At 45.6% G+C, this 72089-nt stretch overlaps 2 protein-coding genes across 4 annotated transcripts in view; both read left to right on the top strand.

The window, feature by feature from the left end:
• Positions 1-16340, top strand: part of LOC124044066 (ecto-NOX disulfide-thiol exchanger 1-like) — a 117683-nt gene extending 101343 nt beyond the window's left edge. For 2 of the 3 annotated variants that reach the window (XM_046363441.1, XM_046363442.1), the window contains exons 9-15: positions 258-375; positions 1624-1814; positions 7821-7928; positions 10690-10743; positions 11706-11808; positions 14753-14838; positions 14966-16340. In XM_046363441.1, the coding sequence (XP_046219397.1) occupies positions 258-375; positions 1624-1814; positions 7821-7928; positions 10690-10743; positions 11706-11808; positions 14753-14838; positions 14966-15097 (792 nt within the window). In that variant the 3' untranslated portion in view covers positions 15098-16340. Of the gene's footprint in view, positions 1-257; positions 376-1623; positions 1815-7820; positions 7929-10689; positions 10744-11705; positions 11809-12655; positions 12852-14752; positions 14839-14965 lie in introns of those variants that run through there. The other variant, XM_046363443.1, reaches the window with a different exon arrangement.
• A 32152-nt stretch (positions 16341-48492) lies between these two features.
• Positions 48493-63347, top strand: epsti1 (epithelial stromal interaction 1). Its single transcript, XM_046363440.1, has 11 exons — positions 48493-48756; positions 50547-50605; positions 51793-51876; positions 52036-52109; positions 53782-53865; positions 54512-54585; positions 55658-55742; positions 58102-58185; positions 58303-58364; positions 58648-58853; positions 62723-63347. The coding sequence occupies exons 1-11, from the start codon at positions 48563-48565 to the stop codon at positions 62848-62850; spliced, it is 1134 nt and encodes a 377-aa protein (XP_046219396.1). The 5' UTR covers positions 48493-48562; the 3' UTR covers positions 62851-63347.
• Positions 63348-72089: the final 8742 nt, after the last annotated feature.

Raw genomic sequence — 72089 nt, 5'->3', positions numbered from 1 at the left:
CTAGGATCAGTTTACCCTACCCAACTAAATCCTAACCATAACCTGTCAGGAAGTGAAACACAAAACTGATGTTAGATCAGTGTCTAGGGGCAATTTGATTCTCTTCCACCACAGACTCATTTTAAGGTACAACCTATGTCATTTTTATTTTAGAACACATTACCAGGAGCAGTCTGGTTGAAACCATTTTTAGGCAGGCATATGGCTGGGTGTATAGTACTGAGACACTGAGGGGTCCTTGTGTTGTGATGTGACAGGAGCTGAGGAATGCCCACAGTGAGGAGATCATGGGGATTCGCCGGGAGGAGGAGATGGAGATGTCTGACGACGACTCGGATGAGAGCCCCTGTAAGAAGATACGCATGGAGGAAAATGGTAGGACAGGCATGAGCCCAATCCCAAACTTACCCCTGGCATAGTCCCTAGCCCTTGGCCCTTGGCCCTTAACCCTTAGCCCCTAAGCACTTATACCTTTAGACTGCTAAAGTATACAGTGCCTTCAGAAAGGATTCCTCTAGGGTTATGCCTGTGTTTAGCTCTATTCCATTAACTTGCCGATGACAAGGATACCCATAACATGATGCAGCTACCACCGTGCTTGAAAATATATTCAGCAGTTTTACTTTAGTGCCTTATTGCAAACAGGATACATGTTTTAGAAATATTTGTATTCTGTAAATGCTTCCTTCTTTTCACTCTGTCATTTAGGTTAGTATTGTGGAGTAACTACAATGTTGTTGATCCATCTTCAATTTTTTCTCCTATCACAACCATTAAACTCTGTAACTCTGAAAGTCACAAGTGGCCTCATGGTGAAATCCCTGAGTGGTTTCCTTCCTCTTCAGCAACTGAGTTAGGAAGGACACCTATATATTTGTAGTGACTGGGTGTATGGATACACCATCCAAAGTGTAATTAATAACTAAACCATACACATTCACATTCTAAACCATACACATACACATTCAATGTCTGCTTTATTTTATTTTGACCCAGGGTAGCCTAGTGGTTAGAGCGTTGGACTAGTAACTGAAAGGTTGCAAGTTCGAATCCCCGAACTGACAAGGTACAAATCTGTCGTTCTGCCCCTGAACAGGCAGTTAACCCACTGTTCCTAGGCCGTCATTGAAAATAAGAATTTGTTCTTAACTGACTTGCCTAGTAAAATAAAGGTAAAATTAAATCTACCAATAGGCACCCATCTTTGCGAGGCATGGGAAAACATTGTGTGTGTGTGTGTGTGTGTGTGTGTGTGTGTGTGTGTGTGTGTGTGTGTGTGTGTGGTGTGTGTGTGTGTGTGGTGTGTGTGTGTGTGTGTGTGTGTGTGTGTGTGTGTGTGTGTGTGTGTGTGTGTGTGTGTGTGTTGTGTGTGTGTGTGTGTGTGTGTGTGTGTGTGTGTGTGTGTGTGTGTGTGTGTGTGTGTGTGTGTGTGTGTGTGTGTTGTGTGTGTGTGTGTGTGTGTTGTGTGTGTGTGTGTGTGTGTGTGTGTGTGTGTGTGTGTGTGTGTGTGTGTTGTGTGTGTGTGTTGTGTGTGTGTTGTGTGTGTGTTGTGTGTGTGTTGTGTTGTGCCTAAATCTCTCTCCCCGGGTGTGTGTCTTGTGTCTAACCCTCTCTCCCCTCCAGGTGTGTGTGGCCAGTCTGGGGCCTCTCTGAGGGAGGAGAATGACTCTCTGCGTTGGCAGCTGGACGCCTACAGGAATGAGGTGGAGCTGCTGAGGAAGGAGCAAGGCAAGGCTTGCCGCCCTGACGACCCTGAACACTTCCCCGACACACACACACACCTGCTTCAGCAGAGCATGCACAACATGCAACAGGTACACACACATACCTGCTACAGCAGAGCATGCACAACATGCAACAAGTACACACACACACCTGCTACAGCAACATGCAGCAGTTACAACATCTACGCCTGTATCATACTGCACCTGTGAGTCCGCCAGGTCAGAAGCAGTAGTGATGACAATGCGGTATATTGATTGGTGTATTTCTATGCTTTTATTTGACCCTTATTTTACCAGATAAAGTTGACTGAGAACACATTTTCCTTACCAGTGTAATGAACACGAGGTGAGACAGAGAGCTGGTTTCAAGTACAGGGTGCAGCAGGTGTTTATTGCAAAGGACCACAGGAGGCGGCAGGTTGCTGGGTCCAGGGGCAAATCAAATCAAATCAAATGTATTTATATAGCCCTTCATACATCAGCTGATATCTCAAAGTGCTGTACAGAAACCCGGCCTAAAACCCCTAACAGCAAGCAATGCAGGTGTAGAAGCACGGTGGCTAGGAAAAACTCCCTAGAAAGGCCAAAACCTAGGAAGAAACCTAGAGAGGAACCAGGCTATGTGGGGTGGCCAGTCCTCTTCTGGCTGTGCCGGGTGGAGATTATAACAGAACATGGCCAAGATGTTCAAATGTTCATAAATGACCAGCACGGTCAAATAATAGGTCATACGACAGGGGTCCAAAAAGGCAACAGTACAGGCAGGGAAAAGACTAGTAACGTCATCCAGGAGATCAGGCAATAGGTACATAACAGGAAATCTGATAGGCTAAGGTACAGGCAGCGAATAGGCTAAGGTACAGGCAGGGTATAGGCTAAGGTACAGGCAGGGTATAGGCTAAGGTACAGGCAGGGTATAGGCTAAGGTACAGGCAGGGTATAGGCTAAGGTACAGGCAGGGTATAGGCTAAGGTACAGGCAGGGAATAGGCTAAGGTACAGGCAGGGTATAGGCTAAGGTACAGGCAGGGTATAGGCTAAGGTACAGGCAGGGAATAGGCTAAGGTACAGGCAGGGAATAGGCTAAGGTACAGGCAGGGAATAGGCTAAGGTACAGGCGGGGTATAGGCTAAGGTACAGGCAGGGAATAGGCTAAGGTACAGGCAGGGAATAGGCTAAGGTACAGGCAGGGAATAGGCTACGGTACAGGCGGGGAATAGGCTACGGTACAGGCAGGGAATAGGCTAAAGTACAGGCGGGGAATAGGCTAAGGTACAGGCAGGGAATAGGCTACGGTACAGGCAGGGTATAGGCTAAGGTACAGGCAGGGAATAGGCTAAGGTACAGGCAGGGAATAAGCTAAGGTACAGGCAGGGTATAGGCTAAGGTACAGGCAGGGAATAGGCTAAGGTACAGGTGGGGTATAGGCTAAGGTACAGGCAGGGAATAGGCTAAGGTACAGGCAGGGAATAGGCTAAGGTACAGGCAGGGAATAGGCTACGGTACAGGCGGGGAATAGGCTACGGTACAGGGAATAGGCTAAGGTACAGGCGGGGAATAGGCTAAGGTACAGGCGGGGAATAGGCTAAGGTACAGGCGGGGAATAGGCTAAGGACAGGCAGGGAATAGGCTACGGTACAGGCGGGGTATAGGCTAAGGTACAGGCAGGGAATAGGCTAAGGTACAGGCGGGGTATAGGGAATAAGCTAAGGTACAGGCAGGGTATAGGCTAAGGTACAGGCAGGGAATAGGAATAGGCTAAGGTACAGGCAGGGTATAGGCTAAGGTACAGGCAGGGAATAGGCTAAGGTACAGGCAGGGTATAGGCTAAGGTACAGGCAGGGAATAGGCTAAGGTACAGGCAGGGTATAGGCTAAGGTACAGGCAGGGAATAGGCTACGGTACAGGCAGAGAATAGGCTAAGGTACAGGCAGTGTATAGGCTAAGGTACAGGCAGGGTATAGGCTAAGGTACAGGCAGGGTATAGGCTAAGGTACAGGCAGGGAATAGGCTAAGGTACAGGCAGGGTATAGGCTAAGGTACAGGCAGGGTATAGGCTAAGGTACAGGCAGGGTATAGGCTAAGGTACAGGCAGGGTATAGGCTAGGCTAAGGTACAGGCAGGGAATAGGCTAAGGTACAGGCAGGGAATAGGCTAAGGTACAGGCAGGGTATAGGCTAAGGTACAGGCAGGGTATAGGCTAAGGTACAGGCAGGGTATAGGCTAAGGTACAGGCAGGGTATAGGCTAAGGTACAGGCAGGGTATAGGCTAAGGTACAGGCAGGGTATAGGCTAAGGTACAGGCAGGGTATAGGCTAAGGTACAGGCAGGGTATAGGCTAAGGTACAGGCAGGGTATAGGCTAAGGTACAGGCTAAGGTACAGGCAGGGAATACGCAAAAGACATCGTTAGTGAGGCAGGCAAAAACTATTATACACAGGAGGAGTAAATCACAGGAAACCCAGAGCTCAGAAAGACATGTGTCACAAAACAAACAATACCTCACAGTGATGGGGTGCAAAGAACTGAACTAAATGGTGTGTGATAATGACATACAGGTGTGTGAACAGGTGATTAGAATTCAGGTGATTGGGATCTGGAGAGTGAGCTGCGTTCAGGGGATCTAGGTGTTTGAGGGTGTGAGTTGGAAGCAGACCTTACAAACAGCAATGACCTGGGGAATAGTTGTCCTGCCTGAGCATTCAAAATGTGGGCTGGGCATCCTGAAGATGACTCTATAATAATAAAATAAATCAAATCATGTACAGTAACTTTAGGGTGTCAGGGAAAATGTATTGAGTAAAAAATACATTATTTTTTTTGGTAGTGAAGTAAAAGTAGTCAAAAATATAAATAGTAAAGTAAAGTACAGATACCCCAAAAAACAACGTAAGTAAAAATACTTGAAAGGACTACTTAAATAATTTACACCACTGAGTAATTGATAAAGCATAAATACAATACAGTGCCATCACATGCTGCAGGTATTTGGACCAGTGCTTTCACTAGCAAAAGGTCATAGCACAAGTACATAGGAGCACTCTGATGTATTCTGAGTCTCCTGTCCACCACAATCCCAATCCCTCCCTTTACAACCTGACTCAGACAGACCAACACACAGTCACATCTCTGCTTACTGCTGTTCCTGCTTACTCTACACTAACACCTTCTGCCACTGGTGTCATCTCTGTGTTCATCATCTTCTCTGTTGATTCTGTCCTCCCAGCACAGTGTGGTGGTTCTCTCTCTAACTGTTGTGGTCTGTTGTGTAACTGTCTCTCTAACTGTGTTGTGGTCTGTTGTGTAACTGTCTCTCTCTCTAACTGTTGTGGTCTTTTGTGTAACTGTCTCTCTAACTGTGTTGTGGTCTGTTGTGTAACTGTCTCTCTAACTGTGTTGTGGTCTGTTGTGTAACTGTCTCTCTCTCTCAAACTGTTGTGGTATGTTGTGTAACTGTCTCTCTAACTGTGTTGCGGTCTGTTGTGTAACTGTCTCTCTCTCTCTAACTGTTGTGGTATGTTGTGTAACTGTCTCTCTAACTGTGTTGTGGTCTGTTGTGTAACTGTCTCTCTCTCTCTAACTGTTGTGGTATGTTGTGTAACTGTCTCTCTAACTGTTGTGGTCTGTTGTGTAACTGTCTCTCTAACTGTGTTGTGGTCTGTTGTGTAACTGTCTCTCTCTCTCTAACTGTTGTGGTATGTTGTTTAACTGTCTCTCTCTCTATCTGTTGTGGTCTGTTGTGTAACTGTCTGTCTCTCTCTAACTGTTGTGGTATGTTGTGTAACTGTCTCTCTCTCTCTAACTGTTGTGGTATGTTGTGTAACTGTCTCTCTCTCTCTAACTGTGTTGTGGTCTGTTGTGTAACTGTCTCTCTCTCTAACTGTGTTGTGGTCTGTTGTGTAACTGTCTCTCTCTAACTGTGTTGTGGTCTGTTGTGTAACTGTCTCTCTCTCTCTAAGTGTTGTGGTATGTTGTGTAACTGTCTCTCTCTCTCTCTCTCTAACTGTGTTGTGGTCTGTTGTGTAACTGTCTCTCTCTATCTAACAGTGTTGTGGTCTGTTGTGTAACTGTCTCTCTATCTAACTGTGTTGTGGTCTGTTGTGTAACTGTCTCTCTCTCTAACTGTGTTGTGGTCTGTTGTGTAACTGTCTCTCTCTCTAACTGTGTTGTGGTCTGTTGTGTAACTGTCTCTCTCTCTAACTGTGTTGTGGTCTGTTGTGTAACTGTCTCTCTCTCTAACTGTGTTGTCGTCTGTTGTGTAACTGTCTCTCGCTCTCTAACTGTGTTGTGGTCTGTTGTGTAACTGTCTCTCTCTCTAACTGTGTTGTGGTCTGTTGTGTAACTGTCTCTCTCTCGAACTGTGTTGTGGTCTGTTGTGGAACTGTCTCTCTCTCTAACTGTGTTGTGGTCTGTTGTGTAACTGTCTCTCTCTCTAACTGTGTTGTGGTCTGTTGTGTAACTGTCTCTCTCTCTAACTGTGTTGTAGTCTGTTGTGTAACTGTCTCTCTATCTAACTGTGTTGTTGTCTGTTGTGTAACTGTCTCTCTCTCTAATTGTGTTGTGGTCTGTTGTGTAACTGTCTCTCTCTCTAACTGTGTTGTGGTCTGTTGTGTAACTGTCTCTCTCTAACTGTGTTGTGGTCTGTTGTGTAACTGTCTCTCTCTCTAACTGTGTTGTGGTCTGTTGTGTAACTGTCTCTCTATCTAACTGTGTTGTGGTCTGTTGTGTAACTGTCTCTCTCTCTAACTGTGTTGTGGTCTGTTGTGTAACTGTCTCTCTCTCTAACTGTGTTGTCGTCTGTTGTGTAACTGTCTCTCTCTCTCTAACTGTGTTGTGGTCTGTTGTGTAACTGTCTCTCTCTCTAACTGTGTTGTGGTCTGTTGTGTAACTGTCTCTCTCTCTAACTGTGTTGTGGTCTGTTGTGTAACTGTCTCTCTCTCTAACTGTGTTGTCGTCTGTTGTGTAACTGTCTCTCGCTCTCTAACTGTGTTGTGGTCTGTTGTGTAACTGTCTCTCTCTCTAACTGTGTTGTGGTCTGTTGTGTAACTGTCTCTCTCTCTAACTGTATTGTAGTCTGTTGTGTAACTGTCTCTCTATCTAACTGTGTTGTGGTCTGTTGTGTAACTGTCTCTCTCTCTAATTGTGTTGTGGTCTGTTGTGTAACTGTCTCTCTAACTGTGTTGTGGTCTGTTGTGTAACTGTCTCTCTCTAACTGTGTTGTGGTCTGTTGTGTAACTGTCTCTCTATCTAACTGTGTTGTGTAACTGTCTCTCTAACTGTGTTGTGGTCTGTTGTGTAACTGTCTGTCTCTCTAACTGTGTTGTGGTCTGTTGTGTAACTGTCTCTCTCTCAAACTGTGTTGTGGTCTGTTGTGTAACTGTCTCTCTATCTAACTGTGTTGTGGTCTGTTGTGTAACTGTCTCTCTCTCAAACCATGCTGTGGTCTGTTGTGTAACTGTCTCTCTCTCTAACTGTGTTGTAGTCTGTTGTGTAACTGTCTCTCTAACTGTGTTGTGGTCTGTTGTGTAACTGTCTCTCTCTCAAACCGTGCTGTGGTCTGTTGTGTAACTGTCTCTCTCTCTAACTGTGTTGTAGTCTGTTGTGTAACTGTCTCTCTAACTGTGTTGTGGTCTGTTGTGGAACTGTCTCTCTCTCTAACTGTGTTGTGGTCTGTTGTGTAACTGTCTCTCTCTCTAACTGTGTTGTGGTCTGTTGTGTAACTGTCTCTCTCTCAAACTGTGTTGTGGTCTGTTGTGTAACTGTCTCTCTATCTAACTGTGTTGTGGTCTGTTGTGTAACTGTCTCTCTATCTAACTGTGTTGTGGTCTGTTGTGTAACTGTCTCTCTCTCAAACCGTGCTGTGGTCTGTTGTGTAACTGTCTCTCTCTCAAACCGTGCTGTGGTCTGTTGTGTAACTGTCTCTCTATCTAACTGTATTGTAGTCTGTTGTGTAACTGTTTCTCTAACTGTGTTGTGGTCTGTTGTGTAACTGTCTCTCTCTCTAACTGTGTTGTGGTCTGTTGTGTAACTGTCTCTCTAACTGTGTTGCGGTCTGTTGTGGAACTGTCTCGCTATCTCTGTGTCTCTCACCTCCCAGCAACTGCTGAGTCTGCAGGAGCAGCTGAGGAGTAAGGAGGTGGTGCTGGAGCAGGCTAGAGACGAACACAGATACCTGCAGGGAGAAGTCCTAGCCCTGAGAGACAAGGTGAGAGAACATGTACACACACACACACACACACACACACACACACACACACACACACACACACACACACACACACACACACACACACACACACACACACACACACACACACACACACACACACGGGCGTGTAGGCTCATACGACTGAGCTAGATGGGAGGGAGTTAGGTACATGTTTTAGATGTAGTGGCATTCTGGTATTTATTACTATACAGTAACTATCTGTTAAAGTATTCTCTTTCTCTCCCTCCATATCTCTTTCTATTGGTGTTTCTATGAAAGTGGCTCTCATTTTCTCTCACTTTCCCTCAATAGGGGGTCACACGCATGCAAGCACACACACACACACACACACACACACACACACACACACACACACACACACACACACACACACACACACACACACACACACACACACACACACACACACACACACACACACACACACACACACACACACACACACACACGCATACACGTGCACACACACACACACGCATACACGTGCACACACACACACACACACGCATACACGTGCACACACACACACACTCACACACACTTTGCATCCCTTGAAGCACCCTACTGTTGAGTGAGAATAATACAACCAGTGGATGGATGAATACATTTCTGATTTCTATCTGATGATGCTAACTGTTATTCTTGCATGACTGTTATTGGACTGAGGTAATGGGAACATCAATAAGCACAGAGCTCCTGTGGAGAAAGAGTGTATTCAGCTGGAATCAGAGAGATGGATACCTCGTGAGGATAAATAGATTAACAAATAGAAAGATAGATGAACATCCAGGGAGGACATATTGTTTCCATACAGTCTAAAGATACTACATGACCAAAAGTACACCTGCTTGTCGAACATCTCCAAAATTATGCGCATTAATATGGAGTTGGTCCCCCCTTTGCTGCTATCACAGCCTCCACTCTTCTCAGATGGCTTTCCACTAGATGTTGGAACATTGCTGAGGGGACTTGCTTCCATTCAGCCAAAAGAGCAAGTGAGGTCGGGCACTGACGTTGGGCGATTAGACCTGGCTCGCAGTCGGCGTTCCAAATTATCCCAAAGGTGTTCGATGGGGTTGACGTCAGGGGCATTGTCATGCTGAAACAGGAAAGGGTCTTCCCCAAACAGATTGCATGGCTTGTGCTCAATTTTATACAACAGCCAGCAACAGGTGTGGCTGAAATACCCGAAATCACTCATTTGAAGGTGTGTTCACATACTTTTGTATATATTTTGCAAAACATCAGTTACCTGGATCCTGCTTCTGTTACTAAGTACATGCTCTACTGCTTGTTACCAGGGTTGCCAGTGTGAATGGTCAGTACTTGATGTTGGTCTCTGTCTTAATCTCTTTCTGTCTTGTTCTTTGTCTGTCTGTTCTCTTTCTGTCTTGTTCTTTGTCTGTCTTGTTCTTTGTCTGTCTTGTTCTTTGTCTGTCTTGTTCTTTGTCTGTCTTGTTCTTTGTCTGTCTTGTTCTTTTTCTGTCTTGTTCTTTGTCTGTCTGTTCTCTTTCTGTCTTGTTCTTTGTCTGTCTTGTTCTTTGTCTGTCTGTTCTCTTTCTGTCTTGTTCTTTGTCTGTCTTGTTCTTTGTCTGTCTTGTTCTTTGTCTGTCTGTTCTCTTTCTGTCTTGTTCTTTGTCTGTCTTGTTCTTTGTCTGTCTTGTTCTTTGTCTGTCTTGTTCTTTGTCTGTCTGTTCTCTTTCTGTCTTGTTCTTTGTCTGTCTTGTTCTTTGTCTGTCTTGTTCTTTGTCTGTCTTGTTCTTTGTCTGTCTGTTCTCTTTCTGTCTTGTTCTTTGTCTGTATTGTTCTTTGTCTGTCTTGTTCTTTGTCTGTCTGTTCTCATTCTGTCTTGTTCTTTGTCTGTCTTGTTCTTTGTCTGTCTGTTCTCTTTCTGTCTTGTTCTTTGTCTGTCTTGTTCTTTGTCTGTCTTGTTCTTTGTCTGTCTTGTTCTTTGTCTGTCTGTTCTCTTTCTGTCTTGTTCTTTGTCTGTATTGTTCTTTGTCTGTCTTGTTCTTTGTCTGTCTGTTCTCATTCTGTCTTGTTCTTTGTCTGTCTTGTTTTTTGTCTGTCTTGTTCTTTGTCTGTCTGTTCTCTTTCTGTCTTGTTCTTTGTCTGTCTGTTCTCTTTCTGTCTTGTTCTTTGTCTGTCTTGTTTTTTGTCTGTCTTGCTCTATGTCTTGTTCTCTGTCTGTCTTGTTCTCTGTCTGTCTTGTTCTTTGTCTGTCTTGTTCTTTGTCTGTCTGTTCTCTTTCTGTCTTGTTCTTTGTCTGTCTTGTTCTTTGTCTGTCTTGTTCTGTGTCTGTCTTGTTCTTTGTCTGTCTGTTCTCTTTCTGTCTTGTTCTTTGTCTGTCTTGTTCTTTGTCTGTCTTGTTCTTTGTCTGTCTGTTCTCTTTCTGTCTTGTTCTTTGTCTGTCTTGTTCTTTGTCTGTCTTGTTCTTTGTCTGTCTTGTTCTTTGTCTGTCTGTTCTCTTTCTGTCTTGTTCTTTGTCTGTCTTGTTCTTTGTCTGTCTGTTCTCTTTCTGTCTTGTTCTTTGTCTGTCTTGTTCTTTGTCTGTCTTGTTCTTTGTCTGTCTGTTCTCTTTCTGTCTTGTTCTTGGTCTGTCTTGTTCTTTGTCTGTCTGCTCTCTGTCTGTCTTGTTCTTTGTCTGTCTGTTCTCTTTCTGTCTTGTTCTTTGTCTGTCTGCTCTATGTCTGTCTTGTTCTCTATCTGTCTTGTTCTCTGTCTGTCTTGTTTTCAGATGCTGACTAATGGGGATGTAGTGGAGGGGAACAACGGAGAAACACCTGAGAAGGTCCGTCTGCTCCAATACACACCACTATACTGTACCCACACAATACTCGACACACACACACACACACACACACACACACACACACACACACACACACACACACACACACACACACACACACACACACACACACACACACACACACACACACACACACACACACACACACACACACACACACCATCTCTGTACCCTCTTCTTGAGTGCTTTTATTGACCCAGCCAGCTAGTGTGAGGAGACGCCAGTATCTGATGGAGGATAGGCCTATGCATTAAGTGTGGGTGTGATATGGGGGGTAAGTAAAATAGTGTTTGTGTGTGGGGGGGTTAGGGTTTGTAGTGGCTTATTGTGTATGTCCCTTGTGCCCTGTGAAATGCAGACATGGACTGGAGTGGAGAAGAGAAGGAGACAGGGGAATCCCATTGGAGTAACACCAGTAGCACCAGCCACTCTCCTCTCTCATAAAAATAACACGACCCTAGTGACCACACACACACATGTACACGCACACACGTACACACGTACACACACACACACACACACACACACACACACACACACACACACACACACACACACACACACACACACACACACACACACACACACACACACACACACACACACACACACACACACACACACACACACACACACACACACACAGACACGCTCAACTTGATTCTGCCCCTGTAGTTACTGAAGTGGAAGCTGATACCCATCTGGGAGCAGATATCATGCTTTCAGTATTTAATTATCCTTATGCAAAAGTAGCAGCAGCAGTAGTGTCAGTTCCCATTGCATTTGTGCGTCTATAAGGACGAACACAGCTGTGTGTGTGTGTCTACAGGTGGTGAACGGGTGTGCGTCTATAAGGACTAACACAGCTGTGTGTGTGTGTCTACAGGTGGTGAACGGGTGTGTGTCTATAAGGACTAACACAGCTGTGTGTGTGTCTACAGGTGGTGAACGGGTGTGTGACCACTCTGTACCGCAGCAGAGACCGGAGGAGCGAAGCAGCCATGAGAGGAGCCCTCACATCAGAGAGAGAGGCTCTGCTACTGGGTAAATATCACCACTATCTACAACACACAGTATATCATGTCAATTATACACTCTTTACTGGAAACCATATCGTGTACATTGTCTCCTTTTCTTCTGTAATAGTCAGCTGACTGGGAGGGTTTTAATAGGGTAGGGGGTGGATTGGTACATGTAGACATGTTGGAGGGGGGCCAATGTTTAATGGGGCGAAATGGTGCATTTTGAAGCAGCCCACGCCTGTCTGTCATGTTCTTGGATGAGGAACCCAAGGATCAGGGGGGTTGGATGGAGGGGGACTCAGGGGACAGGTGCTGTGGGTCTGTTTGCCAAGCAGGACTCTGCTGGCCCTGGCCACACACACATAGAATAATCCCCTATGCACACACACATACATTATCTCTCCCGGCTGCACACAGCGGTGCTCTGCTTGTGTTCACACACAGAAACACACTCCATCCACACAGAAACACAGTCTATCGCAGGGCGCTGGGGACACAGTGACAGACGAGGACGCCGTCAGCCAGAACAGAAGAAAAGACAAACCGGTTCCAGGAGAGAGGAGCGATAGAGACTGACTGGAGAACACAAATTGACTAATTCTCCTGCGGCTCTCTTCTCTCTCTCTTCCCCCTCTACCATTCCCTTTCTCTCCTCCCCCTCTATTTCTCCCTCTCTCTCCTCCCTTCTATCCCTCTCTCCTTCTATCTCTCTCCCCCTCTGCATCTCTCTCCTTCTCTCTTCCCCTTCTCTTCCCCCTCTCCCTCTCTCCTCCCCTACCTCTCCCTCTCTCCTCCCCCCTACCTCTCCCTCTCTCCTCCCCCTTTATCTCTCTCTCCCTCTCCTCCCCCTCTACTTTCCTCCCTTTCAGCTCCCATAAATATAATTTCATCACAAATGAAAAGCAGCCTCTATCTGATTCTGACTGAACTGATTGTATTAGCTTGATTTCCTTGTGTTTCCTGTCATTGTATGAATCTCCATACAACAAGCACAAAATAGTCCTGTGCCAATTCTCAGATGTACAGCTAGAAAGCGGAGTTCCCTTTGGTGCTGCAGAGAGGAGAGAGGAGAGGAGAGAAGAGGAGAGGAGGAGAGAGGAGGAGAGAGGAGAGAGGAGAGAGGAGGAGAGAGGAGAGGAGAGAGAAGGAGAGAGGAAGAGAGGAGAGAGGAAAGGAGAGAGGAGAGGAAAGCAGAGAGGAAAGAGGAGAGGAGAGGAGAGAGGAGAGGAGAGAGGAGAGGAGAGAGGAGGAGAGAGGAGAGGAGATGCAGGAGAGGAGAGACGAGAGAGGAGAGAGGAGAGACGAGAGAGGAGGAGAGCAGAAGAGAGGAGAGAAGAGAGGAGGAGAGAGGGGGAGAGCAGAGGAGAGAAGAGATGAGAGAGGAGAGTGGAGGAGAGCAGAGGAGAGGAGAGAAGAGAGGAGAGAAGAGAGGAGGAGAGAAGAGAAGAGAGGAGAGGAGGAGAGACGAGAGAGGAGAGAGGAGGAGAGCAGAGTAGAAAATAGAGGAGGAGAGAGGAGACAGGAGAGAGGAGGAGAGCAAAGAAGAGAGGAGGAGATATGAGAGAGGAGGAGAGCAGAGGAGAGAAGAGAGGAGGAGAGAGGAGAGAGGAGGAGAGCAGAGGAGAGGAGAGGAGAGAAGAGAGGAAGAGAGAGGAGGAGAGCAGAGGAGAGGAGGAAAGGAGAGAGGAGTGGAAATCAAATCACATACGGTCAGCAGATGTTATTGCGAGTGTAGCGAAATGCTTGTGCTTCTAGTTCCGACAGTGCAGCAATAACTAACAAGAAATATCTAACAATTCCACAACAACTAACTAATCCACACAAATCTAAGTAAAGGAAAGGAATAATAATATACTGTATAAATATATGGATGAGCAATATCAGAGCACATACACTAAGATGCAATAGATAGTATATAATACAGTATATACATACGAGATGAGTAATGCCAGATATTTAAACATTATTAAAGTGGTAATATTAAAGTGACTCGTGTTACATTTATTAAAGTGACCAAGCAGAGAGGAGAGCAGAGGAGAGAGGAGATCAGAGAGGAGAGCAGAGCAGAGAGCAGAGAGCAGAGAGGAGTAGGCAGCAGAACATTTATCTCTTTTAGCACGGCCCACAGAAAGCCAACATGAAGGAGAGGAGAGGCAGAGTTCTCTATCTCCCTGCCAGCAAGCCGCCCTGCCTGCTTCCCTGCCTGCCGCAGACACCACAGCTTCTGGGCTTTTCAACACAGTTTTTAACCAACACAGGCATCTATAAGGGACACACACCTACACACACACAGACACGCGCCAGCATGAATGGATACACACTCTTCTGCAATCTGCAAACAGCCCCCCCAATGTTACATCACATAAATCAGGGGAATAAATATTGGCTCTGGGTTCCCAGGGGACTGCACTATATCCTCTCTCCCTGACTGGCTGTGCTACCTCTGCAGGACTTCAGTAATCAACTCAAGTGCTCTTTGTGCTCCGACCAGCGTTTATTGCATTTATTGCACGACACGTCAGCAAGATGCAGATTGCAGCTCTGAAGGACAACTGGAGCTGAACAGTCTGTTTTCCCTTCCCTGTCTCTCTCTCTCTCTCTCTCTCTCTCTCTCTCTCTCTCTCTCTCTCTCTCTCTCTCTCTCTCTCTCTCTCTCTCTCTCTCTCTCTCTCTCTCTCTCTCTCTCCTCTCTCTCTCTCTCTCTCCCTGTCTCTCTTCCTCTCCCTGTCTCTCTTCCTCTCCCTGTCTCTCTTCCTCTCCCTGTCTCTCTTCCTCTCCCGGTCTCTCTCTCTCTCTCCCGGTCTGCCTCTCTCTCTCTCTCTCTCTCTCTCTCTCTCTCTCTCTCTCTCTCTCTCTCTCTCTCTCTCTCTCTCTCTCTCTCTCTCTCTCTCTCTCTCTCCCTGTCTCTCTCTCTCTCCCTGTCTCTCTCTCTCCCTGTCTCTCTCTCTCCCTGTCTCTCTCTGCAGGCATCATATCTACCTTCCTCCATGTCCACCCGTTTGGAGCCAACATCGACTATCTGTGGTCCTACATTCAGAGACTGGACACTACGGTCAGTTTCTTTACATGAAATAGTCACTAAAATAGAGAAAGGGAAAAAAGCTGAGGGGAAATGAAATCGCATCTAATTGTTGTACATATAAGAACTTAGACCTGTTAGGTGTCCCTGTCCTGTCCAGGTGTCAGCGGGGGAGTTGGAGTCTCTGATGGGTCGTTTGCCAAGTGTCTTCAGACAGGAGCTGAGTGGAGTGGGAGCCACGCTGGAGAAACGATGGAACTTCTGTGGCTTCCAGAGCCTCAGCTCCGTGTGACACAGGGACCCACACACACACACTGTATGGAACAGGACACACACACATCGGATGACCCAGGACACACACATGGCCTGAAAAACCATATGTGGGACAGAAACATGCACACTTCCTGACCAGCCTCAAAACCTGGTGGACACATGAATAGAAGGCGTGTCAAATCCACAGACTGTTCGAACGGTGTGTGTGTGTGTATGTTGCGTATCCACAGACATCCACAGTGCATAGTGATAATACTCTAACAGACACGGGACAAGAACAAAAGCTACAAGATCCCCTGATGGATCTTCCAGAGTTATATCGTTGCAAGGGATCTGCTGACAGAGGCAGAAGGATCCATATGGATCTTTCAGAGTTATATCTTTGCAAGGGATCTGCTGACACTGAGGCAGAGGGATCCATATGGATCTTTCAGAGTTATATCTTTGCAAGGGATCTGCTGACAGAGGCAGAGGGATCCATATAGATCTTTCAGAGTTATATCTTTGCAAGGGATCTGCTGACACTGAGGCAGAGGGATCCATATGGATCTTTCAGAGTTATATCTTTGCAAGGGATCTGCTGACACTGAGGCAGAGGAATCCACATGGATCTTTCAGAGTTATATCTTTGCAAGGGATCTGCTGACACTGAGGCAGAGGGATCCATATGGATCTTTCAGAGTTATATCTTTGCAAGGGATCTGCTGACACTGAGGCAGAGGGATCCATATGGATCTTTCAGAGTTATATCTTTGCAAGGGATCTGCTGACAGAGGCAGAGGGATCCATATGGATCTTTCAGAGTTATATCTTTGCAAGGGATCTGCTGACACTGAGGCAGAGGGATCCATATAGATCGTTCAGAGTTATATCTTTGCAAGGGATCTGCTGACACTGAGGCAGAGGGATCCATATGGATCTTTCAGAGTTATATCTTTGCAAGGGATCTGCTGACACTGAGGCAGAGGAATCCACATGGATCTTTACTTGATGCTGTATAACTAAATCCACTGATGTCAGCCAAAGTGGACACAGAGCAGACCTTCTCTATGGTAATGTAGTGACCCGACCCCAGCCAACAGAACAGAAGGTTCTTAGTCCTAACGTCTCTCTCTAATGGACTGGAATAGTTTGAGATGCCTCTCTCTGTTCCCTCTCTCTGATTTTAGACTCTCCCTCCCTCTGTTCCCTCTCTCTCTCTCTCTGTATCCTCTCTCTCTTCTGTTCCCTCTCTGTTCCCTCTCTCTCTTTGTTCTCTCTCTCTCTGTTCCCTCTCTCTCTTTGTTCTCTCTCTCTCTGTTCCCTCTCTCTCTTTGTTCTCTCTCTCTCTGTTCCCTCTCTCTCTGTATCCTCTCTCTCTCTCTGTTCCCTCTCTCTCTCTTTGTTCTCTCTCTCTCTGTTCCCTCTCTCTCTGTATCCTCTCTCTCTTCTGTTCCCTCTCTCTCTCTTTGTTCTCTCTCTCTCTGTTCCCTCTCTCTCTGTATCCTCTCTCTCTCTCTGTTCCCTCTCTCTCTCTTTGTTCTCTCTCTCTCTGTTCCCTCTCTCTCTGTATCCTCTCTCTCTCTTCTGTTCCCCTCTCTCTCTTTGTTCTCTCTCTCTCTGTTCCCTCTCTCTCTGTATCCTCTCTCTCTTCTGTTCCCTCTCTGTTCCCTCTCTCTCTTTATCCTCTCTCTCTTTGTTCTCTCTCTCTCTGTTCCCTCTCTCTCTGTATCCTCTCTCTCTTCTGTTCCCTCTCTGTTCCCTCTCTCTCTGTATCCTCTCTCTCTTCTGTTCCCTCTCTGTTCCCTCTCTCTCTGTATTCTCTCTCTCTTTGTTCTCTCTCTCTCTGTTCCCTCTCTCTCTGTATCCTCTCTCTCTTCTGTTCCCTCTCTGTTCCCTCTCTCTCTTTGTTCTCTCTCTCTCTGTTCCCTCTCTCTCTGTATCCTCTCTCTCTTTGTTCTCTCTCTCTCTGTTCCCTCTCTCTCTGTTCCCTCTCTCTCTTTGTTCTCTCTCTCTCTGTTCCCTCTCTCTCTGTATCCTCTCTCTCTTCTGTTCCCTCTCTGTTCCCTCTCTCTCTGTATCCTCTCTCTCTTCTGTTCCCTCTCTGTTCCCTCTCTCTCTGTATCCTCTCTCTCTTTGTTCTCTCTCTCTCTGTTCCCTCTCTCTCTGTATCCTCTCTCTCTTCTGTTCCCTCTCTGTTCCCTCTCTCTCTTTGTTCTCTCTCTCTCTGTTCCCTCTCTCTCTGTATCCTCTCTCTCTTCTGTTCCCTCTCTGTTCCCTCTCTCTCTTTGTTCTCTCTCTCTCTGTTCCCTCTCTCTCTGTATCCTCTCTCTCTCTCTGTTCCCTCTCTCTCTCTTTGTTCTCTCTCTCTCTCTGTATCCTCTCTCTCTCTGTATCCTCTCTCTCTCTGTTCCCTCTCTCTCGCTTTGTTCTCTCTCTCTCTGTATCCTCTCTCTCTCTGTATCCTCTCTCTCTCTCTCTCTCTGTATTCTCTCTCTCTGTTCCCTCTCTCTCTCTGTATTCTCTCTCTCTGTTCCCTCTCTCTCTGTTCCCTCTCTCTGTGTTCCCTCTCTCTCTGTATCCTCTCTCTCTGTATCCTCTCTCTCTGTATCCTCTCTCTCTGTATCCTCTCTCTCTCTCTCTCTCTGTTCCCTCTCTCTCTCTTTGTTCTTTCTCTCTCTGTGTATCCTCTCTCTCTCTGTATCCTCTCTCTCTCTGTGTTCCCTCTCTCTTTGTTCCCTCTCTCTCTCTTTGTATCTCTCTCTCTCTGTATCGTCTCTCTCTTTTCTCTCTCTCTGTTTTCTGTCTCTCTGGAGCAGTTGTGTAACTGGTCTGTCAACAGCTGACTCCCACTAGGCTGGGAGGGATCCATGAATATCGGACTGCTGCAACTGAAATATGGACAGGAATTGGAGAATTCGGGAATGGGCGTGGGGGAGTACAGGACAGATTTATAACTGTGACCCTTGTTACCCCTCACGTCCAGTGTGTTGTGGGGCTGTTTGCTGTAAAAACCCAGTTTCCCACTCCATCAGACCTGCAGCATTAACCAGACACACGCACACACAAACAACATACTCAACATCTCTCTTTCTCTCTCTCTCTCACTTTTTCTCTCTCTTCCTGTTTTTTTCTCTCTCTTTTTCTCTCTTTCTTTCTCTCTCTCTCATTCTCTCTCTCTTTCTCTCTCTCTCTCTCACCCTTTCTCTCTCTTTCTCTCTCTCTCCTGACTTTAGTAACCCACTGATTTTAGGTCTACATATCCATCTATGGATGTCTCTATCTCGGTCTGTCTCTCTCCCTCTGCTCTGGTCTTGTGTCCAGTGTGTGCTGTGCTTGTTGTCTCTGTTTAATTGGTATCTACTCATTTAAATTATGTTTTCTAATCGAATAAAATGTTTTTATCCAAAACTCTTCTGATCAATCCAGAACATTTTAAATTCAAGAAGCATTATAGGCACGACAAGCAACTACATTCACATTATCAAGGCTGGTAATGGCAAGACAAGGCTGCAAATGGCAAAATATCAAAGCTTGTGCATACAGTAGATTTGAAATGTATGTTTTGTGTTTGTGATCCAGATAGTGAGCTGAAATTCCATATTGGATGATGTCATCACTTCCTGATTATGGAAGATGAAATACTATATTAATAGTGGATGAGGAGTGGTACTCTTCTATCCTCCTCTCCCTGTACTCTCTCCTCTAACTCTGATCATGTGCTGGTGTGCTCTATTCTGGTAAATCTGGACTGACGTAAAGCAAGCATCACTCATGCAGGCAAACTAAGATTTGCCTGCATGGGGGTGAGCATGGCCTTATTCCTATTAAAGCATATTGGATGACTGTATACATATTCCATACACCCAGTACTATGTAACAGCGATAGGTTAAGGCTACTACATGATACTATTAATTTGGCCTATACCCATTATGAGATTCCTACAACCTCGCCTACGAATGAAAGTTTATAACGTAGGTGCACACAGGTCGAGAGACAAATTGGAGTAATCAAGGTGACAGACAGTGACACATTCAATACCGCCTTGCACACTCTTGCCTGCATCTAACTGATCTGGGATGGAATCATTAGTCAGAACAGCTGCAAACAACAGTTTCTATTGGACAAATTCAGGTTGGTTCGTTCCATTCAAGAAACGTTTTTCAACAGAATCGGCAGAATGAATACATCCCTGATCACCCGCACACACACTTCACTTTCATAGCAGCCACATACAAACAGCATCGTCACTTTACATCACTCGTTGTATAATTCCTTCTCGCATCTACACGCTCTCCTCCTCTCACCTTTTCCCTTCAGTGCACAACACAAAGGAACACCGTAAGTAACCTGGCGAAAAACTTTCCAAGCCAAACCTTCATACCATAACCGCTACACACAGTCTACATCGTTGTCACCATATTAGGTAATGTCATAGTCAACATAGCTACTAGAAATAACGCATTAGTAAACCCGCTACAATCACACAGTACAGTATGCGTGATTAAAACCGAAAGCTTACCTTAACTTGGAAAAGTTCCAGTGTTGGATAGCTTTAGCCAGCTAGCTAACATAAATAGCATTCCTCTCTTTTTGAGCCAGATGTTTGAGTAGGCTAAATTAGCTAGCTGCATTAGCTAGCTAAATAAGTGAGTGAAAGTGAAAGGCTAGCTTGCTATATAGTTCCTTAATTTTTAATAAATGTTTTCAAACTTTTCATCGATTGTCTTTCTCGCTCTTTGAGTCTGGGTGGACACCATGTCAGTTCATGCTGCAAGAGCTCTGATAGGTTGGAGAATGTCTTCTGGAAGTCATCATAATTACTGTGTAACTCTATGGAAGGGGTTGAGAACCATGAGCCTCCAAGTTTTTTGTATTGAAGTCAATGTACCAAGAGGAGGATGGAAAATAGCTGTCCTCCGGCTGGCAAGACCATAGTGCTAACCCAGAGAGTGCTGTTGAGGTTACTGTAGACCTTTATTGCAAAACAGTGCATTTAATCAGTTATTTGGTGACATGAATACATTTAGTATAGTTTTATCTAAAAAGGAAGAAAAAATATATATGTTTCGCTTTTAATTTTTATAAAATTCACTGAGTAGGATGGTCCTCCCCTTCCTCGTCTGAGGAGCCTCAACTGACGCAAGCACACATACGCACACAGACACACACACAGACACACGCACACGCACACGCACACACACACACACACACACACACACACACACACACACACACACACACACACACACACACACACACACACACACACACACACACACACACACACACACACACGTATGTATAACTTTGTCTAATGCAACATCAGGGTAAGCAACATAGTATATGGGAGGATCTGGGCTTGTCTGCTCTACACTGACCGCTTTCTGCTCTCTCATGGACAGGGGATCACGGTCACCATGGACACAGCAGTATGAAGCACGTTTGGGGTAAATTCCATTCCATTTCAATTACAGGAAGCAAACTGAAATAACAATTCCAATTCTCTTCAATGTTTTTCATCTAGGAAAATGTAGAAATAGAATTGGGTTAACTTTCTGAATTGACAGGAAATGAAATGGAATTGATGGCAGTCCTGATATGAAGGGTCATAGGCATATCCTAAACAGCAGAAATGGATGTACGTACCAGTCAGACCCATGTGTGTATACTGTACCAGTCAAACTCATGTGTGTATACTGTACCAGTCAGACCCATGTGTATATACTGTACCAGTCAGACTCATGTGTGGAAACTGTACCAGTCAGACCCATGTGTATATACTGTACCAGTCAGACCCATGTGTATATACTGTACCAGTCAGACCCATGTGTATATACTGTACCAGTCAGACTCATGTGTGGAAACTGTACCAGTCAGACTCATGTGTGGAAACTGTACCAGTCAGACCCATGTGTGGAAACTGTACCAGTCAGACCCATGTGTATATATTGTACCAGTCAGACTCATGTGTGTATACTGTACCAGTCAGACCCATGTGTATATACTGTACCAGTCAGACTCATGTGTATATACTGTACCAGTCAGACCCATGTGTATATACTGTACCAGTCAGACCCATGTGTGGAAACTGTACCAGTCAGACCCATGTGTATATACTGTACCAGTCAGACCCATGTGTGTATACTGTACCAGTCAGACTCATGTGTGTATACTGTACCAGTCAGACCCATGTGTATATACTGTACCAGTCAGACTCATGTGTGGAAACTGTACCAGTCAGACTCATGTGTGGAAACTGTACCAGTCAGACCCATGTGTATATACTGTACCAGTCAGACCCATGTGTATATACTGTACCAGTCAGACTCATGTGTGGAAACTGTACCAGTCAGACCCATGTGTATATACTGTACCAGTCAGACTCATGTGTATATACTGTACCAGTCAGACTCATGTGTGGAAACTGTACCAGTCAGACTCATGTGTGGAAACTGTACCAGTCAGACCCATGTGTGGAAACTGTACCAGTCAGACCCATGTGTATATACTGTACCAGTCAGACCCATGTGTGTATACTGTACCAGTCAGACTCATGTGTGTATACTGTACCAGTCAGACCCATGTGTATATACTGTACCAGTCAGACTCATGTGTGGAAACTGTACCAGTCAGACCCATGTGTATATACTGTACCAGTCAGACTCATGTGTATATACTGTACCAGTCAGACTCATGTGTGGAAACTGTACCAGTCAGACTCATGTGTGGAAACTGTACCAGTCAGACCCATGTGTGGAAACTGTACCAGTCAGACCCATGTGTATATACTGTACCAGTCAGACCCATGTGTGTATACTGTACCAGTCAGACTCATGTGTGTATACTGTACCAGTCAGACCCATGTGTATATACTGTACCAGTCAGACTCATGTGTGGAAACTGTACCAGTCAGACCCATGTGTATATACTGTACCAGTCAGACTCATGTGTATATACTGTACCAGTCAGACTCATGTGTGGAAACTGTACCAGTCAGACTCATGTGTGGAAACTGTACCAGTCAGACCCATGTGTGGAAACTGTACCAGTCAGACCCATGTGTATATACTGTACCAGTCAGACCCATGTGTGTATACTGTACCAGTCAGACTCATGTGTGTATACTGTACCAGTCAGACCCATGTGTATATACTGTACCAGTCAGACTCATGTGTGGAAACTGTACCAGTCAGACTCATGTGTATATACTGTACCAGTCAGACCCATGTGTGTATACTGTACCAGTCAGACTCATGTGTGTATACTGTACCAGTCAGACCCATGTGTATATACTGTACCAGTCAGACTCATGTGTGGAAACTGTACCAGTCAGACTCATGTGTGGAAACTGTACCAGTCAGACCCATGTGTATATACTGTACCAGTCAGACCCATGTGTATATACTGTACCAGTCAGACTCATGTGTGGAAACTGTACCAGTCAGACCCATGTGTATATACTGTACCAGTCAGACTCATGTGTGGAAACTGTACCAGTCAGACCCATGTGTGGAAATTGTACCAGTCAGACCCATGTGTATATATTGTACCAGTCAGACTCATGTGTGTATACTGTACCAGTCAGACCCATGTATATACACATGGGTCTGACTGGTACAGTCAGACCCATGTGTGGAAACTGGTACAGTATATACACATGGGTCTGACTGGTACAGTATATACACATGGGTCTGACTGGTACAGTATATACACATGGGTCTGACTGGTACAGTATATACACATGGGTCTGACTGGTACAGTATATACACATGGGTCTGACTGGTACAGTATATACACATGGGTCTGACTGGTACAGTATATACACATAGGTCTGACTGGTACAGTATATACACATGGGTCTGACTGGTACAGTATATACACATGGGTCTGACTGGTACAGTATATACACATGGGTCTGACTGGTACAGTATATACACATGGGTCTGACTGGTACAGTATATACACATGGGTCTGACTGGTACAGTATACACACATGGGTCTGACTGGTACAGTATATACACATGGATCTGACTGGTACAGGTTATACACATGGATCTGACTGGTACAGTATATACACATGGGTCTGACTGGTACAGTATATACACATGGGTCTGACTGGTACAGTATACACACATGGATCTGACTGGTACAGTATATACACATGGATCTGACTGGTACAGGTTATACACATGGATCTGACTGGTACAGTATATACACATAGGTCTGACTGGTACAGTATATACACATGGGTCTGACTGGTACAGTATATACACATGGGTCTGACTGGTACAGTATACACACATGGGTCTGACTGGTACAGTATATACACATAGGTCTGACTGGTACAGTATATACACATGGGTCTGACTGGTACAGTATACACACATGGATCTGACTGGTACAGTATATACACATGGATCTGACTGGTACAGTTTCCACACATGGATCTGACTGGTACAGTATATACACATGGGTCTGACTGGTACAATATACACACATGGATCTGACTGGTACAGTATATACACATGGGTCTGACTGGTACAGTATACACACATGAGTCTGACTGGTACAGTATATACAAATGGGTCTGCCTGGTACAGTATACACACATGAGTCTGACTGGTACAGTATATACACATGGGTCTGACTGGTACAGTATATACACATAGGTCTGACTGGTACAGTATATACACATGGGTCTGACTGGTACAGTATATACACATGGGTCTGACTCGTACAGTATACACACATGAGTCTGACTGGTACAGTTTCCACACATGGGTCTGACTGGTACAGTATACACACATGAGTCTGACTGGTACAGTATATACACATGGGTCTAACTGGTACAGTATACACACATGGGTCTGACTGGTACAGTATATACACATAGGTCTGACTGGTACAGTATACACACATGGGTCTGACTGGTACAGTATATGTGTATATATGTGTATATAAGGCTCTGATTCCACTACTCTTTTCATTCTATTAATCCCATTTAGAATCATATGTTGAGTTCCAATCACTCCTATCCACAAAGAGATCAGCTGGCCAGACGTGATTGGATTGGAATACAGTCCATTTCAAGAGATGAATACTTAATCCCTGATTGATGCCTAGCCATGTGACCAAGGCTTTGCTGAGTTTCCTCTCCATCCTACATCTCTGCTCTCCATATGATTCCACTTCAGACTAAATCTCTCATCTGCTGAGGATCAAAACACACACACATTCAGGATGTCCAGCTGGAGAAAGACATAAATTAAGGATCACGTCGTTTTCCCCCTTTTCTCACTTTACTGATTCATATTTAGAATTTATGATGAAATATGAAATATTTTCTTCTAGCTGCATTGACACCTCATATATTATATGTTTATATTTTGCAACTCAAGTGGACAAAGACATAGCTGATGTTAACTAGCAGGACGATACAGAATGCATAATAGGGTCAGGAGTAGTTCCTCACCATGTAACCAGGAAAAACTATTGACTAAAATGAATCTCTGAATACAGAGCTACACTGAATGTCTTGATAAAGTCATATTAGCAGATTCTGCCTATTTCACTGTTCTATATTAATGAAATCTTTAATTAATCTACACATTATCATTCACTAATGCATAATTACTTTTATCAGGAACGCCTGATTGTCTAGATATGCCGCCTGATGTCTTTTGAATATCAATTCTGCAAATTATCATAATAAGATTAACTTTTTCCAGTTTCGATTTCCGAAGATGATTATAAATGTGTTCATTCAATCTCAAAAGCAATTGTTGATTAATTTAATAGTAAGTCTATTAATGAAAGTATAATTGCTATTGTTGAATGTGACTAAAAGCATTATTGTCACTTTGCATTCACCCAGTGATGGCAGTTACAGTTGTCGGAAAAGTGATGAAATGAACCACATCAAGACGAGTTCAATAGAGGAATTAACACCTGTCTGTACCACAGTCCTGTGTTAGGCTGAGGGGTTTGGTCATGGTGGGTACATACACAGTCCTGTGTTAGGCTGAGGGGTTTGGTCAAGGTGGGTACATACACAGTCCTGTGTTAGGCTGAGGGGTTTGGTCAGGGGTTTGGTCACGGTGGGTACATACACAGTCCTGTGTTAGGCTGAGGGGTTTGGTCAAGGTGGGTACATACACAGTCCTGTGTTAGGCTGAGGGGTTTGGTCACGGTGGGTACATACACAGTCCTGTGTTAGGCTGAGGGGTTTGGTCAAGGTGGGTACATACACAGTCCTGTGTTAGGCTGAGGGGTTTTTGGTCAGGCTGAGGGGTGGGTACATACACAGTCCTGTGTTAGGCTGAGGGGTTTGGTCAAGGTGGGTACATACACAGTCCTGTGTTAGGCTGAGGGGTTTGGTCAAGGTGGGTACATACACAGTCCTGTGTTAGGCTGAGGGGTTTGGTCAAGGTGGGTACATACACAGTCCTGTGTTAGGCTGAGGGGTTTGGTCACGGTGGGTACATACACAGTCCTGTGTTAGGCTGAGGGGTTTGGTCAAGGTGGGTACATACACAGTTCCTTAACCTGTGATCTAGGCTGGAACAGAAAGGGAACCACTTCCATGGGAGATACACACACAGTGGTTTTCTATTTTTACCCTCCTGAATAGTGAACATGAACCACTTCCATGGGAGATACACACACAGTGGTTTTCTATTTTTACCCTCCTGAATAGTGAACATGTATAATTGCAGAGCTCAAGCCGGTGCTGTAAAACAGCGCACCACAGTAAGCTCTGCTGAAACAGAATGCACAGTTTACTACTACAGGACAGAATTCATAGTAATGTTTGATTTGCACAAGTCAACTCTCTCTCTGAGACTGGGAAGAGATGGTGAAGTGATGAAGATGAAGTGGTGTTTGATCATGTCGTCCCTGTATTTGTACACAGACACCATGCAGTAGGGGTCCATGATGCATGTGTTTAGGGCTCGATTCAATCAGATCCGCTTTAGCCAACATAGTCAAAGCGGTTGTTTTGGGGGTGTCAGGGGAACTGCAGAACTGTCAAATCCACAAGTGGCTCCCAATATTATACCTAAAGCGAACATAGAAAATTGTCAGCACGGAGATGCAGTAACATAAATCCCAAGCTCTCAAGAGCAGTTGCTCACCAAAATGATGGCTCCAACACAGTTCCACTTCCGACCATGCCAAAACATCCGCTATGCAGGTGCCTGCTATCGCTAGTTAACGTTTGATCTGCTTGAATCTAGGCCCTACTCTCTCTGTTTCCATATAGTTTATGAACACCATCCCTCCATCCAGGAGTGTAGGGTCAGGCCTGGAAGATGATGATGTATGGATGGAGAATGATGAATGACCAATGGGACTGGGACAAACACAACCCAATGTTTACAGTTTACACATGCTGACACAGGGCCTGTCATAGCCTGCTGCTCATTTAGAATTCCCATCCTACTCTCCTCTTGCCCTTTCCCTGTCCCCATATCTCTCATTCTCTCTCTTGCCTTCCCCCTCTTTCTCTCTCTTCCTCCCTTTCTATCATATTCTTCCTTTCTCTCATTCTCCCTCCCTCTCTTCCTCCCTTTCTATCGTATTCTTCCTTTCTCTCATTCTCCCTCCCTCCCTCTCTTCCTCCCTTTCTGTCACATTGTATTTGTCTCTCTCATTCTCTCTCTCCCTGACAATTCTGTCTGTATTGTTCTCTGGTGTGTGTGGGTGACATCACCAGCTAGCTGTTGTCAGACACAGAGGTCGTACAGACTAGTTGTCTGTTGGAAGCTGTGAACATGTACTGTTTATTGTCTGCGACAGTAATGGGATCAACCAGAGTTTCAATAGTCTGAAGTAGCTTCCTAATGTCTTCATCTCCTCTTCTCCATAGTCTCAAGTTCTCTTCTTCTCTCCTTCATATGCTCTGAACTGAAAACCCAGGATTGGTGGAGGCAATGGTGGAAACTCGTACACAATCATTTGTATCAGTCAACATTAAAAGAAAGGAGAAGAGAAGAGGAAACAATAGCACATTGTTTGGGAAGTGTCTAGGGACATGAAGCAAATCTCCCACTGACATTATGTAAGATTTACACAACAGTTCAAACTTTTGACTTATGCACTTTGTTTCCCCAGTTATGATTGGGTCCACACCACAGTGACAAGTAAACAAAGAGAATTGATGTATCTATGATAATAGACAACAGCTGCAGTACTGCGTCATTGTGACCTTCACTGACATGCCATTTATAGTCTCCCATTTCTAAAATGCAAATACACATCTCAGAGAGAGAGAGAGAGAGAGAGATGCAGACTGTCAGCTAGGGTGCCAACACGTATGCGTCTGGGCCAAGAAATCTGTTGCTGCTTCTCTCGGCTCTGAGGCCTTGTGTGTGTGTGTGTGTGTGTGTGTGTGTGTGTGTGTGTGTGTGTGTGTGTGTGTGTGTGTGTGTGTGTGTGTGTGTGTGTGTGTGTGTGTGTGTGTGTGTGTGTGTGTGTGTGTGTGTGTGTGTGTGTGTGTGTGTGTCTGTCTATCTGTCTGTCTATCTGTATGTCTATCTGTATGTCTGCTTAAGTGTGTGTGTGTGTCTGTCTGTCTGTCTGTCTGTCTGTCTGTCTGTCTGTATGTCTGCTGTCTGTCTGTCTGTCTGTCTGTCTGTCTGTCTGTCTGTCTGTCTGTCTGTCTGTCTGTGTGTGTGTGTACGCTCCTGTGTCTGTGTGCCTGCCTATGTCAGGGTGTGTGTAAATGAGAGCTCCATCTATAAATACCTGTAGTGTTAGCAGCGGAGGGAGTGCAGACAGCAACAGCAGCATTAGCCTGTTATAATGACGTTTGTTGACAGCAGTAATTAGCCAAGGGCCTTTGTGTGTCTATCTACAGCGACAAGGCGTTTCACATTCCACCTGTTTTACAGCCTCACCAATGTCATGTCTCTTTACTGAGGCCTAGCTGCAAGGAATTATCCTTGCTGGGGAGCAATTGCATTATTATGATGTTGCTGTGTTTGTACCAGGAAATATTGAGGGATGCAGGTCACTCAGTAGGTCTGCATCTCTTACGTCCCACAACATTATCATATGATTGACCTATGGATTTTGTTGTGCCCACCTGAATGAGCCCCCTGGTTGTTGCAGCTGTTCTGTCACCTCTCTCTACCTCCCTATCTAGTTCTCAACAGATTAACATCCAGATATGAATCACACCAAACTCACCAAAATGGCTGCCATCCCCCCGGTGACCTCTCTAACATGGCTGCCGTTGGAGCCCTCTGCCAGACAGACGCTGCACCGCACCCAGCCCTGGAGCAGACATCCTAAGGGCTGATGTTGTAACCTCTGGCTGGCCTACATCTGAACAGAACATCTAGTCCTCCTGTGTGTCTGACAGCACAGCTGCAGGAGGAGAGGGATCCGCTGAGATCTGAGACGTGAGGACTGACAGGTAGAGGAGAGATTTTAGTTGTGTCAAAAGACGAGGGGATGTAGCATACAGTAGTCTGTGTGTGTGTGTGTGTGTGTGTGTGTGTGTGTGTGTGTGTGTGTGTGTGTGTGTGTGTGTGTGTGTGTGTGTGTGTGTGTGTGTGTGTGTGTGTGTGTGTGTGTGTGTGTGTGTGTGTGTGTGTGTGTGTGTGTGTGTGTGTGTGTGTGTGTGTGTGTGTGTGTGTGTGTGTGCCAACTGACATTGAACCTGGATGATCTGTGCGTCAAAACACTGAGTTGGCCCACTGAGTTAAAGCCCAAACTACATGTATGTCACCTTAACTGATAAAGTAATCTCAGTTGTTTACACATTCTGAGCTAATCTTTGAAATGCTGTCTCAATGCAATGAGAACACCATGAATGAACCTGTCATGATGTCATAGTTGGGGTATGACATTCTGTCCTTTAGAATGCCCCTCCCTCATACGTTACAGGAGAGCTATTGAAGGGCATCTTGACATTGTAACTTGCAAACAAAAGAATGCTGAATAACAGTTGCTAAGCAACCTGTGTCAGGTCATTCTGTTGAGGGAGAGCAGAATAAAGTGGAACAGTTGGCCTGTCTGGTGTTGTTGTGATCAGAGCAGAGACCAGTCTGTATCTCAGCATCACTGGTAAAGAATGACTCCTCATCTCCTAACACTAGCCATGTCATCTTCTCAACCAGGATGGTGTCAGATAAACAAACCTCGACCTTGAGCCTGTCATGCACACACACAACTAGAATGAGATAGTATTTCTATGCAAGCACACTAACATGCACACACCCAAAATACTCTAGAATCTAGAATAGATCATGGGGTAGTTTTCCTAAGCTATACAATGCCATATGGTTTGTGTTATGTTATTAACAGTGGCGAGATGTTAGTGGGACAGAGAGAGAATTTGGATCTGACGGAGTGCGCTGCTCAGAGACACATGGAGGACATTACGGCTGAAGCCCTACTGCACTTCTCTGTGATAGAGCTATCTGAGAGGAGAGGAACCAGATATATGGATCAAAGACCTGCCTGTGTGTCTGTCTGGGTGCCTGTCAGAGACTATTCACAGCAGATAAGGAAGAAAAAAAATCTGATTACACATTTACACCAAACTTTCAGAAACCTGAGGATTCAATGCACCCAATGAGTCTTGAATGCCAAGAATGATGAAATTCTAGAACTCAATGCTTTGTTTAGAATGTTAAGAGAGATACTATTCTAGAATCTACTGAATGATGAATCTGACTAACCACAACAGGGCATGCTAAACATATATTCATGTGTTCATTCTCACCTCAGCGTATATCGTGATATATTTAGGCAAAGCATTGGATATATATACTGCTCAAAAAAATAAAGGGAACACTAAAATAACACATCCTAGATCTGAATGAATGAAATATTCTCATTAAATACATTTTCTTTACAAAGTTGAATGTGCTGACAACAAAATCACACAAAACTTATCAATGGAAATCAAATTTATCAACCCATGGAGGTCTGGATTTGGAATCACACTCAAAATTAAAGTGGAAAACCACACTACAGGCTTATCCAACTTTGATGTAATGTCCTTAAAACAAGTCAAAATGAGGCTCAGTAGTGTGTGTGGCCTCCTCGTGCCTGTATGACCTCCCTACAACGCCTGGGCATGCTCCTGATGAGGTGGCGGATGGTCTCCTGAGGGATCTCCTCCCAGACCTGGACTAAAGCATCCGCCAACTCCTGGACATTCTGTGGTGTAACGTGGGGTTGGTGGATGGAGCGAGACATGATGTCCCAGATGTGCTCAATTGGATTCAGGTCTGGAGAACGGGCGGGCCAGTCCATAGCATCAATGCATTCCTCTTGCAGGAACTTCTGACACACTCCAGCGTCTCCAGACTCTGTAACGTCTGTCACATGTGCTCAGTGTGAACCTGCTTTCATCTGTGAAGAGCACAGGGCGCCAGTGGCGAATTTGCCAATCTTGGTGTTCTCTGGCAAATGCCAAACGTCCTGCACGGTGTTGAGCTGTAAGCACAACCCCCACCTGTGGACGTCAGGCCCTCATACCACCCTCATGAAGTCTGTTTCTGACCGTTTGAGCAGACACATGTACATTTGGGGCCTGCTGGAGGTAATTTTGCAGGGCTCTGGCAGTGCTCCTCCTGCTCCTCGTTGCACAAAGGCGGAGGTAGCGCTCCTGCTGCTGGGTTGTTGCCCTCCTACGGCCTCCTCCACGTCTCCTGATGTACTGGCCTGTCTCCTGGTAGCACCTCCATGCTCTGGACACTACGCTGACAGACACAGCAAACCTTCTTGCCACAGCTCGCATTGATGTGCCATCCTGGATGAGCTGCACTACCTGAGCCACTTGTGTGGGTTGTAGACTCCGTCTCATGCTACCACTAGAGTGAAAACACCACCAGCATTCAAAAGTGACCAAAACATCAGCCAGGAAGCATAGGAACTGAGAAGTGGTCTGTGGTCACCACCTGCAGAACCACTCCTTTATTGGGGGTGTCCTGCTAATTGCCTATAATTTCCACCTGTTGTCTATTCCATTTGCACAACAGCATGTGAAATTTGTCATTCAGTGTTGCTTCCTAAGTGGACAGTTTGATTTCACAGAAGTGTGATTGACTTGGAGTTACATTGTGTTGTTTAAGTGTTTCCTTTATTTTTTTGAGCAGTGTATATTTTATCAGCAAATTCCCATAGCCTTGCATATTTACAGTGCACAAACTGTTAAAATTAGTTGGGTGGTGGGAGTTATAGGCAAGTCATTTCCCCTCTCCAGCATGGCAGTAGTACAGCCGAGTTGCAGAAGCTCGGCAAAACAAATATTTTAGTCAGCAGAATGTGTTATGTTTTACACATGTTATTGAGCTATACTCTGGTGGAGGGAGGTAGAGCAAGAGACCAGGAGGTGGAAGGGAGAGGCTGGCTCAGGAGGGCCATGTGGGTTCTTCCCAGTTTGAAATAGACCCATCCACAGGAGGGACAGGAGAGCAGAGCAGGCCTTAGCCAAGCACACAACAGCCCTGACCTGTACAGGGGTTCAGAGGGAAGACACACTGACTGCTAATAGGGAAACGCTTTACCGCAACTTCAGATGGGAACTGCGTTCTTCCAGAATGAGTTGGTTTAGTATGTATTTTAATGATAGATAAAGCATGCCGGAATGAAGGCATGTATGACATGATCGACAAACATGGACATTTAGCCATCGACTAAGATACTGGTATGTGAAAAAAACTTTTACTGCAGGCTACTGGTGAAACAGCTTTCAATTAATGTTACCAAATGTCACCATTTGGCGCAGGAGTTTCAAAAACATCTCTTACCCAATGTTCCCCCTCTCATCAGCACCTGCTATTGCTGCAGCACTGTTACTAGTTTACTGTTTACTACGATGGCGTTTCAGAGCAGAGGGAATAATCACAGAAACACATTCAAACAGAACCACAATAATGAGTCATTGATTACCATTCCATAAAATGCTTTATTCTGCAAACTTGGCTAAATCACACACACGCACGCACACACGCACGCACACACACACACACACACACACACACACACACACACACACACACACACACACACACACACACACACACACACACACACACACACACACACACACACACACACACACACACACACACACACACACACACACACACACACACACACACACACACACACACACACACACACACACACACACACACACGCCATAATGTCTTTAACACATTGAGGAATTCTAAGGTAATTTCTAAGGAATATTATCATCATCTTGTATCTTATGGTATAGTGTATTTACAACAGACTGTACAGTAAACATGTAGACTTTTGTAAACCTTCGAGTTGGGATCTTTAGTTTTAATCTGTAGTGTACTGTAGTCCAGGTCAGCAGCTAGGTCTATAGTTTTAATCTGTAGTGTACTGTAGTCCAGGTCAGCAGCTAGGTCTATAGTTTTAATCTGTAGTGTACTGTAGTCCAGGTCAGCAGCTAGGTCTATAGTTGGGATCTTTAGTTTTAATCTGTAGTGTACTGTAGTCCAGGTCAGCAGCTAGGTCTATAGTTGGGATCTTTAGTTATCTGTAGTGTACTGTGGTCAAGGTCAGCAGCTAGGTATATAGTTTTAATCTGTAGTGTACTGTAGTCCAGGTCAGCAGCTAGGTCTATAGTTTTAATCTGTAGGTCTTTAGGTTATCTGTAGTTTACTGTACTGTAGTCCAGGTCAGCAGCTAGGTCTATAGTTGGGATCTTTAGTTTTAATCTGTAGTGTACTGTAGTCCAGGTCAGCAGCTAGGTCTATAGTTTTAATCTGTAGTGTACTGTAGTCCAGGTCAGCAGCTAGGTCTATAGTTTTAATCTGTAGTGTACTGTAGTCCAGGTCAGCAGCTAGGTCTATAGTTTTAATCTGTAGTGTACTGTAGTCCAGGTCAGCAGCTAGGTCTATAGTTGGGATCTTTAGTTTTAATCTGTAGTGTACTGTAGTCCAGGTCAGCAGCTAGGTCTATAGTTTTAATCTGTAGTGTACTGTAGTCCAGGTCAGCAGCTAGGTCTATAGTTGGGATCTTTAGTTTTAATCTGTAGTGTACTGTAGTCCAGGTCAGCAGCTAGGTCTATAGTTTTAATCTGTTGTGTACTGTAGTCCAGGTCAGCAGCTAGGTCTATAGTTTTAATCTGTAGTGTACTGTAGTCCAGGTCAGCAGCTCGGTCTATAGTTATAAAAAATATAAATATATGCCATTTAGCAGACGCTATTATCCAAAGCGACTTACAGTCATGTGTGCATACATTCTACGTATTCTACGTATGGGTGGTCCAGGGATCGTTTTAATCTGTAGTGTAACCCAGGTCTATAGTTTTACCCTGTAGTTACTGTAGTCCAGGTCGCCATGCTCTACCAACTGAGCTACAGAAGGATGATCTTTAGTTTTAATCTGTAGTGTACTGTAGTCCAGGTCAGCAGCTCGGTCTATAGTTGGGATCTTTAGTTTTAATCTGTAGTGTACTGTAGTCCAGGTCCAGGTCAGGTAAGGAGATCCCCCCTAGAGGGAGAACACACATACGCTTCATCAATACCCATCTGTTTCATCCTTCCTTTTCCTCCCCCTGTATCTACCCTCCCTTACTCTGTCCATTCCTCCATCTGTCCTCGCTACCCCACCCCATTTAAAATGTTCTCCCCATCCCCACCTGTTCCATATCTCTCAGCCCTCTATTCATTCCAGGTGAGAACATACCACAGTATACACATGGCGTGCAAGACATTCAAACCTCTCAATACCCCTTCAGTGCCTTCTACTGACTACACAGACTGGATGTGTCAGAGGTCAGGTAGAGGTCAGGTGTAGATGGACTACAGCAGGCTCAGTCATTAGCCGTCTGAGTCACATCCAATCTACAGCTTCTTCGCCTGCCAGCACTGTGCATTAACACCCTGAGGAACAGTAATCACTATAGAGTACAGGGGATAGGTGTATGCTGAGCTAGCACAAACAGAGGTTGAGTCACATCCTAATAGTGTACAGTGACATCCTCTCCTCATCTCCTAGCCTTCAACACATTGTTCTGAAAACTCATGATAGAGATGTGTATGTGTGTCCTGGGTCAGAGTGGTCAATGAGTACAGCATCCTAGGAGAAGTAGAGTCTGCTGTGTGACACCAAGACAGCCTGTGTGTGTACACAACACAAACCTCAGTAGCCAATAGCCATGTGTGTATACTGCCCTCTCTAGGCGTTGTGTGGTGTGTGTATTTCAGCAGTACTGTGTGTGTGTGTTTTTATAGTAATAAATGAGAAAAAGCGTTGAGTGTTTTGCAGTGGCAGAGAGCAGGGCCTGACCAAGGCCTCAACTAGTCTGCTAATCAGTCACTGACAAACACAGAACCGGCCTGGCGAGTGGCCTACAGCACATTAACAGAGAAAGAGATACCAAAAACAGGGCTAGAGGGCCAACTCATGTAATTACTTTCAGAAATAGCACCAAATAGCAAAACACATCTTTTCCAATGACCCTCATTGGCTCACAGACAGGAACTAATGAGGTAATTAACCAATCATTCCATCCCATTACTCTGACCAGGAATCAGTCAACACTTTCCTGCCCATGACCCTAGAACAATGTATGTAAGGGAAGTCGGCAAGTCAGATCCGTAACTTCGGGATAAGGATTGGGTCTAAGGGCTGGGTCGGTCAGGCTGGGGTGCGAAGCGGGGCTCGAGCCGCGGCTGGGGGAGCAGTTGCTCCGCCTCCTTTCTCTCGCCACTGCTGGAAGTTTGTTGTGCGGCCCATCTCGTGGGCTCTCGTTTGTGGTCCCGCAAGGGGCTGCTTATGGGGGTTCATTGGGGTGGTGTCCGTCGGTGTTACCCATGACTGACATGTCTCACAGTAGTTGACAAAAGATGTTTAGCATCTCCAGGCCTCCACACCTACAAGCCACTGATGCGTGCCAATTAAATGTACAGTACTTTACTATTTCTATTTTTGACAACTTTTCCTTCGCTACATTCCTAAAGAAAATGTTTTTACTCCATACACTTTCCCTGACACCCACAAGTACTCGTTACATTTTGAATGCTTAGCAGGACAGAAAATGGTCCAATTCACACACTTATCAAGAGGGCATCCCTACTGCCTCTGATCTGGCGGAATCACTAAACACACATGCTTTGTTTTAAAATTATGTTGGAGTGTGACCCTGGCTATCTGTAAATAAAAATACAATTGTGCCATCTGGTTTGCTTAATATAAGGAATTTTAAATTGGTAGGACTTTCATACTTAAGTATATTTTAGCAACTACATTTACTTTTGATACTTCAGTATATTTAAAAACAAAGACTTACACTTTTACTCAAGTAGTATTTTACTGGGTAACTTTCACTTTTACTTGAGTCCATTTTCTATTAAGGTATCTTTACTTTAACTCAAGTATGACAATTGAGTTCTTTTTCCACCACTGATGATCTGGATCTAAATAGTGGCAAGTTAGCTAGCTAATGTTAGCCGGCAAGCTTCCCATGTTGTCACACCAGCTCCATCACATCACTTAGGCTAGCTAACTTAGCTGAGGTAATGTTAGCCAAAGTAATGTCACTTGTTTGGACAGCTCCATCACAAGTTAGGAACGACAAAAGCAGCGAGTCAGACATATATTTATAATTACTTTTTTTTGTTAATTGTTATCATTGTTTGAAAATGTATTTGAGACACTGTCTGATTTATGGGCTGTGTGTGGCTTCAGGAGTGTGTTTAGCCTCAAAGCTTGATCTCCTGTAGGCCTGCTATTGAACTCTACCTGAGAATTCTTAATTTACCTAATTTAACCATTGTTCTTTATTTTCTACCTTTTTGTTTTATTTTCTCTCTACCAGAATAATATCCACAATATGAGCAGGACATCAAAGATGCTGTAAAGGGAAAGGCCATTTGTCATCCTTGATGAGACGACCGATGCCTTTAGAAGACTCCAGCCAGTATGAGCAACCTGTTGTAGCAGACCTGGTTTTCTTGGATAAAGTAAACATTACCACTGTGTCCCAAGATGTTATTTCCTGTCTCAACAACGGAGTTGACCTTTTAGCAATGTGTGGGCTTTTGTAAGTGATTCAGCTATCTATATGAATGCTTTCACCAGCATCTTGAATGGCCTCTTCCCCCTGCTCTGGACACTTCACCTGCTCTGGACACTTCACCTGCTCAGGACACTTCACCTTCGTACATCAGCTGTTATCTCAAAGTGCTGTACAGAAACCCAGCCTAAAACCCCAAACAGCAAGCAATGCAGGTGTAGAAGCACGGTGGCTAGGAAAAACTCCCTAGAAAGGCCAAAACCTATGAAGAAACCTAGAGAGGAACCAGGCTTGGTGGGGTAGCCAGTCCTCTTCTGGCTGTCCCGGGTGGAGATTATAACAGAACATGGCCAAGATGTTCAAATGTTCATAAATGACCAGCATGGTTGAATAATAATAAGGCAGAACAGTTTAAACTGGAGCAGCAGCACAGTCAGGTGGACTGGGGACAGCAAGGAGTCATCATGTCAGGTAGTCCTGGGGCACAGTCCTAGGGCTCAGGTCCTCCGAGAGAGAGAAAGAAAGGGAGAATTAGAGAGAGCATATGTGGGGTGGCCAGTCCTCTTCTGGCTGTGCCGGGTGGAGATTATAACAGAACATTGCCAAGATGTTCAAATGTTCATAAATGACCAGCATGGTCGAATAATAGTAAGGCAGAACAGTTGAAACTGGAGCAGCAGCATGGCCAGGTGGACTGGGGACAGCAAGGAGTCATCATGTCAGGTAGTCCTGGGGCATGGTCCTAGGGCTCAGGTCCTCCGAGAGAGAAAGAAAGAAGGAGAGAATTAGAGAACGCACACTTAGATTCACACAGGACACCGAATAGGACAGGAGAAGTACTCCAGATATAACAAACTGACCCTAGCCCCCGACACATAAACTACTGCAGCATAAATACTGGAGGCTGAGACAGGAGGGGTCAGGAGACACTGTGGCCCCATCCGAGGACACCCCCGGACAGGGCCAAACAGGAAGGATATAACCCCACCCACTTTGCCAAAGCACAGCCCCCACACCGCTAGAGGGATATCTTCAACCACCAAATCAGAGAGATAGGTAGGAGCAAGCCCATGTAATGCTTTGTAGGTTAGCAGTAAAACCTTGAAATCAGCCCTTGCTTTGACAGGAAGCCAGTGTAGAGAGGCTAGCACTGGAGTAATATGATCACATTTTTTGGTTCTAGTCAGGATTCTAGCAGCCGTATTTAGCACTAACTGAAGTTTATTTAGTGCTTTATCCGGGTAGCCGGAAAGTAGAGCATTGCAGTAGTCTAACCTAGAAGTGACAAAAGCATGGATTAATTTTTCTGCACTTCACCTTCACCTGCTCTGGACACTTCACCTGCTCTGGACACTTCACCTGCTCGGGACACTCACCTGCTCGGGACACTTCACCTGCTCGGGACAATTCACCTGCTCTGTCCATCTCCTGGTGCTGGATGTTTTCCCGAGATGTTTGAGGACGTGAACAGGCTGTGTGCTCTGGTGAGGGTGTTCTGTCAGGCACACCAGTGTCTGGAGCTGAGGTCATTCATGCTGGAAAATGGCCATTCTCCTGTGATGCCTGTGTAGACCAGGTTGGGGCTCCTGGATACCTGCTGTTTGGGTTTGGTCATGACCACAGTAAGATTCTGTTTGAGTCATAGTAATCTCTTTTCATGCACTCAGGATATGCTTTGGTAGTATCCAAGTCGCTAATGGCCTGGTACTCAGGGCTCTATTGTCCTTCTAACCACTCTGACATCAACGCAATCAAAAATCACATCAGCCACTTATCATCAAAACAGTGTTATGCTTTTAAAACTCACCTCACTGTTATTGCTGAATTTGAAGAAATAAGTTAAACAGCAGTTTGAAACAGTGGAAAACACGGTCATTGTGGATGTTGTTTCAAAGCCAAACAATGAAATCGATTAATTCAAAACACCCATGCGCACTGTGTATAAACCTAGGCCTATATATGAACTCAAGCCCCCCCCCCCCCCCGAAAAAGAAACCTGTAATTAAAATATTGAAAATATAAAATATTAAAACATTCAGAGCGGAGCTGTCAACAGTTTAATGAAATATGTCTAGTTGTGAAAACATGTTACTATCGATGTTCCAGATCTCACTTGGTTTCCCAAATGAAGCACTTGGTAGAGAACAGCGTGTGCAGCTTTAGGCAAGGAACAGAGCGCAAGCTTTCTGTGTGACTTTCTCAAATCATCAATAGCATATAGTCGCACCATGCAGCCCATATGTTTGGATTTCTAAGACATTCTAAGGTTTGTATCATTAATGACTAAAGTTGCCAAATAACTCTAAATCTAGCGTTGTCTATAGAACCTGTTTCAAATGATCACTTTCATGTTTCATATGTGAACTCGCTCCGGAATGAGACAAATACCCTTCCTATTTTTATTCAGCTATATTCAATTATATTCTTACTATAAAATAACGACACAGGATTTAAGCATATCTTGTCTGAACTATCCTACAGCAGGGTGCATAGCCAGACAACATACAGTAGGCCAACTCCTATTAATCTGAAATGCATTTTCTTCATATCATGTCTCATTAGACCTGCCTAAAATACATCATAGATTTATTCTGATGGTGTCCAGTACAGATACTCCAAAAAAACGACTTTAAAGTCTTTTTACACCACGGCAGACAATGTAATTGTCAAGAACAGATATTAGCAAACTAGAACAAAACTACGAGCTAGTTAATGTCTGTAGCTAGCTAGAGCATCAGAATGTTTACCTGGTCCACTAGCTGTCCTGTTTTTGAGACGGAGTGACCGCAGGTGCTCCACCTCAGTTTGACGCTGTATGTAGTCGATTGAATGCTGACAGACTTTGAAGAAATGTACTCCTCAATCCTGGAAACTCCCTGTCCCTGACTGTTATATTCTGGTCGCCAAGTCTTTACTCTTCATCTCCTCTGGTGTAAATCTGGGCATTCTTTGTTCAATAGTTCTTTCCTCAGACAGTGGTCATTCAATCACGGAGCCGTCTGCATCCTGGACCTCTCACACAGGGAAGGGGCTACACTTTTCACTGATTAAATGTTCTGTTTTCACTGAAATACATCAAATTAAAACAAGTCAATTCTATTTAACTCCGCAAGCAGCTTCTCTTTGCTTCCGAATGCTATGCAGCATTCTATTTGATTCTAAATTCTAAATTCTGCAGATTTGTCTGATTTCTTTGTGTGCGGATTCCGTGCAGGTCTAGTCATGACTGCCGGTAATATGGTCACTGCAACAGCCCTAGTTATTACCCTCTCTTCTCCAGTGATGTCCCTCTAACCAAACACATGGAAACTAATAGATACTGTGTTACCAGAACCCAAGACATATCCAAGGGTGACAGCATTGATGGATGTGGCTACAGAAGGTGACCCTACAGAGCTTATAGCCCAATATTTCATACCCTTATTCTCCCTCTCCTTTCTCCCTGTCACCTCAGCCCTTATCGCCCATAGTCAGATAGGAATCCCACAGGCCATTTCTCATTTCACAGAGTACAACTACCCGCCGTGTGTGTACTCCTCTCAGAAGGGAAAAACACATTGGGGACGAGTGTGTAAAACTAGCTACTGTGTATGCGTGTTTGTGCATGACTGTGTGCGTGCGCATGCATGAAATCCTCTCAGCAGAGGGAGACTGAGGGAGGCCATTAACCTTGAGTAGGAGAAAAGGGACGAGTGGTTCAATAGACAGGGCTCTCCTGTTCATGCGGATAACCAGTAATAAAGAGATTAAGCACGTAAAAGCAATATCTAATCTGTAATTGATCATGTCTAGTACCTTGGGGTTAAACTGACCTTAACCTGGGTGGTTCAGGACCATGATCCTCCGGTGAGCATCTCTCACCTTTGACTTGGTGCTGGTTGGGCTTCAGGGGAAGCGACAGATAAAGGTTAGAGAGGGGTGGTTGGGCTTCAGGGGAAGCGACAGATAAAGGTTAGAGAGGGGTGGTTGGGCTTCAGGGGAAGTGACAGATAAAGGTTAGAGAGGGGTGGTTGGGCTTCAGGGGAAGCGACAGATAAAGGTTAGAGAGGGGTGGTTGGGCTTCAGGGGAAGCGACAGATAAAGGTTAGAGAGGGGTGGTTGGGCTTCAGGGGAAGCGACAGATAAAGGTTAGAGAGGGGTGGTTGGGCTTCAGGGGGGGAAGTCAGGGGAAGTGACAGATAAAGGTTAGAGAGGGGTGGTTGGGCTTCAGGGAAGCGACAGATAAAGGTTAGAGAGGGGTGGTTGGGCTTCAGGGAAGTGACAGATAAAGGTTAGAGCTGGTTGGGCTTCAGGGGAAGTGACAGATAAAGGGGGTGGTTGGGCTTCAGGGGCGACAGATAAAGGTTAGAGAGGGGTGGTTGGGCTTCAGGGGAAGCGATAGATAAAGGTTAGAGAGGGGTGGTTGGGCTTCAGGGGAAGCGACAGATAAAGGTTAGAGAGGGGTGGTTGGGCTTCGGGGGAAGCGACAGATAAAGGTTAGAGAGGGGTGGTTGGGCTAAACAAAACAGATTTGGAGCAGGATTGCAGCACCATCTATTGGCCACACCACAGACTGACAAGTTGCAGTAAAACCCATCCAGTCCTTCTGACCACTAAACTATTCAGTGGTGTTCTGTTCTCTCCCTAACGTGATAGACAGTGCAAAAATGAACTGAACCAGGAAGAGAGATGACTAATATAAACCCATCAAAGACCCAGAGAAAAATCACACACATCCTTAAGCATGAACACACACTGACAAATAGAAACAGTCGTGCACACACCCGCATAAACAGTCGAGCATGAGTAGCATGCACACAAGCATGATTTCAGCAGTCTTACCTAATACCAAGGATGAGGCTGGCTTCCTTTTTAGTCATCTTCTGGTCAAACCCTCCATTATAGTGATGGGATGAGAAGGACTGGAGAGCGAGGAGAGATGTAAGTACTGAAAGTATACAACACACCTGTATTCATCAGTCAACTCGCCCACTGACTGTCTAGAAACATATCCTTCTGTCCTCAGTGTAAAGGTCTACAGCATGAAAGGTGGAAGTGCATTATTTGGTACAACAGATCGAAACAAGACTGTCAGAGATAGGAGTTGTTGGCTCGGGTTCAGTAACTCCCTGCTCCCACACACTGCTTTATTTGACACACACACACAGTCAGTGAGTCCCACAGACAGGCATACAGAGTGTGAGGTCTGATCACTCAACTAGCTCATGTCACGCACTGCCTCAATCACACACTATATGGAATGACTGTTTCACTCCCACACCCAAAGTGAGTCATCAAAAAGTACAGCTGTGTGTCTGCCCTTTCTGACCCCTCCCTTTCCCAGCTGGCCTACAGTTGAAGTCAGAAGTTTACATACACCTTAGCCAAATCATTTAAACTCAGTTTCATAATTCCTGACATTTAATCCTAGTAAAGATACCCTGTCTTAGGTCAGTTATGATCACCACATTATTTTAAGAATGTGAAGTGTCAGAATAATAGTAGAGAGAATGATTTATTTCAGGTTATATTTCTTTCATCACATTCCCAGTGGGTTAGATGTTTACATACACTCAATTAGTATTTGGTAGCATTGCCTTTACATTGTTTAACTTGGGTAAAACATTTTGGGTAGCCTTCCACAAGCTTCCCACAACAAGTCGGGTGAATTTTGGCCCATTCCTCCTGACAGAGCTGGTGTTACTGTTTGTAGGCCTCCTTGCTCACACACGCTTTTTCAGTTCTGCCCACAAATGTTCTATAGGAATGAGGTCAGGGCTTTTTGATGGCCACTCCAATACCTTGACTTTGTTGTCCTTAAGCCATTTTCACACAACTTTGGAAGTATGCTTGGGGTCATTGTCCATTTGGAAGACCAAGCTTTAACTTCCTGATTGATGTCTTGAGATGTTGCTTCAATATATCCACATAATTTTCCTTTCCTCATGAAGCCATCTATTTTGTGAAGTGCACCAGTCCCTCCTGCAGCAAAGCACCCCCACAACATGATGCTTCCACCCCCGTGCTTCACAGTTGGGACAATGCGCTTCGGCTTGCAAGCGTCCCCCTTTTTCCTCCAAACATAACAATGGTCATTATGGCCAAACAGTTCTATTTTTGTTTCATCAGACCAGAGGACATTTCTCTAAAAAGTACAATCTTTGTCCCCATGTGCAGTTCCAAACCGTAGTCTGGCTTTTTTCTGGTGGTTTTGGAGCAGTGGCTTCCTCCTTGCTGAGCAGCCTTTCAGGTTATGTCGATATAGGACTTGTTTGACTGTGGATATAGATACTTTTGTACCCGTTTCCTCCAGCATCTTCACAAGGTCCTTTGCTGTTATTGATTTGCATTTTTCGCACCAAAGTACGTTCATCTTTAGGAGACAGAACGCATCTCCTTTCTGAGCTGTATGACCACTGCGTGGTCCCATTGTGTTTATATTTGCGTACTATTGTTTGTACAGATGAACGTGGGACCTTCAGGCATTTGGAAATTGCTCCCAAGGATGAACCAGACTTGTGGAGGTCTTCAATTTTTCTTCCTGAGGTCATGGTTGATTTTTGTTGATTTTCCCATGATGTCAAGCAAAGAGGCACTGAGATTGAAGGTAGGCCTTGAAATACATCCACAGGTACACCTCCAATTGACTCAAATTATGTCAATTAGCCTATCAGAAGCTTCTAAAGCCATGACATCATTTTCTGGAATTTTCCTAGCTGTTTAAAGGCACAGTCAACTTAGTGTATGTAAACTTCTGACCCACTCGAATTGGATACAGTGAATTATAAGTGAAATAGTTGGAAAAATTACTTGTGTCATGCACAAAGTAGATGTCCTAACCGACTTTTCACAAATTTCTTGTTAACAAACTATAGTTTTGGCGTGGTTGAAAAACAAGTTAATGACTCCAACCTAAGTGTATGTAAACTTCCAATTTAAACTGTAGGTGCCCTCCAACTGATGGTACATAGACACAAAACACACAGATCAGGTTAAGGAGGAGGTGAGAGAGAGTGCAGTGGGTGCATCATACGCCTGGGAACCTGTTGTTGGAACCTCTGGCCTGTGGAGACAAACTCAAGTGCAGCAAGGAAATGTCAATTGTGAGTCAGTCCACACACTATCCATGGCAGCAGGTAGCCTAGTGTTTAAAGTGTTGGGCCAGTAACCCAAAAGTCCCTGGTTCGAATACCAGAGCTAACAATATGAAGGAAAAAAATTGGTTGAAGTGCCCTTGATCAAGGCATTTAACCCTAATTTGCTCCAAGGGTGCCATACCACTATAGCCGACCCTGCAAAATAAAGTATTTTACTACACCTGCACAAAAATGTCACCCTACAGACAGTCAGCACACCCGCTACCCAAACTACAGACAGTCAGCCCACCCGCTACCCGAACTACAGACAGTCAGCCCACCCGCTACCCGAACTAGAGACAGTCAGCCCACCCGTTACCCGAACTACAGACAGTCAGCCCACCCGCAATCCGCTACCCAACCTACAGACCGTAACCCCCCCTTACCCAACCTACAGACAGTCAGCCCACCCGCAACCCGAACCACAGACAGTCAGCCCACCCGCTACCCGAACTACAGACAGTCAGCCCACCCGCAACCCGCTACCCAACCTACAATCCGTAACCCCCCCCTACAGACAGTCAGCACACCCGCTACCCGAACTACAGACAGTCAGCACACCCGCTACCCGAACTACAGACAGTCAGCCCACCCGCTACCCGAACTAGAGACAGTCAGCCCACCCGTTACCCGAACTACAGACAGTCAGCCCACCCGCAATCCGCTACCCAACCTACAGACAGTCAGCCCACCCGCAACCCGAACCACAGACAGTCAGCCCACCCGCTACCCGAACTACAGACAGTCAGCCCACCCGCAACCCGCTACCCAACCTACAATCCGTAACCCCCCCTACAGACAGTCAGCTCACCCGCTACCAGACCTACAGACAGTCAGCCCACCTGCTACCAGACAGTCAGCCCACCCGCTACCAGACCTACAGACAGTCAGCCCACCCGCTACCAGACAGTCAGCACACCCGCTACCAGACCTATAGACAGTCAGCACACCCGCTACCAGACCTATATACAGTCAGCCCACCCGCTACCAGACATCAGCCCACCCGCTACCAGACATCAGCCCACCCGCTACCAGACATCAGCCCACCCGCTACCAGACCAATAGACAGCCAGCCCACCCGCTACCAGACATCAGCCCACCCGCTACCAGACCTACAGACAGTCAGCCCACCCGCTGCCAGACAATCAGACCACCCGCTACCCGAACTACAGACAGTCAGCCCACCCGCTACCAGACCTAGACAGTCAGCCCACCCGCTACCAGACCTACAGACAGTCAGCCCACCCGCTACCAGACATCAGCCCACCCGCTACCAGACCTATAGACAGCCAGCCCACCCGCTACCAGACCTACAGACAGTCAGCCCACCCGCTACCAGACAATCAGCCCACCCGCTACCCGAACTAGACAGTCAGCCCACCGGCTACCAGACCTACAGACAGTCATCCGACCCGCTACCGGACAGTCAGCCCACCCGCTACCAGACATCAGCCCACCCACTACCCGAATTAGACAGTCAGCCCACCCGCTAACAGACCTACAGACAGTCAGCCGACCCACTACCAAACAGTCTGCCCACCCGCTACCAGACCTATAGACAGTCAGCACACCCGCTACCAGACCTATAGACAGTCAGCCCACCCGCTACCAGACCTATAGACAGTCAGCCCACCCGCTACCCGACCTACAGTCAACCAGCCACCCGCTACCCGACCTACGGTCAGCCAGCCCACCCGCTACCCGAACTAAAGACAGTCAACCCACCCGCTACCAGACATCAGCCCACCCGCTACCAGACCTATAGACAGCCAGCCCACCCGCTACCAGACCTACAGTCAGCCAGCCCACCCGCTACCAGAACTACAGTCAGCCCACCCGCTACCCGACCTACAGTCAGCCCACCCGCTACCAGACAGTCAGCACACCCGCTACCAGACCTATATACAGTCAGCCCACCCGCTACCAGACATCAGCCCACCCGCTACCAGACATCAGCCCACCCGCTACCAGACCAATAGACAGCCAGCCCACCCGCTACCAGACATCAGCCCACCCGCTACCAGACCTACAGACAGTCAGCCCACCCGATACCCGACCTACAGTCAGCACACCCGCTACCAGACAGTCAGCACACCCGCTACCAGACCTATAGACAGTCAGCACACCCGCTACCAGACCTATATACAGTCAGCCCACCCGCTACCAGACATCAGCCCACCCGCTGCCAGACATCAGCCCACCCGCTACCAGACCTATAGACAGCCAGCCCACCCGATACCAGACATCAGCCCACCCGCTACCAGACCTATAGACAGCCAGCCCACCCGCTACCAGACCTATAGACAGCCAGACAGCCAGCCCACCCACTACCAGACATCAGCCCACCCGCTACCAGACCTATAGACAGCCAGCCCACCCGCTACCAGACATCAGCCCACCCGCTACCAGACCTATAGACAGCCAGCCCACCCGATACCCGACCTACAGTCAGCACACCCGCTACCAGACAGTCAGTGGAATGAACACTTCATCACAAATATTGGTGCTTGGTGACTATCTGATGGGGCAAAACAAGAGACCCCCATTTTGCCAATGTGTGCATGTGTGGGGAGAATTTTCTGCAAAATCAGCAGGTGTCATCACTGATCATGCATAGCTTCAGTGATGTGTTCTAATAAAAGACAATCAGAGTATGTAAAAGTTGCTCAAAACCACTCAACATGTTTTATCACTCTTATAGTTAGGATTGTAGTACTCTCCTAGACCTGTGAACTACATAGCTAAGTTAGTTGGTTACTTACTGAGGTGGGCATCTTCTTACCCTGTGACAGGACTTGTCCTAGACGCTTCCAACACTGGAACGCATAGCGACCTAAAACACAGTACATGTTTATTGTCCTACACACAAACACCTTTCCACAGTTCCATGTTCTTGCCCTGTCTAATATGGTTGGCAGGTGGCCTGGCGTTTAGAGTTTTGGGCCAGAAATCTGAGGTCAGAGTGTTAGTAGTTGTGGTGGCCTTGAGGAAGAGCACAGCCTGATTCCATCATGCTTAGGGTCGTGTATACAAATTCCCAGTTGCCAATTATTTTGGCTACCATGGCTAGAAGAAGAGTTCTCAGTGACTTTGAAAGAAGCGTCTCAAAGGAGGCATAAGGGGTTTAAAGTGTGTGTGTGTGTCTCTGTTACCAGATCTCAACCTAATTAAACATGTATTGGAAATTCTGGAACAGCGTTTTCTGCCACCATCAACAAAACACCAAATGATTGAATTTATTGTGGAAGAATGGTATCAAATAGAGTTCCAGACACTTAGGCTACATGGCAGAATATATATCAAGGCTATTGAAGCTGTTCTGGCGGCTCATGGTGGCCCAACGCCCTATTAACATACTATGTTGGTGTTTCTGTTATTTTTGCAGTTACCTGTAGGGCCTTTCTTGCAAAACATTCTATTTAAAAATGTTATTAATCAATGAATCACATGAAAACAAACAAATTAAATGTCATAAAAAATATACATAGTGAGATAATTCACAGCAATAGCAGATGGAAGCAATACATTTTTAATTTAAATCCTGCAACACAATTTGTATTAGGATACAGCAATATTACTTTTATTCAGTTGTAAAAACGATTCTGCTAAACTTTTATAGTGTTGGGCTGACTGTACACCCCTTGATTGTTTTCCACATTTTGTTGTGTTACAGACTCAATTTAAAATGGATTTAATAGAGATGCGGTGTGACTGACCTACACTCAATACCTCATAATTTCAAAGTGGAATGATGTTTTGTGACATTTTTACAAATGAATTAAAAACGAAAAGCTGAAATGTGTTGAGTCAATAAGTACTCAACTCCTTCGTTATGGCAAGCCTAAATGAGTCCAGTAGTACATATTTGCTTAACAAGTCCCATAATACGTTGCATGGACTCACTCTGTGTGCAGTAATAGTGTTTAACATGATTTTTGAATGACTACATCATCTCTGTACCCCACACATACAATTATTATCTCTAAGGTCCCTCAGTTAAGCAGTGCATTTCAAACACAGATTCAATCACAAAGACCAGGTAGGTTTCTCAATGCCTCAATGCCTATTAGTAGATGGGCAAAAAAGCAGACATTGAATAGCCCTTTGAGCATAGTGAAGTTATTCATGAAGTTATTAATTGCACTTTGGATGGTGTATCAATACACCCAGTCACTACAAATATACAGGTGTCCTTCCTAACTTAGTTGCTGGAGAAGAAGGAAATGAGGCCAATGGTGATTTTTAAAACAGTTACAGAGTTTAATGGCTGTGATAGAAGAAAACTGAGGATGGCTCAACAACATTGTAGTTATTCCACAATACTAACCTAATTGACAGAGTCTAAAGAAGTAAGCATGTACAGAATTTAAAAAATACAAAACATGCATCCTGTTTTCAACAAGGCACTAAACCAATACTGCAAAAAATGTGGCAAAGCACATAACTTTCTGTTCTGAATACAAAGTGTTATGTTGGGTGCAAATCCAATACAACACATGACTGAGTACCACTCTCCATACTGTCAAGCATAGTGGTGGCTTTATCATGTTATGGGTATGCTTGTAATAGTTAAGGACTGGGGAGTTTTTCAGAATAAAAAATAAATAAAAAAATCTATGGAATGTAGCTAAGCACAGGCATAATCCTAGAGGTAAACCTGGTTCAGTCTGCATCCACCAGAAGCTGGGAGATGAATTCATCTATCAGCAGGACAATAACCTAAAACACAAGGTCAAATGTACATTTACATTACATTTAAGTCATTTAGCAGACTGGACTTGCTTACCAATAAGACAGTGAATGTTCCTAAGTGGCTGAGTTACAGTTTTGACTTAAATCTGCTTGAAAATCTATGGCAATACCTGAAAATGGTTGTCTAGCAATGACCAACAACCAATTTTACTGAGCTTGAAGAATTATGAAAATAATAAATGGCCAAATGTTGTACAATCCAGGTGGGTAAAGATCTCAGAGACTTACCCATAAATACTCACAGCTGTATTCGCAGCCAAATGTGATTCTAACATGTTTTGACTTGTGAATACTTATCTAATCAAGATATATTAGTGTTTTATTTTTCATGATTTGTTTTACAAAATGTTCGAATTTTTCTTACATGTCGACATTAGAGTATTTAGTGTAGATCATTGACAAAAAATGTAAATTAAACACATAAAAAATCCCACTTTGTACAACAAATTTAGGAAAAGTCAAGAGGTGTGAATACTTTCTGAAGGCACTGTAGTCTGTGGGTAATACTGGGAGTTAACATTACAATACGCGTGTCTGCCACAGGGGGTAGGGGCTTCTCCAATTTACCGGCGTCTCAGACAGTTCCGTGTCAGTAGCCATAGGATATAGGCTGCCACCATGGACGACCAGGGATATTATAGTAATAATAGAATCAATTTGACCAATTCAGGAGTTAATCGGAGAACAAATAGGCAGTCTGGAAATAATGCATGGCAAGAGCCCGGGGATTCCAATCCTGATGTCAACGCTAACGCACCTGTTAACGCGAACACCGACCCACAAACACAGCAGGATCCAACTCAGCCTCGACAGTGAGTAGTAGCCAATAATAGTTATCTACATTAGACTATGTATTTTCCAATGTTTCAATGGGATATTCGGGCTATATTGATATGGAAGGTCCTCTTCTGCATCAAGTTTAAGAAAAATTGGGAAAAGTTTTGGAAGTATTATTATGTAAAAGTTGGGAATGTCATTCAAATTAAGAATGTATTAAATTAAGTATTTATGTAAAGTCATATTCTCCTTTAGGCTACAGTAAATTTCAGTTTCGTTTCATGCTCTTAATTCCTGTGAAATGGAAGAGAAAACCAGAGATTACTTTGAGGAGATGGAAAACTGCATTGGAATCCTAATAGGGCCTATTGTGTACGTTGTCAATGGGCCGCGCGGTGCATTCTGGGCGATTGTGGGACAATTGGCGCTCTCCTTTCAGGAGTGAATGGGAGTCAATTGGGCGCAAGTTTAAAAACCGAACGTTACCATGAATTTCGTGAACATGAAGTACACATTTACACATCTTTTGGAGATTAACTTGTTATCTATAATATCGTATAGCTTTGGAATCGTGACATTACGTACTTCCGAGGAAAATAGGCAGGTTTATCGACTCACCTGATTTTGAGAAGGGATTGCGTGACGATTAAGTTAGCAACCGCGTGACACAGAATGACAACGTAAACGTGATTGGTCGACAGTTTGCTGGGCGGGATGTTATACATTGGCCATTCGTTCCTATCTCCTTCTGTCTCTACTATCTCTGGTGAAAATAGTCTATGCGCACGCATACGCACATGAGCAGACGCTTGCGTTCTGTTTTGGTGCACAAGAATATTGCCTCTGTCTGGTAAAACCCTTGGCACAGAAGATTATTAGGGTTATTACACGTCTAAGTAGGGGGAGGCATTTACATTTCCCTTTCTCTTGCTTTCTCTGACTGGTTGCATCACCGCTTGATATGGCAACTGCTCTGCATACGGAACAGGAACAGCCGCCCCTTAGCACTGGCTCTGCTTTTATACATACATAGTATTTGTGTACATCACATATTTAAATAAAGTTACTCCCCCTTAGTTCATCTGCCACCATTACATTCCTATTCTGAGTTCTTTGCTTGTTTACGCCCACTAACGCTCATATCTACTTTTGGTTACAACGATGGCAGAACTCTTTCCATGTTCTAAAAAGAATGTATGTATTGCATGCTTATGTTTTAGGTGTTAGTCATTAGCTATCTTGCCTACATCTTTCTTCCTGTATCCTGCTGACCACAGCACGTTCAGCTGTCATGAATGCAGCATGGTCTTGGTTAATGTATTGTTTCAAAAATAGAGTATAGCCTGGGTGTCATGAGGCCTGAGTGTCATCTTCTCTTAACGTGCATGTCCTTGCTATTTCAGCCTTGCAACCAGACCTATGTAATGCTAAGCTCTCTCCTCAATGGTTCGCTCCAACACTACCCAGACTTTTTGAATTGACCCCCTTTTTACACTGCTGCTACTCACTGTTTATTATCTATGCATAGTCACTTTACCCCTACCTACATGTACATATTACCTCAATTTACTTCGACTAACCTTTACCCCAGCAACTTGTCCCGGACAGGTACCCCCTGTATATACTGGAGGCTCGTTATTGTTATTTTATTGTGATATTTTTTTTCGTGCTTAAATACAAATATATATATATTATTTTTTTTTCTTACAAAAAAATGTTGGTTAAGGGCTAGTAAGTAAGCATTTCATGGTAAGATCTACACATGTTGTATTAGGTGCATGTGACAAATACACTTTGATTTTAATTTCCATGCTCTCTCTCTCAGTTCAGATGGGTTCACCATGATACCACCCATTGAATCACGAAGGAGTAAACTACAAATGAGTAAGTCTTGTTGTAGCGACCCTGGTATATTGACTCGTTGTAGCGACCCTGGTATATTGACTCATTTACATTTACATTTACATTTACATTTAAGTCATTTAGCAGACGCTCTTATCCAGAGCGACTTACAAATTGGTGCAATCACCTTTTGACATCCAGTGGGACAGTCACTTAACAATAGTGCATCTAAAACTTAGGGGGTGGGGTGAGAGGGATTACTTAACCTATCCTAGGTATTCCTTAAAGAGGTGGGGTTTCAGGTGTCTCCGGAAGGTGGTGATTGACTTGTCCTGGCGTCGTGAGGGAGTTTGTTCCACCATTGGGGGGCCAGGGCAGCGAACAGTTTTGACTGGGCTGAGCGGGAGCTGTACTTCCTCAGTGGTAGGGAGGCGAGCAGGCCAGAGGTGGATGAACGCAGTGCCCTTGTTTGGGTGTAGGGCCTGATCAGAGCCTGGTATATTGACTCGTTGTAGCGACCCTGGTATATTGACTCGTTGTAGCGACCCTGGTATATTGACTCGTTGTAGCGACCCTGGTATATTGACTCGTTGTAGCGACCCTGGTATATTGACTCGTTGTAGCGACCCTGGTATATTGACTCGTTGTAGCGACCCTGGTATATTGACTCGTTGTAGCGACCCTGGTATATTGACTCGTTGTAGCGACCCTGGTATATTGACTCTGCCACTTGAGCATGCTTTTGTGGCACTATCGATTTCTGGGGGTCGGTTCAAGGTGCACTCCCTGCCTGTTTTATTACATTAGCATTGATATATCTCTACATCCCTCCCTCCATCCCTCTATCCCTCCCTCCCTTCCCATCTACCCCTCCCTCCAGTAATAGTATATATTAGTAATATACTATATATTGTATTATAAACTGGGTGGTTCGAGCCCTGAATGCTGATTGGCTGACAGCCGTGGTATATCAGACCATATAGCACAGGTATGACAAAACATTTGTTTTTACTGTTCTTATTATGTTGGTAACCAGTTTATAATAGCAATAAGGCACCTCATGGGGTTTGTGGTATATGGCCAATATACCACGGCCACGTTGCGTCGTGCCTAAGAACAACACTTAGTCGTGGTATATTGGCCATATACCACACCCCCTCGTGCCTTATTGCTTAAATATACTTGGAATGTAAAATGTCAACATGTCACCATTCTCTTTTAACCTGCAGTGGCTCAGAAAGAAGAGGAGGATTTACAGAGATGGAAGGAAGCAAATAGACCTGGTCCTGTCCAGCTGGCCCCAGAGAGGCTAGGTATACACACACACACACACACACACACACACACACACACACACACACACACACACACACACACACACACACACACACACACACACACACACACACACACACACACACACACACACACACACTAATAATATTATCTTCTAATGCATGTATCTCTGTAAGGTGGTGCTGTGTCATTGGCTGAGGCCAGAGAGAGGCAGCTGTTGGAGTTACGCCGATCTAAATTGCAGAAACAGGTATTCCATCATTACACTTTACAATAAAGATGTATTTATACCTTTATGGCCCGTATTCCATCATTACACTTTACAATAAAGATGTATTTATACCTTTATGGCCCGTATTCCATCATTACACTTTACAATAAAGATGTATTTATACCTTTATGGCCCGTATTCCATCATTACACTTTACAATAAAGATGTATTTATACCTTTATGGCCCGTATTCCATCATTACACTTTACAATAAAGATGTATTTATACCTTTATGGCCCGTATTCCATCATTACACTTTACAATAAAGATGTATTTATACCTTTATGGCCCGTATTCCATCATTACACTTTACAATAAAGATGTATTTATACCTTTATGGCCCGTATTCCATCATTACACTTTACAATAAAGATGTATTTATACCTTTATGGCCTGTATTCCATCATTACACTTTACAATAAAGATGTATTTATACCTTTATGGCCCGTATTCCATCATTACACTTTACAATAAAGATGTATTTATACCTTTATGGCCCGTATTCCATCATTACACTTTACAATAAAGATGTATTTATACCTTTATGGCCCGTATTCCATCATTACACTTTACAATAAAGATGTATTTATACCTTTATGGCCCGTATTCCATCATTACACTTTACAATAAAGATGTATTTATACCTTTATGGCCCGTATTCCATCATTACACTTTACAATAAAGATGTATTTATACCTTTATGGCCCGTATTCCATCATTACACTTTACAATAAAGATGTATTTATACCTTTATGGCCTGTATTCCATCATTACACTTTACAATAAAGATGTATTTATACCTTTATGGCCCATATACCATCATTACACTTTACAATAAAGATGTATTTATACCTTTATGGCCCGTATTCCATCATTACACTTTACAATAAAGATGTATTTATACCTTTATGGCCCGTATTCCATCATTACACTTTACAATAAAGATGTATTTATACCTTTATGGCCCGTATTCCATCATTACACTTTACAATAAAGATGTATTTATACCTTTATGGCCCGTATTCCATCATTACACTTTACAATAAAGATGTATTTATACCTTTATGGCCCGTATTCCATCATTACACTTTACAATAAAGATGTATTTATACCTTTATGGCCCGTATTCCATCATTACACTTTACAATAAAGATGTATTTATACCTTTATGGCCCGTATTCCATCATTACACTTTACAATAAAGATGTATTTATACCTTTATGGCCCGTATTCCATCATTACACTTTACAATAAAGATGTATTTATACCTTTATGGCCCGTATTCCATCATTACACTTTACAATAAAGATGTATTTATACCTTTATGGCCCGTATTCCATCATTACACTTTACAATAAAGATGTATTTATACCTTTATGGCCCGTATTCCATCATTACACTTTACAATAAAGATGTATTTATACCTTTATGGCCCGTATTCCATCATTACACTTTACAATAAAGATGTATTTATACCTTTATGGCCCGTATTCCATCATTACACTTTACAATAAAGATGTATTTATACCTTTATGGCCCGTATTCCAGCCTGGCATTTAAAACCCTCACATTCTGTTAATTCCTTGATGATGCCTTCTAAATAGCCCTTGACAGACAGTGTGAGTAAGTTGTCTACTTGTGTTGCGTGAAGCTGAGAAAAGAGGAGATGGACCGGCAACGGAAACAGGCTGAGGAAGAGGAGAATGACAGGATGAAGGCTAAACAGCGGGAGAAGGTAAGAGAGGGATGGAAAGGGTGTTAGCACTGTACAAATACATCTCTTAATTACTATTGATGTCAATGTATTGTTACATACCATATACTGTAGGTATACAGAAGGTATTGTTTCTCTCTGTAATACCATTTCATTCCAACAGATGTCACTGCAGACAGCTGGCAGGCACACTAATCCTAGATGCGGTGATTGAATGAGAGAGAGAGAGAGAGAGAGAGAGAGAGAGAGAGAGAGAGAGAGAGAGAGATAAAGAGAGGAAAATAGACAGAGAGGAAGAGACATATCCACACCCATCATTAAGGAGACAATAGTTCCCTGACTGATTGATGGTGTTTCCAGGAACCACAGGTTGCAGCAGAGAGAGCTGTTACACATGTTTGAGTCCATGTCTGGCTGTCCTCCTCTGAGTGGTGAATACAGACAGAGATGTCTTAATAGTGGTTCATGAAGGACACCAGAGCAGTGGTTACGGAACCTTTATCGAGTCACCTTAATAACATTACATGCACTGTCTTGTGACCCACCTAATGAAGCTGACCATGCTTCTCTCTACAACCTAGTCCTAGATTGTAACCTGAGAGGGAATGGTTACGACAAGTCCCTACTAATTAGTAACAAGTCACAGATGTGTTCAACTATGTTACAGGCTGAGAGACTGGAGGAGAGGAGAGAACAGGAGGAGAGGCAGAGGAGAGAAGTTCTCCAACAGGACCACCTCAGGTCAGCACTTTGAACTTGTGAATAAATAAGGTTTTTCTGTAGCAGACATCAGAGGAGGTGAGGGCGTGTGACACACACTTAACCTGTCTCTCCCTGTTTACCTTCACATCCATCACTGAACCATGTAAATCCTTCTACTCACCTGAAGTAACATACCGTATCATTACAGGTGGAGGAGAGCACAGAGTGTTATGTGCAGGAATCTGTTCTCATAATAATATTAATACTGGTCCAAACCCTTAGCCCTTAAGCACCCAACGGAGTTATTGTGTTATTGGAACCCTGGCTACATTCCAACCCCTCTGGAGGAAAATGATGTTTGATGTCACACCACTGGCACCAGCCGAACAACAACAAACATGACACACACTAGGAGAACTGTAGGGAAGGAAAAATACAGGCATGTACAGACAGACGGACGGGCGGACGGACGGACGGGCGGGCGGGCGGGCGGACAGACAGGCAGACGGAGGGAGGGAGGGAGGGACGGACGGGCGGGCGGGCGGACAGACAGGCAGACGGAGGGACGGGCGGGCAGGCAGGCGGACGGAGGGAGGGAGGGAGGGACGGGCGGGCGGGCGGGCAGACGGAGGGACGGACGGGCGGGCAGACAGACAGGCAGACGGAGGGAGGGAGGGACGGGCGGGCAGACAGACAGTCAGACGGACGGAGGGACGGAGGGAGCATGTTGGAGTCAGGGTTAGAGAGAGGAGAGGCAGTTACAGAGTCCAGATGACGGGGCTACAGATGGGACTGAGACGGGGACAGGACCGTTAGGACAGAGGACAGAGGACTGAGAAACAGGACAGGAAAGAGGATGAAGACAGTAAGAGTCAGACCAGGACAAACAGACTAGGTGACCCCCCTGTGAGGGAGAATCAGGAGTGTCTGCAGAAAACATTAACACCAGTGTGTGTGTGTGTGTGTGTGTGTGTGTGTGTGTGTGTGTGTGTGTGTGTGTGTGTGTGTGTGTGTGTGTGTGTGTGTGTGTGTGTGTGTGTGTGTGTGTGTGTGTGTGTGTGTGTGTGTGTGTGTGTGTGTGTGTGTGTGTGTGTGTGTGTGTGATCTGCAGGAAGACAAAGCAGTTCCTTCAGAGGGTGGAGAGGTCAGATGCAGCTCCATTGGCAGTAACTAGTGCCTCACACACATCACCCTGGGTAGGACTATGTGTGTGTGTGTATACTAGACAGGGCCCTGGGTTCAGAACTCTCAGAGTTGTGGCTGTGAAGTCAGGGGTAATTCACACCAATGGATCCATCTTTGTATACGATCTGCTTTCATTGACCATGGTGGAGTGGGGATAAACTCAGCCCCAGAAATGTTGGTCCAGCCCAGCCCGGGGAGAGGACCCATCCCCTTAATATATTATCCTCTGGTTAGAGCTAGTGGACAGTGTGTGTGTGTGTGTGTGTGTGTGTGTGTGTGTGTGTGTGTGTGTGTGTGTGTGTGTGTGTGTGTGTGTGTGTGTGTGTGTGTGTGTGTGTGTGTGTGTGTGTGTGTGTGTGTGTGTGTGTGTGTGTGTGTGTGTGTGTGAGAGAGAGAGCCTGTGCACAGAGAGACTTTAGAGGTTGTGATTGGATTTAAGTAAGTGTAAAGAAATACACACTAGAAGTCTTGCTGTCTCTTTCTCTCTCTCTCTGTCTATCTTTCTTTACCCTCGCTTTCCTTCTCCATCTCTTTCTCCATCTCTTTCTCTCTCTCTTTCTCTCTCTCTCTATCCCCCCTCTCCTCATAATTTGATGGTTATAGGAAGGGAGTTGGTGGGTTAGGCTCACAGAGTTCACATAAAGTATGGAGAGATGGCGAGAGAGAGAGAGAGAGAGAGAGATGGATAGAGAGAGGGGGGGAGAGGGAGGGGGGGGGGGTTCACTTCCGACAGACCAAGGGTGGAATAACCTGTGTAGTTCTGGTGAAAGTACCTGGAAGGAAGCCAATGAGAGGCCAGGATGCAGGAAGACCTGCTAATCACAGATGTCATATTTGGTATGTCATCCAGGTCGATATGTCAACCAGCTCCACAAGAACCAATCAATCTACCTGGAGAGGATGGAGAAATAGACCACAAGCCATCGTAGCTTAATGTGTGTAATATACTATTGTTTGTATGTAGTGCTAATAATAGTAGTGTTGATGTCTCATCTCAGCCCTAGCCTGGTCTCAGTGGTGTCGTGTCTGGTGATGCTGCAGACAGCAGACAGGGGAGAGCAGGAAGGAAGTTTCTCAGGGTTTGAGTATGTGTGTGTTAGGGAAGGGTTTCATACTGTACTGACTGACAACAGTATTATGTGTCAACTGACATCTTTATTCAAATTACACACACAGCTGTGGTAGACAGACAGATAGACAGAGGAAATGTTTTCTTGTGTGGCCCTTTCTCATTGTTGTGCAAGTTTCTCTAGTTTCCCTTATTTCTCACCTTATTGGGAGAATTAGCTGTGCCAGGAGTGATAGAGAAGGAGAGAGAGAGAGGGTGAGGAGAGGGAGAGAGGGTGAGGAAGGGAGAGAGAGGCTGAAGAGAGGGAGAGAGAAAGAGGGAGAGAAAGAGAGGGTACGGAGAGGGAGAGAGAGAGAGGGTGAGGAGAGGGAGAAGAGAGGTTGAGGAGAGGGAGAAGAGAGAGAGAGAGAGGGTGAGGAGAGAGAGCGATGGGAAGAGGGCATGCAAAGATGAGGAAACAGAACAGGAATCGAGAAATAGAGTGATAGCAGAAGAGAGAAAGGGATTCCTCTCCCTGACAGGCAGTGACTGTAGGATAACCCAAAAGGATAGAAACATCACATGACACTACCTGTCATCTCTGTGGAGACAGTCATTCACAGAGTAATGTGTGTAGCGGTATGCCTCTCCAGTTTCCATAGAGATCCTACATTCTATTCATATATTTTCTGCTTGTTTTCTCTGAAAACATGGTAGTGAAGGAGTGTCAGGATGTCTGTGTTCCTGCTTTACTCTCTATTGACCTGGTCTTCTGGAGGTGCTCCAGACTGCAGTACTGGATCCGTCCAAGCTAAACCAACGTCACAGACCCAGTGATCAAAGCCGCTGAACAGGAGGGGGAGAGCAACGGGAAGAGAGTGTGGTTGATGTGGTCTCTACTGGGGTACTGGGGAATTTGTTGTTCTTTCAGAGATGGTTCCTTAAGGGACGATTAATATTCCTTATATCCTCTGTTTGTGTGGGGAGTGTGCGTGCACGTGTGTGTGTGACTGTGTGAGTTTTGTGTTGTGTGTGCACTCCCTACTCGCCAGAGTCGGAGGATAGAGAACAGAGAAAGAGCCTAACACCAGAAAAACAACTCTCTCTCTCTCTCTCTCTCTCTCTCTCTCTCTCTCTCTCTCTCTCTCTCTCTCTCTCTCTCTCTCTCTCTCTCTCTCTCTCTCTCTCTCTCTCTCTGTCTCTCTGTCTCTCTGTCTATCTGTATGTCTGCTTAAGTGTGTCTCTGTCTCTGTCTCTGTCTGTCTCTGTCTGTGTTCAAACAGAGGCCTCAGACCCTGTTTTCTTATGTTCCTGTCCTGCAGGCCAGAGCCCAGGAATACAGGTCAGAGAGGAGAGAGGAGGAGAACACCGCTCTACAGCTGAAGAAGGAGGAACAGAGGAAGAAGGTACCCTGTCAAATATACAGCCATTGCTAACAAATGTTATCGGTATATGTAGCCCAAGCAGGAATGAAACTACAGTTCAGTTATGGGGGCAGTACTAATCCATGTTCTTCCCCTCAGAGTGAGGTTTTGGAGGAGAAAGAGAGTGATCAAGAGAAGGAGAGGATGAGAGAATTGAGAAGGTATGCTAATTTTTACAACAATGTTCAAACCTAGTTGTCATTTTTTTATGTTAAGTGATCTGTTTAGACATTGTTCCCTTATTTATTTTGCTCCAGTAGTTGGCTGGATGGCCTGTAATCTGTTGATATTTCTATTCTCTTTTTAATAGTTTAAAATATATTATTATCCCTGTAAAGGAGATGTTACTTGCAGCATTACAAACATTAGCATAGAAACATACTGAATACATTCCAAGGAAACACATACATTTTATAACACACAAATGACTATGTCTGGTGGCAGGGGGAGATCAGCTTTCCTCGACCGACTGCAGGGTGGGGGCACAGAGGTTGCAGGGGGGCAGATTGAGCTACAGTGCCCCCCTGTGGCTATGGAGGAGGACAGAAGAGGCTGGCAGACCCATAGCCAGACCTCCCGACCACAAGACACCTTTACATCCCCGGAGCCTGACCCAGCACACAGCACCTCAGAGTGGCGAGAGGAGACCAGTAAGACACACACGGATGCACGTCCACATACACACTTGCACACTGGGTACCGTTAATTACAGCCTGTCAGTAAGGGAGGGAAATTCTGGTGTCTCTGAGCCAAGCTGTCAAGTAGAAAGGAAAAGCTTCTCAGTGTGATGCTGTCAGAGGGAGAGTCGGGAATGACTTCACGGCTCTCAAGTCACTCTCCATGGGCCACTTTGACCACTGCCTCCTATCTACAAAAAAGGCAATAATACAGTGTAGTGTAAATACAATTCCAAAATAATGTATGAATCAATGTGTCAGAGACATTCCAGTGATCAGGGCTTGAAACACTTCATAGAGATCCTTCTGACATTATTTCATTCTCCTGGTGCCAAGGTGTGCAGTCTTCAGATGTGTGTGTGTTTGTGCAGAAGACTAAACCCTTTAAATGAACCCATCAATGGCAGCAGCCATTGCCAAAGCCCACATAGCAGCAGCAGGACAGGAGCAGATGTTCTGTTGACTAGAGTTTCCTCATAACATAGGTACACTTTGATTCCCTTCCCACGTTCCTGGGCTTCTGTAGCTGATGGCATCTGATACTTGAGCTTATTTCTGTTGGATTCACTTCAGGACCAGTTCACTTCAGGAACATTTCACTTTGGGAACAGTTCACGTCGGGAACAGTTCACTTCAGGACCAGTTCACTTCAGGACCAGTTCACTTCAGGAACAGTTCACTTCAGGACCAGTTCACTTCAGGAACAGTTCACTTCGGGAACAGTTCACTTCGGGAACAGTTCACGTCGGGAACAGTTCATTTCAGGACCAGTTCACTTTAGGAACAGTTCACTTCAGGACCAGTTCACTTTAGGAACAGTTCACTTCAGGACCAGTTCACTTCAGGACCAGTTCACTTCAGGACCAGTTCACTTCGGGAACAGTTCACAGCAGGAACAGTTCACTTCAGAACCAGTTCACTTCAGGAACTACTGCTACTTGTCATCACATCTGTAAAGTACTTTTGCTCTCAAGGTCACATTGCATCCATGAAAACTTGCATTAGTTATCCAAGGCAATGCCTAGGCTTTGCTCAGTGGGTTTCGCAGGAGACCTGGGTTCGAACCCAGCTGTCATCACAGTACACATAGTTTTCTGCCTGTCAGTGCAGAGATTTGCCTGGCCAAACTATCTCAGCCATCATCCCTGACAAACCAACGCCATTCATCCTTTCTAACCAATTAGCAGCAGGCTGTGAACTGGCTTGGATGGCTCAGTGGTTTGGAGCATGGGCCTGGCAATGCCAGGGTTGTGGGTTTGATGCCAGGCTTCTGGGTTCCATGCCGGGGTTGGGGGTTTGATGAAAGGGTTATAGGTTCAATCCCGGGGTTGTGGGTTCGCTGCCAAGGTTGTGGGTTCGATGCCAGGGTTTTGGGTTCGTTGCCAGGGTTGTGGGTTCGATGCCAGGGTTGTGGGTTTGATGCCAGGGTTGTGGGTTTGTTGCCAGGGTTGTGGGTTCGATGCCAGGGTTGTGGGTTCGTTGCCAGGGTTGTGGGTTCGATGCCAGGGTTGTGGGTTCGATGCCAGGGTTGTGGGTTCGTTGCCAGGGTTGTGGGTTCGATGCCAGGGTTGTGGGTTCGTTGCCAGGGTTGTGGGTTCGATGCCAGGGTTGTGGGTTCGTTGCCAGGGTTGTGGGTTCGATGCCAGGGTTGTGGGTTCGTTGCCAGGGTTGTGGGTTCGCTGCCAGGGTTGTGGGTTTGATGCCAGGCTTCTGGGTTCCATGCCGGGGTTGGGGGTTTGATGAAAGGGTTATAGGTTCAAGGGTTGTGGGTTCGCTGCCAAGGTTGTGGGTTCGATGCCAGGGTTGTGGGTTCGTTGCCAGGGTTGTGGGTTCGTTGCCAGGGTTGTGGGTTCGCTGCCAAGGTTGTGGGTTCGATGCCAGGGTTGTGGGTTCGCTGCCAAGGTTGTGGGTTCGATGCCAGGGTGTTGGGTTCATTGCCAGGGTTGTGGGTTCGATGCCAGGGTTGTGCGTTCGATGCCAGGGTTTTGGGTTTGTTGCCAGGGTTGTGGGTTCGATGCCAGGGTTGTGGGTTCGATGCCAGGGTTGTGGGTTCGTTGCCAGGGTTGTGGGTTCGATGCCAGGGTTGTGGGTTCGTTGCCAGGGTTGTGGGTTCGATGCCAGGGTTGTGGGTTCGTTGCCAGGGTTGTGGGTTCGCTGCCAGGGTTGTGGGTTTGATGCCAGGCTTCTGGGTTCCATGCCGGGGTTGGGGGTTTGATGAAAGGGTTATAGGTTCAATCCCGGGGTTGTGGGTTCGCTGCCAAGGTTGTGGGTTCGATGCCAGGGTTGTGGGTTCGTTGCCAGGGTTGTGGGTTCGTTGCCAGGGTTGTGGGTTCGCTGCCAAGGTTGTGGGTTCGATGCCAGGGTTGTGGGTTCGCTGCCAAGGTTGTGGGTTCGATGCCAGGGTGTTGGGTTCATTGCCAGGGTTGTGGGTTCGATGCCAGGGTTGTGCGTTCGATGCCAGGGTTTTGGGTTTGTTGCCAGGGTTGTGGGTTCGATGCCAGGGTTGTGGGTTCGTTGCCAGGGTTGTGGGTTCGATGCCAGGGTTGTGGGTTCGATGCCAGGGTTGTGGGTTCGATGCCAGGGTTGTGGGTTCGATGCCAGGGTTGTGGGTTCGCTGCCAGGGTTGTGGGTTCGATGCCAGGGTTTTGGGTTCGTTGCCAGGGTTGTGGGTTGATCCTGGAGACACCCGTCAACTTGGATCCGATAGCTGTTGTAAATGGCCATGTTCAGTAACCACCCTCATTAGGGTGTAATGTACAGAGTCCAGTTGGAAACTGGAAATAGTTTTGGAGAAAAGCATCTGTCGGCTAAATGGCCGTGGTGATTAAGGATATAAAGAGGATGCTAGTCCTTCACCACCATAACACTCCTAATCTCCTCCTGGCTGGCTGATGACCTCTCCCTCCAGGCTCCTCACACTGCCCTGCTCAGTGTGTGTGTGTGTGTGTGTGTGTGTGTGCGTGTGCGTGTGCGTGTGCGTGTGCGTGTGCGTGTGCGTGTGTGTGTGTGTGATCAGGGACTGTTATATTGTGGTTAGTTGGAGGATCAGGTTGGATCAGAATGACTGTGGTGGAAGATCAGTGTTTCTTATTTTTCTTTCTCTCCACCCCCCCCTCCCCTCCCTCTCTCTCTTCTCCGGTCATCTGTCCTTCCTGGCTGAACCAGATGAACCAGCAGAGAGCATCATGGGAGTGTCCTCTCAGACTGCAGTGAACGGGCTTGGTCTGGGATGAGACTGTCATCCTTATTTCTTGTCTGACTGTGTGTGTGTGTGTGTGTGTGTGTGTGTGTGTGTGTGTGTGTGTGTGTGTGTGTGTGTGTGTGTGTGTGTGTGTGTGTGTGTGTGTGTGTGTGTGTGTGTGTGTGTGTGTGTGTGTGTGTGTGTGTGTGCGTGCGCACATGTATGTGTGTGGGATTGGATGAGGATTTGGTGTTTAGAATACAAAGCAGAGCTCTGTCATCGTTTCTCATTACAAGGAACATTCATCCACTGAAAACCCACATTAACACACGGTTATATTAACAGTATTGTACTTTTCATGTAGCCTACCTTTGGCCGGCTAATAGCCAAACCACCAATCAAGCAACATTATGGACAAAAGCGTTCAAATCCTGTTGCTGCAGGATTATTTTGCTGTGACAATATACATTTGAAATTAAGATCCTGCATCTGTATTCACACTGTGTGTGGTATAGAACTCCATGAGAGCAGTTGTCTTGCTTTCCCAGGCTTGTCAAGAGACCGCAACAAAGGATTTCTTTGTTGCCTAATATGACTGGAAAAATCATACATGTGCATAAATGTCAAATGTAACACTGAACTCTGTTTTTCTCTCCTCCAGATCCAGACTTTGAGTGGGTTGTGATGAAGCTTCAGAATAGCTTCCCGTTCTGTGAGAGACCCTTTCTGGAGGACATCGTCATTCAGTGTAACGGAGACTATCAACAGGCCTATGACTTACTTATCTAGTGTTGCGGAGACTACCAACAGGCATGTGTGTTAGTCTAATGACAACCCTTGTGTATTAACTTTTAGTGCTGAATCTTCCTCATATCTTCATCTAGTACTAATAATATTCTGAACCTTGAAAGTAATAGTACAATTGTGAAACTTGATTCCATAAAAATGATAATATTGTGAAACTTGAAAATATCTATGGATCAAGTAATGATACTATTGTGAAAGGTAATATCTTAGTAATAATAATAGAGTGAAACGACTTAATTTCTTCATTACAAATTACAAATTGCTCCATTGTGTCTGACATTGATTTAGGATGTTTTTTACAAATGAGTTGTAGGTCACTAGGATGAGTCAGCATCTTTATATCCATTTGGCTTTTAACAAGCTCATTGTGTTGTTATGGAAACATCTGTCCTGTTTTCTGTTTCTCTGTATAAAGGCTAATCACAATAACATGTTGGCTATCCATTACAAGGGTTTGTCATCTGTATGATGGACAACAATTGACCGTCTCCCTTGGTGTGTCCTATTAGATAATATATTGGGTCTTTATGTTCTGTGTCACCTCTGGTTTCACTGAGATGTTTGACGTTTCACTTTTGTATTCTTCCGATGTTTCCCTGATTGAATTAGTATTGTGATGTTTGGGTCAGCTATCCAGGGCTGTCGTTGGTCAACACGATACGATACATGGTTGAAGAAGCTTTGTCTTTGTCTTTCTATGATGCTGTACTTTCTAAGGGCACTTGCGAATATGTCTTTGTCAGTTGACCCAAAATAGAACAACATAGAAGCCAGTGTTTGTAACAATAGGACACAGAGGTGATTTTTAAAAACCACTTCCATTCATTATTTACCGGACAATAGCGATGCCATCCCCTTCTTATAAATGATCAGAACATAGAACAGAGCGGTACTTTCACATGGGTTCAGGGTTGTGTTACTGCCAACCAAAACCTCTCTCAGATATAATGGAAGTACTTCTGGTAAATGTGACTCCACAAAGTCTTCAGAGATGACCTGGAGATCTACCTGTTGCCACCGTTCAACTGGGCCAGGTTGAGATACAGTAACTTAACAACCAACGTCATGCCTCTTCAGCTACACAGTGAGGATAGGAGTACACCTGAACACACCTGCCATAGCTGAAGCAGCTTGTGTGCGCATATATATATTGTTTCCAATGGGCTTTTCTTCGCTATCGCTTAAGTGGACGAGTCCTCTGTCCCTAGATGAATGTTGTGTGTACATGCAGTTGACTAAATCGTGGTACAAACCACCACCCTCAGCATAATCAAACCAGTATTGCACAAAGCTTTGTCTTGATGAGACCATGCTACAATAAGGTATCACGTGATGATTTTCGGGCGGTATATGTGTATCTGTTACAGGATCTGGCACACACACAAACGCGCATAAACGCACGCACACACACACACAGTAAGCAGTAGCAGCTGACTTGACAAGTGTGTATGATATGCACAGGAAACGTGGGAGGTTAGCTACAAAGAAGACAGAAACTCTTAGAATCGACCCAAAATGAGTCAACAATGTCAAAAACAACATTTCTCTCAGGGATGTAGATATAGCTAGCCCTAACCCTAACTTCCTGTCCACACCCCAGCTCAGCCCTAACCCTAACTTCCTGTCCACACCCCAGCTCAGCCCTAACCCTAACTTCCTGTCCACACCCCAGCTCAGCCCTAACCCTAACTTCCTGTCCACACCCCAGCTCAGCCCTAACCCTAACTTCCTGTCCACACCCCAGCTCAGCCCTAACCCTAACTTCCTGTCCACACCCCAGCTCAGCCCTAACCCTAACTTCCTGTCCACACCCCAGCTGAGCCCTAACCCTAACTTCCTGTCCACACCCCAGCTCAGCCCTAACCCTAACTTTCTGTCCACACCCCAGCTCAGCCCTAACCCTAACTTCCTGTCCACACCCCAGCTCAGCCCTAACCCTAACTTCCTGTCCACACCCCAGCTCAGCCCTAACCCTAACTTCCTGTCCACACCCCAGCTGAGCCCTAACCCTAACTTCCTGTCCACACCCCAGCTCAGCCCTAACCCTAACTTCCTGTCCACACCCCAGCTCAGCCCTAACCCTAACTTCCTGTCCACACCCCAGCTCAGCCCTAACCCTAACTTCCTGTCCACACCCCAGCTCAGCCCTAACCCTAACTTCCTGTCCACACCCCAGCTCAGCCCTAACCCTAACTTCCTGTCCACACCCCAGCTCAGCCCTAACCCTAACTTCCTGTCCACACCCCAGCTCAGCCCTAACCCTAACTTCCTGTCCACACCCCAGCTCAGCCCTAACCCTAACTTCCTGTCCACACCCCAGCTCAGCCCTAACCCTAACTTCCTGTCCACACCCCAGCTCAGCCCTAACCCTAACTTCCTGTCCACACCCCAGCTCAGCCCTAACCCTAACTTCCTGTCCACACCCCAGCTCAGCCCTAACCCTAACTTCCTGTCCACACCCCAGCTCAGCCCTAACCCTAACTTCCTGTCCACACCCCAGCTCAGCCCTAACCCTAACTTCCTGTCCACACCCCAGCTCAGCCCTAACCCTAACTTCCTGTCCACACCCCAGCTCAGCCCTAACTTCCTAACTTCCTGTCCACTAACCCTAAGTCCACACCCCAGCTCAGCCCTAACCCTAACTTCCTGTCCACACCCCAGCTCACCCAGCTCAGCCCTAACCCTAACTTCCTGTCCACACCCCAGCTCAACCCTAACCCTAACTTCCTGTCCACACCCCAGCTCAGCCCTAACCCTAACTTTCTGTCCACACCCCAGCTTAACCATATTTTACTACTACAATGTACATCTGTGTGTGTTTCAATATGGCTAGTTACACAGCCGATAAGGTACATGGATGCATTTACAAAAAGTGATACAATCTCTCCCCAACTCTCAGTTTGAATGTACAGTATCTTGATGATGTCTTTCAAACCGCTTGACTCAAAGCAACCAGTCCTCTCCTCATTACACCCTGGTGTGTTTCTTCTCTGACCCAGAATCAGCACAAGACCGTTCTGGATATAACAAGGAGGGGGAGATGGAGTGAGGGAGGGAGGAATTAGGGAGGGAATACTATTCCTGTCCAATCTGACCCTCATGTCCGGCAGTGTGAGACTCTCCCACTTTTCCCAGGGATTTAAAATTGAACGAGATCCTTCCCTCACACATATCCACAGTACAGACACACAGGTACTGAGGCATGCACACACACAAACCCACGTCCGTTGGTGGAAAAAGTACTTTATTCTCATACAGTATTGAGTAAAAGTAAAGATACCTTAATAGAAAATGACTCAAGTAAAAGCGAATGTCACCCAGAAATATACTACTTGAGTAAAAGTCTAAAAGTATTTTGTTTGAAATATACTTAAGTATCATAAGTAAATGTAATTGCTAAAATATGCTTATATATCAAAAGTAAAAGTATGAATAATTTTAAATTCCTTATTACAAGCAAACCATACAGCACACTTGTCTTGTTTTTGTAATGAATACTCAGGGAGAAAAAGGTGTAGATTCACACGCAGAGTGCGGCAGATGTTTATTAAGCCTTTGCAGAAGGCAGGAATCGTGGTCACATGTAATGGTGAAACACAGGTAGGCAGTCAAAAACAATACCTCACAACCATACAAACAAAGAGAACTGAACTAAAAAGGGAGCTGATGAGACCAGGTGAGTAATTAAGACAGGTGAAATTAATGAACAAAAATGAAAGACAGGGCCACGTTCAAGAACACAAAGAAACAGGGCAACGTTCAAGAACACAAAGAAACAGGGCCACGTTCAAGAACACAAAGAAACAGGGCAACGTTCAAGAACACAAAGAAACAGGGCTACGTTCAAGAACACAAAGAAACAGGGCTACGTTCAAGAACACAAAGAAACAGGGCTACGTTCAAGAACACAAAGAAACAGGGCAACGTTCAAGAACACAAAGAAACAGGGCCACGTTCAAGAACACAAAGAAACAGGGCTACGTTCAAGAACACAAAGAAACAGGGCTACGTTCAAGAACACAAAGTTGACTAAGAAAAGAAAAGCAGAACCTTACAATTTAATTTATGGATAGCCAAGGTCACACTCCAACACTCAAACATAATTTAAAAACAAAGCATTTGTGTTTAGTGAGTCTGCCAAATCAGAGGCAGTAGGGATGACCAGGGATGTTCTCTTGATACAGTGCCTTGCGAAAGTATTCGGCCCCCTTGAACTTTGCGACCTTTTGCCACATTTCAGCCTTCAAACTTAAAGATGTAAAACTGTATTTTTTGTGACGAATCAACAACAAGTGGGACACAATCATGAAGTGGAACGACATTTATTGGATATTTCAAACTTTTTTAACAAATCAAAAACTGAAAAATTGGGCGTGCAAATTTATTCAGCCCCCTTAAGTTAATACTTTGTAGCGCCACCTTTTGCTGCAATTACAGCTGTAAGTTGCTTGGGGTATGTCTCTATCAGTTTTGCACATCGAGAGACTGACATTTTTTTCCATTCCTCCTTGCAAAACAGCTCAGTGAGGTTGGATGGAGAGCATTTGTGAACAGCAGTTTTCAGTTCTTTCCACAGATTCTCGATTGGATTCAGGTCTGGACTTTGACTTGGCCATTTCAACAACTGGATATGTTTATTTTTTAACCATTCCATTGTAGATTTTGCTTTATGTTTTGGATCATTGTCTTGTTGGAAGACAAACTTCCGTCCCAGTCTCAGGTCTTTTGCAGACTCCATCAGGTTTTCTTCCAGAATGGTCCTGTATTTGGCTCCATCCATCTTCCCATCAATTTGAACCATCTTCCCTGTCCCTGCTGAAGAAAAGCAGGCCCAAACCATGATGCTGCCACCACCATGTTTGACAGTGGGGATGGTGTTGTTATGCAGGTGAATGAGGACCCAAAAGCGACTTGGCGAAAACAGAGTTTTTAATCCAGTAAAGTTACTTTACAAACAAAAGGCATAATACTACTCGTAATGACGAGAACAGACTGGAGACTTGATCAAGAACTGCAGGTTGCCTCGGGAAGGCACTTGAACGTAGCAGACTCAGACACCTGCTCACCACGCAGCATCTGAGGGAAACACGACACGACAGGGCAATACATAGACACAGCACGGTGAACAATAGACAAGGATCCGACAGGACAGGAACGGAAAACAAGGGAAGAAATAGGGACTCTAATCAGGGGAAAAGATAAGGAACAGGTGTGGGAAGACTAAATGATGATTAGGGGAATAGGAACAGCTGGGAGCAGGAACGGAACGATAGAGAGAGGAGAGAGAGGGAGGGGGAGAGAGAGGGATAGAAAAAGGGAACGAACCTAATAAGACCAGCAGGGGGAAACGAACAGAAGGGAAAGCATAATGACAAGACAATCTAAGACAAAACATGACAGTACCCCCCCACTCACCGAGCGCCTCCTGGCGCACTCGAGGAGGAATCCTGGCGGCAACGGAGGAAATCATCAATAAGTGAACGGTCCAGCACGTCCCGAGACGGAACCCAACTCCTCTCCTCAGGACCGTAACCCTCCCAATCCACTAAGTATTGGTGACCCCGTCCCCGAGAACGCATGTCCATGATCTTACGTACCTTGTAAATAGGTGCGCTCTCGACAAGGACGGGAGGGGGGGGGAGGGAAGACGAACGGGGGTGCGAAGAAAGGGCTTGACACAGGAGACATGGAAGACAGGATGGACGCGACGAAGATGTCGCGGAAGAAGCAGTCGCACAGCGACAGGATTGACGACCTGGGAGACACGGAACGGACCAATGAACCGCGGAGTCAACTTACGAGAAGCTGTCGTAAGAGGAAGGTTGCGAGTGGAAAGCCACACTCTCTGGCCGCAACAATACCTTGGACTCTTAATCCTGCGTTTATTGGCGGCTCTCACAGTCTGTGCCCTGTAACGGCAAAGTGCAGACCTCACCCTCCTCCAGGTGCGCTCACAACGTTGGACAAACGCTTGAGCGGAGGGAACGCTGGACTCGGCAAGCTGGGATGAGAACAGAGGAGGCTGGTAACCCAGACTACTCTGAAACGGAGATAACCCGGTAGCAGACGAAGGAAGCGAGTTGTGAGCGTATTCTGCCCAGGGGAGCTGTTCTGCCCAAGACGCAGGGTTTCTGAAAGAAAGGCTGCGTAGTATGCGACCAATCGTCTGATTGGCCCTCTCTGCTTGACCGTTAGACTGGGGATGAAACCCGGAAGAGAGACTGACGGACGCACCAATCAAACGACAGAACTCCTCCAAAACTGTGACGTGAATTGCGGGCCTCTGTCTGAAACGGCGTCTAACGGGAGGCCATGAATTCTGAACACATTCTCGATAATGATTTGTGCCGTCTCCTTAGCGGAAGGAAGTTTAGCGAGGGGAATGAAATGTGCCGCCTTAGAGAACCTATCGACAACCGTAAGAATCACAGTCTTCCCCACAGACAAAGGCAGACCGGTAATGAAGTCTAGGGCGATGTGAGACCATGGTCGAGAAGGAATGGGAGCGGTCTGAGACGACCGGCAGGAGGAGAGTTACCCGACTTAGTCTGCGCGCAGTCCGAACAAGCAGCCACGAAACGGCGCGTGTCACGCTCCTGAGTCGGCCACCAAAAGCGCTGGCGAATAGACGCAAGAGTGCCTCGAACACCGGGATGACCAGCTAACTTGGCAGAGTGAGCCCACTGAAGAACAGCCAGACGAGTGGAAACAGGAACGAAAAGGAGGTTACTAGGACAAGCGCGGCGACGCAGTGTGCGTGAGTGCTTGCTTAACCTGTCTTTCAATTCCCCAGACTGTCAACCCGACAACACGCCCATAAGGAAGAATCCCTCGGGATCAGTAGAAGCCACAGAATAACTAAACAGACGGGATAAGGCATCAGGCTTGGTGTTTTTGCTACCCGGACGGTAAGAAATCACAAACTCGAAACGAGCGAAAAACAACGCCCAACGAGCTTGACGGGCATTAAGTCGTTTGGCAGAACGGATGTACTCAAGGTTCTTATGGAATGTCCAAACGACAAAGGAACGGTCGCCCCCCTCCAACCACTGTCGCCATTCGCCTAGGGCTAAGCGGATGGCGAGCAGTTCAAGGTTACCCACATCATAGTTGCGCTCAGATGGCGACAGGCGATGAGAAAAATAAGCGCAAGGATGAACCTTATCGTCAGACTGGAAGCGCTGGGATAGAATGGCTCCCACGCCTACCTCTGAACGTCAACCTCGACAATGAATTGTCTAGTGACGTCAGGAGTAACGAGGATAGGAGCGGACGTAAAACGTTCTTTTAGAAGATCAAAGCTCCCTGGGCGGAACCGGACCACTTAAAACACGTCTTGACAGAAGTAAGAGCTGTGAGAGGGGCAGCAACTTGACCGAAATTACGAATGAAACGCCGATAGAAATTAGCGAAACCTAAAAAGCGCTGCAACTCGACACGTGACCTTGGAACGGGCCAATCACTGACAGCTTGGACCTTAGCGGAATCCATCTGAATGCCTTCAGCGGAAATAACGGAACCGAGAAAAGTAACGGAGGAGACATGAAAAGAGCACTTCTCAGCCTTTACGTAGAGACAATTCTCTAAAAGGCGCTGTAGAACACGTCGAACGTGCTGAACATGAATCTCGAGTGACTGTGAAAAAATCAGGATATCGTCAAGATAGACAAAAACAAAGATGTTCAGCATGTCTCTCAGAACATCATTAACTAATGCCTGAAAAACAGCTGGCGCATTGGCGAGACCAAACGGCAGAACCCGGTACTCAAAATGCCCTAACGGAGTGTTAAACGCCGTTTTCCACTCGTCCCCCTCTCTGATGCGCACGAGATGGTAAGCGTTACGAAGGTCCAACTTAGTAAAGCACCTGGCTCCCTGCAGAATCTCGAAGGCTGATGACATAAGGGGAAGCGGATAACGATTCTTAACCGTTATGTCATTCAGCCCTCGATAATCCACGCAGGGGCGCAGAGTACCGTCCTTCTTCTTAACAAAAAAACCCCGCCCCGGCCGGAGAGGAAGAAGGCACTATGGTACCGGCGTCAAGAGACACAGATAAATAATCCTCGAGAGCCTTACGTTCGGGAGCCGACAGAGAGTATAGTCTACCCCGAGGAGGAGTGGTCCCCGGAAGGAGATCAATACTACAATCATACGACCGGTGAGGAGGAAGGGAGTTGGCTCGGGACCGACTGAAGACCGTGCGCAGATCATGATATTCCTCTGGCACTCCTGTCAAATCGCCAGGTTCCTCCTGAGAAGTGGGGACAGAAGAAATGGGAGGGATGGCAGACATTAAACACTTCACATGACAAGAAACGTTCCAGGATAGGATAGAATTACTAGACCAATTAATAGAAGGATTATGACATACTAGCCAGGGATGACCCAAAACAACAGGTGTAAAAGGTGAACGAAAAATCAAAAAAGAAATAGTCTCACTGTGGTTACCAGATACTGTGAGAGTTAAAGGTAGTGTCTCAAATCTGATACTGGGAAGATGACTACCATCTAAGGCAAACATGGGCGTAGGCTTGTCTAACTGTCTGAAAGGAATGTCATGTTTCCGAGCCCATGCTTCGTCCATGAAACAACCCTCAGCCCCAGAGTCAATCAAGGCACTGCATGTAGCACCCGAACCGGTCCAGCGTAGATGGACCGACATAGTAGTACAGGATCTAGATGAAGAGACCTGAGTAGTAGCGCTCACCAGTAGCCCTCCGCTTACTGATGAGCTCTGGCCTTTTACTGGACATGAATTGACAAATGTCCATCAAATCCGCAACAGAGGCACAGGCGGTTGGTGATCCTCCGTTCCCTCTCCTTGGTCGAGATGCGAATACCTCCCAGCTGCATGGGCTCAGTCTCTGAGCCAGAGGAGGGAGATGGTTGCGATGCGGAGCAGGGAAACACCGTTGACGCGAGCTCTCTTCCACGAGCTTGGTGACGAAGATCTACCCGTCGTTCTATGCGGATGGCGAGAGCAATCAAAGAGTCCACACTGGAAGGAACCTCCCGAGAGAGAATCTCATCTTTGACCACTGCGTGGAGTCCCTCCAGAAAACGAGCGAGCAGCGCCGGCTCGTTCCAGTCACTAGAGGCAGCAAGAGTGCGAAACTCTATAGAGTAATCCGTTATGGATCGATCACCTTGGCATAGGGAAGCCAGGGCCCTAGAAGCCTCCCTACCAAAAACTGAACGGTCAAAAACCCGAATCATCT

Source organism: Oncorhynchus gorbuscha, linkage group LG09, assembly GCF_021184085.1.
Source record: "Oncorhynchus gorbuscha isolate QuinsamMale2020 ecotype Even-year linkage group LG09, OgorEven_v1.0, whole genome shotgun sequence".
Taxonomy (NCBI): Eukaryota; Metazoa; Chordata; class Actinopteri; order Salmoniformes; family Salmonidae; genus Oncorhynchus; species Oncorhynchus gorbuscha.
The sequence above is the reverse complement of the archived record's forward strand: the minus strand, read 5'-3'. Positions and strand labels throughout refer to the sequence as shown.

Excerpts from the sequence above, each read along its gene's own strand:
- epsti1 (XM_046363440.1), top strand. The coding sequence starts at position 48,563 with ATGGACGACCAGGGATATTATAGTAATAATAGAATCAATTTGACCAAT. Across the intron at positions 53,866-54,511 it reads AGGCTAAACAGCGGGAGAAG|GCTGAGAGACTGGAGGAGAG; the intron begins GTAAGAGAGGGA and ends ACTATGTTACAG. Across the intron at positions 58,186-58,302 it reads AGGAGGAACAGAGGAAGAAG|AGTGAGGTTTTGGAGGAGAA; the intron begins GTACCCTGTCAA and ends TCTTCCCCTCAG.